Source organism: Musa acuminata, chromosome BXJ1-9, assembly GCF_036884655.1.
Source record: "Musa acuminata AAA Group cultivar baxijiao chromosome BXJ1-9, Cavendish_Baxijiao_AAA, whole genome shotgun sequence".
Classification (NCBI taxonomy): Eukaryota; Viridiplantae; Streptophyta; class Magnoliopsida; order Zingiberales; family Musaceae; genus Musa; species Musa acuminata.
In genome coordinates this window covers 18,112,237-18,184,325 of record NC_088335.1, presented here as the reverse complement: position 1 = coordinate 18,184,325, position 72,089 = coordinate 18,112,237, and positions in this window count along the sequence as shown.

Genomic DNA, 72,089 nt, shown 5'->3' with positions numbered 1-72,089 from the left:
GAGGGATCTTAAGATTTTAGTTACTAGTTCAAAGTTAGTAAAATCTTTACCAAGAGCTTTGAGTCCATTGATGACATCCGTAAACCGGGTATACATGTCTCCGATGGACTCACTTGGTTTCATTCGGAAAAGTTCGTAAGAGTGCACAAGGATGTTGATTTTGGACTCTTTCACTCGGCTAGTGCCTTCATGAGTGACCTCAAGAGTTCTCCAAATATCAAAAGCCGAATCACACATTGAAACACGATTAAATTCGTTTTTGTCTAGTGCACAAAACAAGGCATTCATAGCCTTTGCATTTAAAGCAAAAACCGTCTTCTCCGATTCATTCCATTCGCTCATCGGAAGAGAAGATTTTTGAAATCCATTCTTGACAATAGACCAAAGCTCAAAGTCCATAGAAATGAGGAAGATTCTCATGCGAGTCTTCCAATATGTGTAATCCGACCCATTAAACAAAGGTGGTCGTGCAATAGAATGGCCCTCTTGCATGCCGGAGTAAGCCATCTCTCTTGGGTATTAAACCAAATATGAGAGATAACCTGGCTCTGATACCACTTGTTAGGATCGGAGCGGCACTAAGAGGGGGGGGTGAATTAGTGCAGCGGATTAAAACTTCGATTTTAATCAAAATCTTTCGTACGTTAAGAACGAAACTTGAGAAATTTAACTTGAAGGCGTATTCTTGAAGTTGCGCAGCAAGAGTAATAAGGAACTAAAGCAGTAAGAAGATTTGCAGTAATGTAAATGACAATAATAAAAAGCAAACCAGAGATTACGCCGATTTTTAGAGTGGTTCGGTCAAATGACCTACTCCACTTGCGAGGCCCCTCTTCGATGAGGCTCCCACCTTCCACTAGCAAGTCTCTTGAAATGGAAGGGTAAACACCCCTCTTACAACCTTTTACAAGCAGCTCAACCTCTTACAAATTTTCAATAAGAAAGGAGGAGGAGAACTCTCTAGCAAATTGAAAACAAGACTTGCTAAGACTTTCTAAGACTTTTCTCTCGATCAAAATGCTTTTCAAAAGTTGTAACCTCAGCTGAGATTTGAGGTGTATTTATAGGCCTCAAGAGGATTCAAATTTTGGGCTCCAAAATTTAAATTCTCTTAGGGTTCCCGGTGCTGGCGATTCCACCGCCCAGCGCTCGGGTGCTGGGCGGTGCAACCGCCCAGCCAAGGAGGTGTCACCGCCCAGCCAGGCGGTGCCACCGCCTGGCTCTCCAATTCATTTGTTTGGCTTAATTTTAGCCCAAACCAAATCTGACTTTGGGCCTAGTTGGCCCCTAACCAGGATATAGGATTATTTCTTAATCCTAATCCTAATTACAGGTGAACTACATAACACAAAAAAAACATCCTAAGCAAGTTTTTTTAACCGCGAACGTCGAGTCTTGTTCCGGCGAGCTTTCCGACGAACTTCTTCCGACGGACTCCCTGCAAGCTCCCAATCTTTGTGATGACTTTAACGAGTAGCTGAGCCTTCTTGGTGATCTCTGCGAGCCTCCGACGATTTCTTCGGTGAACTTCCGACACGTTCCCGATTTCTTCTCGGATGGTTCCGGCAGCATCTCCGATGATTCTTCAGTCTCTTAAACGTCCATCGAGCTCGACTCCGGTATTCTTGCTATATATTTTCTGGTTATCGTAGTTAATCCTGCACACTTAACTCAATAATATGGATTAGATCAATTAACCCACCAATTGATTACATTATCAAAATCCGAGATTCAACAAGATTTACGTCTAAACGCAGATTTACATCTAAACTCAGATTACGTCTAAAACGTCTAAACACAGTTTGGACAGTTTTACGTCTAAACGCAATTTTACGTCTAGACGCAGTTTCAAATGGATCTGAACTTAGAAACTCGTTCGTAAAAGCGCAGAAGACAGTTTTGCAGAATCAAGGCGTAAACGTAAACTGCAATGTAAATATCGCACGAAAACACTGGTTTACGTCTGAAAACATATTTGGAAAGATCAGCACTTAGAAACTTGTTCATGAAGACGCAGAAAGCTGTAGTTATGAAGGAGGTTTGCAGTAATGATAAAGTGCTCAAAATAAACGCAAACCAGAGATTTAGAGTGGTTCGGTCAGTCTTGACCTACTCCACTTTTGGCTTCCTCCACCGACGAGGTCACCGACGTCAACTAGAGGCCTTCCTTCAATAGGCGAAGGCCAACTGCCCTTTTACAGTTTCTCTCCTTTTGACAGGCTCAGGAGACAACCTTTACAGACCTTTCTCTCCTCACTTTACAACTCAAGAACTTGAAGAACAGAAGGAGGAGACTTAAAGGCTTTACAACACTTTTGAGCTCTTAGAATCACAGAAAAGATCAAGATTTCGGTGTAGGTCTGTATCTTTTCAGTGCTGAATGGGTGGGGTATTTATAGGCCCCAACCCAATTCAAATTTCGAGCTCAAAACGATCAAATCCCGGAATTCCGAGATTAGGCGGTTGCACCTCTTGACTGGAGAGGTTGCACCGCCTTGCAGAGCTCGAAGACCGAGCTCAGGCGGTGCCACCTCTCTGTCAGGGAGGTTGCACCGCCCCAGTCTTGCTCGAAGACTGAGCTCAGGCGGTGCCACCTCTCTATTAGGGAGGTTGCATCGCCCAGTCTTGCTCGAAGACTGAGCTCAGGCGGTGCCACCTCCCGGCTGGGGAGGTTGCACCGCCCAGTCTCGCTGGGAGGCTTAGCCCAGGCGGTGCCACCTCCTAGCCTAGGCGGTTGCACCTCCTGGTGCAATCAGGGTCCGAATGGTTAGTTCCATTCGGCCCAATTTCAGTCTTTCAAGGGCCCAATTGCCCCAAGATTAAGCCAAAGGGATTAAGTCTTTCAACTTAATCAACGTGCTAACTACGATTAAGTCTAAGACAATTTCTGCAGCTTTGCTTCGGTGCGTCAATCGCTTCTTCTGGCGAGTTTCCGGTGAACTTCCGTCGATCATCCGATGAACCCTCGGTGATGCTCCTGCGGACTTCCGGCAAACTCCTGGACTTTGCGACGATCCACTTGGCAAGTTCCGATGAGCTTCGCTTGGCAAGCTTCTGGACTTCTCGGATCTGTTCTCGCAGAACCTCCGACGACCGTCCGAACTTCCGTCGAACTCTCGAACTTCCAATGTGATCATGAACTTGACTCCGGCACAACTCCTGCTGCTTGTCTAACTTTCATCGTAGATAATACTACACACTTATCTCAACACATAGATTAGACAACAAATGACAATTGACTTCATCATCAAAATCCGAGATTCAACATAATTCACCCCCCCCCCCCATCTTAGTGCTCTTGATCCTAACAATCATCACACACTAAAAATTCATAAAATATTTCTTTCATGAGAAGAATAAGGAAGAAAACCATTTCGGAAAGATCTTTAACTTGAGAGCAAACAGAAGTATAGTTAATATAAAGCAACGGAGGCAGTTTGCAGTTAAGATAAAGAGCAGAATGTAAATGCAAACCGAGATCTAGAGTGGTTCGGTCAATCTTGACCTATATCCACTTTTGGCTTCCTCCTCCGACGAAGTCACCGACGTCCACTAGAGGCCTTCCATCAATAGGCGAAGGTCAACTACCCTTTTATAGCTTTTCTCCTTTTAACGGGCTTAGGAGACAACCCTTACAAGTTTTCACTCCTCTCTTGAATGATCAACACTTCGAAAGAAAGAGGGAGAAGAACTCTAGCTTTTACAGTACTTTTAAGCTCTCAAATACTCAGAATAAAATTAAGCTTTCGATTGCCCTTTCATGCACAAAGGGTGGGGATTACATAGGCCCCAATCAGTTTAAATTTGGAGCTCAAAATTATCATCTCCCGGATTTTCGAGGTCCTCGCAGTACCATCGCCAGAGCTGGGTAGCACTACCACCTGGCATCTGACACTGAGCGGTACTACCACTCAGTTTGGGCGATGCTACCACCTGACGTCACTCGGAGACTGAGCTCAGGCGGTATCACCGCTTAACAGGGGCGGTACCACCATTGGCAGTAATAACTGCCAGCGGTACCATCGCTTGATAGGGGCAATAATACTGCCCAGAATTCTTGGGAGACCAAGTTTCATGGGCGGTGCCACCACCGGCCCTGGCGGTGCCACCGCTTGGCAGGAATTTTGGGTCCGAATGGACTGATCCATTCGGCCCAATTTGGGTCTGCCAAGGGCCCAATTGGCCCCAGATTAAGTTAATGGGATCACCTCCCAATCCTAGCCTAATCTACATGCTAACTACAACAATTAAGACATCAATACTGCAGATCATGTTCCGGTGCGTCAATCGCTTCTTTCTGCGAGCTTTCTTAGGATCAGGAGCACTAAGAGGGGGAGGGTGAATTAGTGCAACGGAAAACTTTCGACAATTAAAACTACGTTCATACAATAAAAGCGATTTTTATAGAAAATCCGATTCGTAAATCAGTTTAACTTGTGATCAAGCGAGATGCAGTTAAAGCGAATCTATAAAGGCAGTTTGTAGTTATGATGGAAATCAGAATGTAAGCGCAAACTGAAATATGATGTTCATACGATAAAATTGATTTACGTCTAAACACCGATTCGAAAAATACTGAACTTTGAAACACGATCGTAAATGCGTAGAAGGCAGTAAGCTATTGAGGAGGTTTGCAGTAAAGATAATATGCTCAAAGTAAATGCAAACCAGAGATCATCGTAATTTTAGAGTGGTTCGGTCAATCTTGACCTACATCCACTTCTGGCTTTCTCCACCGATGAGATCACTAACGTCCACTAGAGGCCTTCCTTCAATAGACGAAGGCCAACCACCCTTTTATAGTTTCACTCCTTTTGACGGGCTTAGGAGACAACCCTTACAAATTTTTCTCTCCTCTCTTGAAAGATCAAAACTTGGAAGAAACGAGGGAGGAGAACTTCTAGACTTTACAACACTTTTGAGATCTAAAATCACAGAGTAAGATCAAGCTTTTGGTGCCTTTGGGTTACCCTTTCATTGCTGAAAGGGTGGGGTATTTATAGGCCCCAACCCAGTTTGAATTTCGAGTTCAAAACTGTCAATTCCCAGAATTCTAGGGTCTGGCGGTTGCACCACTTGACTGGGGCGGTTGCACCGCCTGGCAGAGCTCGAAGACTGAGCCTTTGGGCGGTGCCACCGCCTGTCAGGGGTAGTTGCACCTCCTGCCAAAGCTCGGAGACCAAGCTCAGGTGGTGCCACCGCTTGACTGGGGCAGTTGCACCTTTGTTAGAGGCGATTGCACCGCCCAGCCAGAGCTCGAAGACTAAGCCCTGGGCGATGCCACTGCCGACCCAGGCGGTGCCACCTTTGGCCAAGAAATCTAGGTCCGAATGGTCTGATCCATTCGGCCCAATTTGGGTCTGTCAAGGGCCCAATTGCCCCAAGATTAAGTTAATGGGATCACCTCCCATTTCTAACTTAATCATCATGCTAACTACGAATTTCTTAAGACATTTACTGCAACTTGCTCCGGTCCGTCAATCGCTTCTTTCGGCGAGCTTCCGGCGAACATCCGACAAACCTTCGGCGATGCTCCGGCGGACTTTCGGCAAACTCCTGGACTTACGATGATCCACTTGGCGAGTTTCGATGAGCTTCTTTGGCAAGCTCCTGGACTTCTCGGATTTGTTCCCGTAGAACCTCCGACGACCATCCGGACTTCCGTCAAACTCTTGAACTCCCAACGTGATCATAGTCTTGACTCCGGTGCAACTCCTGCTGCATGTCTTTCTTCCATCGTAGTTAATCCTGTACACTTAAAACAAAACTTCGATCGAGACAAATAATCCTAAGCAATTAACCAAGTTGTCCGGCATGTCATTGGTCCCTCGACGCTTCATCTGATTCTTCGACGCATCGTCCTCTCTTGCAGCCTATTGCCCAATCAACCAGTTGACTCGGCAACTCCGATATCCTTGGCACAATACCCGCTCTTCTTGGCCTGATGCCCGAGCCCACGGCCCGAAGCCTTCTATCGATACGTCGACCGATCTACCGGCCCGACGTCCAATCTTCTGACATGTTCCTCCGGCATAACATGATATTTCTGCTTTAATTGTCTCATCCTGATTGAAGTATCATGCATCACTCAAAACACAGATTAAGTCATAAATATATATCAAATGGTTTCATCATCAAAATACGAGATTCAACAAGCTTCTAGTGAACTTTCGACGAACATTTAACGAACCCTCGGCGATGCTCCGACGGACTCCCAGTAAAATCCTGGACTTGCGATGATCCTCTTAGCGAGTTCCGATGAGCTTCTTTGGTAAGCTCCTGGACTTCTTGGATTGTTCCCGCAGAACCTCCGACAACGGTCCAAACTTCCGACAAACTCTCGAACCCCCAACATGATATTTGTCTTGACTCTGGCTCAACACTTGCTGCATGTCTTACTGCCATTATAGTTAATCCTACATATATAAAACAAACTTTGATCTAGACAATTAATACAAAGCACTAATTAAGTTATCCGACCTGTCATTGGTCCCTCGACGCTTCGTCTGAATCTTCGGCGCATCATCCTCTCATGTGGCCTATTACCCAATCGGCCAGTTGACTCTACAACTCCGATATCCTTGGCGCAATACCTGCTCTTCTTGGCTCGATGCTCGAATCTACCGAAGCCTTCTGTCGATACGTCGACCGATCCATCGGCCCTACATCCAATCTTCTAACATGTTCCTTCAGCCCAACATGATTTTTCTTGCTTTAATTGTCTTATCCTGATCGAAGCATCCTGCATCACTCAAAATGTAGATTAAAATATAAACACAATTATCAATTGGTTTCATCATCAAAATATGATATTCAACAATCTCCCCCTTTTTGATGATGACAACCAATTGATGACGGAGTTAAACTGAACTCCTGGAGTTTAAACAAACTCTCCCTATCAATATGCTTATTGATAGAAACTCTTGGATTCAAAAATCTAAGCAACATGTCATGATCATATCATGCATGTCATCAACATACTTCTCCTTTGTCATCAACAAAAAGGAGAAGTACCACAATCGTGTTTGTAATATAAGTTCTAATCATTTGCATGATAAACATAATCTTCATTTTTATCATCATGTAATTTTGCTATCATCATAGATATGTAAGGTAGTAAGATAGCATGTTCTACTTCATACAAGCTAGCAAATTAGAGATGTGCAAATTTAACATGTTTTGCTTCTTGAGATAGGCAAGGTAGCACTTTTGCTTCTTTTGATATAGCAATTCTTTGCTTCTCTTTAGATCACAAGTTAGCAATTCTAGCAAATTTTACATCATGCAAGGTAGCAAATTTTTGGTGATGTTCAAGATATCTATTTTTGCCTCTTCTTGAAATTTCAAGCTAGCAATTCTTGGTGATGTTCAAGATAGTAATTTCTTTCTTCTCTTTTGAGAAGTACAATTTTTTGCTTTCTTCTTGAATTATGCGAGCTAGTAAATTAGCTTTCTAGCATGTTTTGCTCCCCCTTTGTCATTGTCAAAAAGAAAGGAAGTCCCTTTACGTTAATTTCTAAATTATGACAAAGGTAAATAACATAGATGAAAATTCAAGTCATGAATATCAAAACAATTATTTTATCATGAATACTTCATCATTGCATGCACCATTATCATAAGTTAAAGTATTGCATGCATAATTCCAAATCATCATATATATAAAATCATCATTACATACACAATTCCAAATCATTATTTATTTCACATCATGATGGTACTAATTTTATCAAATTACATCCTACCATGCATGATTGAAACTTCTTATTTGTATACATCAAAATAAATTAATGAATATTTCATGATCATCACATAAGGAATATCAAGAAGAATTATTGGGTGATGAGATAAATATTTCATAAACATAAGTAATTGCTTAAAAATCATATCATGAAAAGATAAATTCATATGAATACCAAAAAACATGATTCATTTTGACACATCCCCTTTTTAAAAAATGAAAGGAATTCTTAGGAGATCATGATATAGATAAAATTCATTCAATCTTGTAGGAGAACAAGATATTAATTAAAGCATATAAAATTTCTCAATTCATTATGAAAAATAAAAAATTATGGTTCCGAAAAATCATGATTCATTTAGGAAAATTTTCTCTTTAGTACACGATAAGAAGAAATATAGCAATGATACCAATCATGATTCATTTGGATGGTAGATGGCAAAAAGAAACATTGAGGATAAAAGATCTCGATTTTTATAGAGTAAATCTAAAGTTATAAATTTTGAAAAATCAAGATAAAGCTCATTTAAATTCAAATCATTTTCAAGAGATTCATAAAAAGATGATAAAATAGCTTCATCAAAGTCAATAAGATAGAGAAAACAAATTTTCAAGAAAAATAATTTTCTCTATTTAGTTGTTTCATACAAGCATGCCTTTGTCCTTTTTGTGCCAAAAAAATATATATCATTAATCGTTTAGGATCGAAAAATAAATTTCATCATAAAAATCATCAAGATTAATAAACCACAAAAATCATCATGTATAACTTTAAAATCTCGTGTATAAAATCATCAAATCATGGTATCAAATTTTTAATATTTTCATTCAACTTTATACATCATTAAGTATACAATCGTCAAGCATGACACTTACACTATTTCATTTTTATCAAATCAAAACATGTATCATTTTTTAAACCAAAAAAGCCACTTTTATTATCGTAAAAATTGATAATCCATAAATCACAAAAATCATTATGCATCATTTCAAAAGAAAACTCATTAAGGATGATCATTATGCATTACTTTAAATCAAACATGATTTCATTTATTTTTAAAATATTCATCATGATAGGACATACAAGGCAAAGAAATCATTAAACATAAAGCATATTCATCAATCATGGTTTCATTGAGCATAAGGTATTTTCAACCAAAATCATTTTGTTATTTGTTGTAGTCATGCATTTTTCTTTTTAGGTGAATCTATCTTTTCATGCTTAGTTTTCCATACAAAAGCCATGCATCATCATTAAGCATGATATTAAACTTCTTAATATTTGTATTAAGACATCAAGCATGGTTTCAATCAAAATCGGAAATCATCAAGATACACATTTTTTTTTCTTAAGAGAAAAATACATATGATCATTAGATTTAAATCTAACATTTTATTCCATGAACATAAAACATGTAACTTTCATTTTTATTTTCAAAATTATGAGCATGATCATATTCTTGCATTTTTAATTTTTTTTTAAATATATAATTTTTAAGAATAATTATTCTAAAAAAAAAGAAAATGCATCATGGAAAACATCAAGTAATTTCAAAATAAATTAAGGGGGTTTCGATTACCTCATCGTTGAATGCTGTTAAGGCGTAGTTTGCTACGTCGCCTTTCTTGATTTTCTCCTCGTCTTCGGAGGAACTCGATTCATCCTAATTTTTGTTCTTCTTCTTGTATTCAAGGTAAGTAGTTCCATTCTTTTTGTTCTTAAGTTTTTGTTTCATTGACTTTTTAAATTTCTTAGTGAGAAGTTCATGTTCACCATCACTTGAGCTTATGCTCAAGTAGTCTTCAAATGTTCTAAGTTCATAATCCTTCCTATTCTTTGGAAGGTGGTTCTCAAGTTCTTTACGTGCATTGCACGTCATTTCATAGGTCATCAAGGACCCTATTAGTTCTTTGAGTGGAAAATATTTCAAATCATTGGCCTCTTATATGGCCATTATTTTAGAGTCCCAAGTTTTATTAAGAGAATGCAAAATCTTGTTTACGAGTTCAAAATCCAAAAAATATTTGCCAAGAGCTCTTAAACTATTGACAATATTTGTAAAACGGGTGTACATGTCAACAATGGTTTCGCTTGGCTTCATTCGAAAAAGCTTAAAATCATGCATTAAAAAGTTGATTTTCAAATCTTTAACTCTAGAAGTGCCTTCGTATATGATTTCAAGAGTGTGCCATATGTCAAAAGTCGTTTCACACAAAGAAACCTGATTGAATTCATTTTTATCTAAGGTGCAAAACAAGGCATTCATAGCCTTTGCATTTAGAGAAAGCATCTTCTTCTCCAAATCATTCCAATAGTTTATTGGAAGAGAAGACATTTCAAATCCATTTTCGACTATGTGCCATAAATCAAGATTCAATGAAAGCAAAGAAACTCTCATTAGAGTTTTCCAATAAGTGTAGTCCGTCATATTGAAGAAGGAGGACGAAAGAGAGATTGACCCTCTTGAAAGTCAAAATGAGCTATTTTTATTTGGGTGTTAAACCAAATTAGAAAACTATGGCTTTGATACCAATTGTTAGGATCAAGAGCACTGAGATGGGGGGTGAATTAGTACAGCGAAAAACTTTCGTCAGTTTAAAAAGACTTCGTACGAAAACCATTTCGAAAAGATCTTTAACTTGAGAGCAAACAAAAGTATAATTGATGTAAAGCAACAGAAGTAGTTTGTAGTTAAGATAAAGAGCAGAATGTAAATGCAAACTGAGACTTAGAGTGGTTCGGTCAATCTTGACCTACATCCACTTTTGGCTTCCTCCTCTGACGAGGTCACCGACGTCCACTAGAGGCCTTCCTTTAATAGGCGAAGACCAATTACCCTTTTATAGCTTTTCTCCTTTTGACGGCCTTAGGAGACAACTCTTACAAGTTTTCACTCCTCTCTTGAATGATCAACACTTAGAAAGAAAGAGGGAGAATAACTCTAGCTTTTACAACACTTTTAAGCTCTCAAATACTCAGAATAAAAGCAAACTTTCGGTTATCCTTTCATGTAGAAAAGGTGGGGTTTATATAGGCCTCAATTAATTTGAATTTGGAGGTCAAAAGTATCATCTCCTAGATTTCTAGGGTCCTGGCAGTACCACAGCCAGAGCTGGGTGGTATTACCGCCTAGCATCTAACACTAAGTGGTACTACCGCTCAGTTTGGGCGGTACTACCGCTTGATGTCACTCGGAGACCGAGCTCAAGTGGTACCACCACTTGACAGGGGTGGGACACCGCTGGCAATAATAATTGCAGGCAGTAATAATTGTTGGCGGTACTACCACCCAGAATTCCTAGGAGACCAAGTCTCTTAGGCGGTGCCACTACCGGCCCTAGCGGTGCCACCACCTGGCAGGAATTTTAGGTCCGAATGGACTGATCCATTCGGCCCAATTTGGGTCTGCCAAAGGCCCAGTTGGCCCCAGATTAAGTTAATGAGATTACCTCCCAATCCTAACTTAATCTATATGGTAACTACGATAATTAAGACATCAATACTACAGATCGTGTTCCGGTGCATCAATCACCTCTTCCTGCGAGCTTCTGATGAACTTTCGATGAACATCCAACGAACCCTCGACGATGCTCTGACGAACTCCCGGCAAACTCCTGGAGCTACGATGATCCTCTTGGCAAGTTCCGACGAGCTTCTTTGGCAAGTTCCTGGACTTCTCGGATTGTTCCCACAGAACATCCGACGACCGTCCGGACTTCCAACGAACTCTCGAACCCCCAACGTGATCTTTATCTTGACTCTGGCTCAACACCTGCTGCATATCTTACTGCCATCGTAGTTAATCCTACACATGAAAAACAAACTTCGATCTAGACAATTAATACTTAGCATTAATCAAGTTGTCCGGCATGTCATTGGTCCCTTGACGCTTCGTCCGATTCTTTGACGCATCGTCCTCTCTTGTGGCCTATTGTCTAATAGGCTAATTGACTCCGCAACTCCGATATCCATGGCGTAATACCCGCTCTTCTTGGGCCGATGCCCAAATCCACGACCCGAAGCCTTCAATTGATACGTCGACTGATCCACCGGCCCGACGTCCAATCTTCTGACATGTTCCTCCAACCCAACATGATTTTTCTTGCTTTAATTGTCTCATCCTAATCGAAGTATCCTACGTCACTCAAAACACATATTAAAATATAAACACAATTATCAATTGGTTTCATCATCAAAATACAAGATTTAACATGAAATCCGTGAGAGATGCATTTGTCAATGAATTCCATGAGTGAAGGGACTATGTGTATCAAAAATCATTAAGTGATGGAGCAAGGGTATGAAGTAAACTTGATACCAAGGAAGATAAAAATAAAATAAATTCATGAAAGCTCCATTCATGAAATACATTAAGAGAAAGATAGTCTGGAAAAGAAATATAACAAACTCATACATTCGGACAATTTAACATCCCTAACTCTGCAAATGATCATCATATGAGAAGTAATACATCAAGTTGTAAATACCAAAAGTCGAATCTTTTCTTTTAAAGAAAAAATCTTTCTTGATTTTAAAAAGAAAACTGAGAAATACAAATAATGTATTAAGGAATTTATGCATTCAAAAGATTTATCAAGTCTAATTCTGAGAGTAATGCAAGCATTAAACCATCGTCAAGAAGTGCATCATAATATTAAAAAGTGCATGATGTCAAAGGTTACATCATAGAATGTAAAAGTATAGTATATCAAGAAGTATAACTCATCATGGTACTTTTTAGTTCTCTAATCCCTTTTATCAATAATACAAATTCTATTCAGGTGGTGGTAAATCAAAATGCCTAAACAAAGTATTCAATTGCTGATGAATTTGCTATGTCTCGATTAAGATTTGATCTTGACATAGTTCAATTTGCTCTTGATGTAGTTCAAATCGATCTAGTAGTCACTATTGGATCGATAGATGAGGAGGGTGCTTGCTCTGTTAGAAGCAATTTGGTGTTGAAAGGTAGTAAGTGTTCGGGAGGATAGATAAGTTTGATAACTCAGGCTTGATGGCACTGACCAAAATGCTTAAGCTAAAATTTATAGTAGTACACTTATCAAAGTGAAAGCATAGCTCTTTCCTACTCGAGCCTCCTGATAAGACCATAAGGTCTTATCGTGAGAGAAAGGAGAGAAAAGGGAATGTCGCTTCGAGGGGATCAACCTCCTTGATCGCTTCGAGGGGATCAGCCTCATAGGGTTTTGTCATAACACTAAATAATATTTTACTAATTGATTGATTAGAAACGGTTACATCACTATTTATAGAGTTTCACCTAAAGTCCAATAGGACTTGGACTCTTAATAATAATTAAATATTAAATAAACCTCTACCCAACTCTAACTGAACTAAATAGACTCAATAAATATTATTCAAAAGCTCATAAAATAAAAGACTCCTAACAATTTCTCCCTCTTCAAATCAGCCTTCTCCTCAAGGCTGAGCAACATCAAACATGGGAGCTTCTCTTTCAGCACTTCAGTCATAGGTTATTTGCAACGCATCATAACCCGTTGATCAAGTATGGTCTCCACTTTTTGATAGTGTAAGTAATATATCTGTCTTTCAGTGTAGTAAGCATTACAAGAAACTCCTGGCCCTGTATAATTAATTTTATCTTTGAGCATTTGCTATCATAAGTTAAAATCCATCCATCAACAATCTTTACTTCAAATCTATCATAGCCTTTAATGTGGTGGGCCATTCGATCAACAATTTCACTATCCATAAAATTGTTAGTGCTCTGAGTATCAATCAAAACTATAATAGGTTGATGTTCTGGAGTTCTACCAACTTTCATAGTTTGCGGGTTAGATTAGTCAACTAATGCATGCATTATATATATGGTAGGTCCAACATCTTCATTAGAATTTATACCTTCATGATCAGAATCCACATTCTTAGCTTTCGGTTCCTCTCTAATTGATTCAATCATCAAAAGTTGCCCTTATTTACATTGATGCTCCATACTCCACTTTTCATCATAGTACAAACCCCTTGCTGATCTTTCCTTGCTAATTTTTAACTCATGTAGATGTACGAATGAGATCGCAACTATCATAGTGCGGGGCTGACGAGCCTTAATTTCACATCGGATCTCTAGAATAAGCCCTTCAATAAATGGAGCCAAAAGTTATTGTTCCGACCAATTTCTAGCTTGATTTGATAATCTTTCAAACCTACTCTGATATTCTAATACTGTAGAAGTCTAACGAATTTTGGCAAGCTGGCCATCAACATTCTCATATTCGGATAGGCCAAAGCGAACAAGAAACCCTCTTTTGAACTGCTCCTAATGAAGGAACTCTGTGGCAAGTTTCATACTAATCGTACTATTGGATTGCATCTCCATTGAGCTGGATTGAGGCCACTTCTACCTTGGATTCTTCTGGGGTTCTATGAAAATGAAAAAAAATTTTCTGCCCTAGAGATCCAACTGGTCGGATCTCTATCTTCCCATCTCGAAAATTTCACCTTCATGTGTGAGTAGTTTATATTACAATCTTGGGGTCCTTTTCCTATATTTTCAGATCTGTGCAATGTAGAACTTGAGCCCCCATCTTGTTAAAATTTTCTGAGGCTCTCCAGTAGGCTCTTTTTTAAATCATTAAGTGTTTCTTGCAGCCGGTTCTCAATTCTGATTTCCAATGCTTCCATTTGTGCTTACACTGAATTATCGATGGACATTACGTAAGACTGCAAATCTGTAATCCTCAGTTCTTGTTTATGATGTCTAGTCAAGGGCATCAACACTAGCGATGCAAAGTTGCCAGGAAGTGGACATCGAGGGCAGTGCTGTGGTCGCGGCATTAGAGGAAGAGTTGCTGCCCTGTTTCTATCACTACGTAGGGTGAGAGAGCCGGGGGCTGGAAGGCGACTGCGTCAGTGTGGTTGTAGCTGCATGGGGTGAGAGCGCTGGTGGCTGCGATGGTGTGGATGGAAGGTAGCATTGCTTTGTCTCTATCGCACTACAGAAAGAGGCACTAGTGACATCGAGGGATCGTGTGCAGTTGAGGAAACGACGGTGGTTGCGGTGGTCGTGGTTGCCTTGTTTTGATCACCGTGAGGAGGGATGGTTGAGCGACTATAGCTGTGACCTAAGGGGAGGTAGCGATGGTGGCGTGGTTGGGGGCACCGTCACCGATGGTAGAAACGATGAGGGGTTTGGTCCGCTGGTCGGGAAACAGCGACGGGGGAGGGTGGCATTGAAGCGGCCAAGGTTGAAAAGAGGAGTCGGTGTATGTGTTGTTAGGTTTGAGGCAGGGCCACACAAGAACTTGCTGCGGTTGCTGTGTGCTACTGGAGGGCAGCTACGGTAGTGGTGGTCACTGGTTGAAGTGCAGCGGCAACGGTGGTCACTAGCCAGAAGTAGAGGAAGCGGTTGTAGCACGGTTGGAAACAAGAAATAGGAAACAATGCTCTGTTTCTGTCACTGCTAGAAGAGAAGGTTGCTACCGAGGTTGAGAGGCAGCAGTGGCAGTGCGGTTGGGAGAAAGGTCGTCAAGGGCGAGGAGTAGCAAAGGGTCACCGAGGTTGGGCACTGCCAAGGAGTGGTCCGCTAGCCGGGAATGGTGGCTGTAGCCCTTTCACGATTGCCCTATTTTGGTCACTGCGAGGAGGGGAGGTTGCTGGCTAGGGAGCAGTAGCGGCGGTGGTCGAGTGGCCGAAAAGTAGTGGTGGCGGTGGAGAAGGAGGCAGCGAGGGTCGCGGCTATGATCGATGAGGGGTTGCGGCAACAGAGGAAGCTTTGTTTCTACAACCGCTGCAAGGAGGGGTTGCAGGTTGTGGGGGGGCACGATTGCAGACTAGGGCAGCATTGCCAACGGTAGAAGTGGCGATAGGGTGGTCCGCTGGTTGGGAAACAACGCCGGCGGTCCTTCTCGCTCGAGCGAGATTGGGAAGCACGAGAAGGAGAGGTCGTTGGCCGGGTGGGGGTAGCGGCGGTGGTGGTGGCGGCTGGCTAGGCAATAGTGGTGGTCCCTCGGTCGGGAAGCAACGATGGTAGTGATCGAGAGCAGGGGCAGCGGTGGGTTGGTGGGAAGCAAGGGTGGCTGCGGCTTCTTCTCTCTCTTCTTTTTTTTTTTTGAAGATAAAGATAACTGCAGCAAGGGGGCAGCAGCAGCAATGGCGACTGCTGATCGTTGACCAAGATGCAGAGGTTCCTTCTCGGTTGAGAAGGATCGGCGTTCGTGGCTGCCGGCTTCACCCTTCCTCACACAAATTTCTTTCTTTTTTTTTTTATAGCTATGGCAACATGCTAAGGATCGCTACTCTGATAAGACCTTAAGGTCTTGTTATGAAAGAAAGGGGAGAAAGGGGGGGATCAGCCTCCTTGATCACTTCGAGGGGATCGACCTCCTAGGGTTTTGTTATAATACTAAATAATATTTTATTAATTGATTGATTAGAAAAGGATTACATCACTATTTATAGAGTTCCACCGAGAGTCCACTAGGATTTGAACTCTTAATAATAATTAAATATTAAATAAACCTCTGCCTAACTCTAACTGAACTAAATAGACTCAATAAATATTTTTTAAAAACTCAAAATAAAAAGGTCATAACCCAAGCCTAATGGGCTAATTGGCCTATCAACTTTGTTTGATCTAAACCACTAACCAAAATGCTTAAGTTGAAATTTATAATAATATACTTATTAGACCCTTTTAAGCCAATCTTAATCTTACCCACTTCCGATGTGGGACTAATCAAGGTTGTTACATCTATACTCTATGATTAAAAATTTAAGGGCATGTTAAGGAGAATCAAAGAGTAGGGAGTCATAGGTTTCATCTACTCTCCTCTTTCATTTGTCCCTTGAGGATCTTCTAGATGTCATGAGACTACACACATAATTAATAAGAGAGCTATATATAAGAGGCAAGATATATCAATGAATAAAGAGAAAAGGTTTGATTACCCTTATAGTGATCTCTTGAAAAGTTGAGATTGATCCTTAGATTTGAAGAAGAGAAGAGTTTTCTTAAGTTTCTAGAGGAGGAGCAAGGAGAATGAGGGTTGAAGAAGATTTTAGAGGTGTGAGGAAGAGATGTAGGAGGGCTTGGGGTCGATTCTACTGTCAACCCTAAAAGCCTTTTTATAAGGCAGAGTTATGGGTAGTGCCACTGCCAATTGGGCAGTGCCACCGCCTACAACTAGTGCCTACTAGCGGTGCCACCACCGGTGCACTATTTTCCTCAACTTATTGTTTTTCTTTATCTAGCATTATTACTTCTCTTTTGAGATACTATAGGCAATAATTTTTGCCTCCTCTTTTAAGTAAGATGATAGTCTTTTTTTGGTGCGAACACTTATTCGCGTAAATATCATATCAAGTCAAAATGAAGTTCAATTTTTGTAAATGGGAGGAAGAACTTTTATTGAAATTGTCAATTCATAAAAGACCAATCATACCAATGTTCCATGAATCAGATTTCTCTTTTTTTGCAATGAGAAGAAATGATTTCGAAAAAAGAAGACTCAATTTTCAAATGTCGAGAAATCTGAAAATCTAAAAAATGTGAGAAAGGAACTCATGCATAAGAATTCTCAAGTTTCAAATATTGAGAGATCAAGATCAAATGTTTATCACATAAGATTTCAAATAATCATTGCATCAATAAGTCATTAAACATGATCTTATGGAATATAAAGTATCATTTTGTAATTGATAGTTTTAATTCTGATGATCTTTTCTTTCTTATTTTGGCTAGAGAGCTTTTTGAGATATTTTGGATCTCTAGTCATAAGCATTGAGCATCCACTATCAAACTATCATTCGTGCTCCTAGTTTGTTATGGTAGACAATTCTATGAAAAAGGGTGATTTTTAGGTACCTATTTGACCTTGGGTGCCTCAAAAATTGATCTACACAACTTATCATGTTGCATAGAGTTCTTTATGGTTCCATTAGGAACTCAAATCAATTTGTGTGGATTACATCTCTTAAACGGATATTGATAAGCAACATGTCTAAATTTACAATAGAAGTTGCATTTGTTTCAAGGTGAAACATGCAAAGTTGGGCCTTTAACGAAGATGGTTGGATTTTTATGAGTGTTACTCACAAAGCTGATTCTATCTCTTCTATAAACATGATTCTTACTTGCAAGAATCATGTTTAAGGATTTGCTACCTATTTCAAATTTTTCTAAGATTTCATGTAGTTGTAAATTTTTCTTTTTAAGCATTTCTAATTCATCACATTTTGTGCAAGGAGCTAAACTATCATCATGCTCAATTTTTAGTCTATCAAAATCACTAACAAGAGAAGCATGCTCCTTTTTTAACAATTTATATTTTTTACTAACTAATTTACATTCATCAAATAAATTAGAAAAGCACTTAGTAGTTCATCAAAAGATAAATTTGCATCTAATGAATTGCTTACCTCATCTTCGATAGCCATTAGTGCGTAGTGAGCAACTTGCTCTGTGTTGGTTGGCTCCTATTCTTCGGGAGTACATTTCGATAATAGTTTCGCTTGGCTTCATCTAAAACAATTCATAAGTATGAACTAAAATATTTATCTTTGACTCCTTTACTCTACTAGTGCCTTCATGAGTGATTTTGAGTGTGTACTAAATATCAAAAGTTGTTTCACAAATAAACACTTGATTGAACTCATTTTTATCTAAAGCACAAAACAAGACATTCATAGCATTGGCATTTAAAGCGAAAGTCTTCTTCTCCAACTCATTCCAATCGTTTATCGGATGAGAAGACTTTTGAAAGCCATTTTCCATAAGGTTCCATAACTCAAAATCTATCAAAATTAGAAAAATCTTCATTCTAGTCTTCCAATATGTGTAATCCGTCCCATTGAACATGGATGGACGTGTAATTGAATGACCCTCTTGATTGTTGACAAATGTCATCTCTCTTTGTTTTAAACCAAATGAGAGTAACCTTGCTCTGATACCAATTGTTAGGATCAAGAGCAGCACTAAGAGGGCGGGGAGTGAATTAGTGTAACGGAGAAAATCGTCGGTTTGTAAAATATTTCGTTAGTCGAAAACTGATTTCGGAAAGTGCTGGACTTTAGAATGAAAGAACTAGCAATTATCTAAGAAAGTATTGATAGTAATGAAAAGTAGAATGGAAATGAGTACACTAGAATTTATAGTGGTTTGGTTATTATGACCTATATCTACTTCCAATTCCTCCTTCGTCGAGGTCATCGGCGTCCACTAATGGTCTTCCTTCAATGGGCGAAGACCAACCACCTCTTTACAGCACTTTTTTCTTTTCACAGGTTTAGGAGATAACCCTTACAAGCCTCACACCTCTTTTGAATGATCTCAACACTTAGAAAGGCAAGACTCATTGTACTTTTATAATACTTTTAACACCCCAAGAATTCAAGATTATGTTTACACTTTCGTGCCCTTTCATACAAAAAAGGGTGGGATATTTATAAGCTCTAATAGCTTTAGAATTAAAGCCAAAAAGTGTCACATCCCCGAATTTTAGGGTATTGGTGGTACCACCACCATTATTGGGCGGTACCACCATCATTATTGGGTGGTACCACCGCCTGACTCTCTGACACTTGGTAGTACCACCGCCTAACAGAGCTCTCAAAGACTGAGCTCTAGTGGTACCACCGCCTAACAAGTGGTACCACAGCTGGTAGGTAATAACTACTAGTGGTACCACCATCCAGTCTAGATGGTACCATCGCCCAAAGCACTTGGGAGATTGAGTCCCAAGCGGTGCCACCGCCGACCGTGACTTTAGGTGCTGAATGGGCTGTTCAATCGGTCCAATTTAACCCTATTAAGGGCCCAATTGGCCTCTAACTGAGTTAGTAGGATCACCTCCCAATCCTAACACAACTTAAGGTCTAACTACAATAATTAAGACATTTAACAGGGCATTATTGTTCCATTACGTCAATTGTTCTTCCGATGAGCTTCCGATGATCATCCGATGAACTTCCGATGATCTCTCGGCAATGTTCTAGTGGACTTCCGGAAAGCTCTTGGACTTCATGATGATCTTCTTGGCAAGTTCTGATAAGCTTCTTTGGCAAGTTCCTAGACTTCTTGGCTAATTCTGGCAGAACTTCCGATGAAAATCTGAACTTTCGATGAACTCTCGAACTCTCAATGAAATCTTGATCTTGACTCCGGCATAACATTTGCTTTATGTCTTACCACTATTGTATTTAATCCTGCATACTTTTCTCAACATATAGACTAGATCAAATAATTTACCAATTGATTTTATCATCAAAATTCGAGATTCAACATGGCGTATCGTCCTTTCCTTTGGCATATTGCCCAATCGGTATATTGTCTTCCCACAACATCTGATCTCCTTAGCGTAATGTCCAATCTTCTTGGCCAACTTATGGCATGAAGCCTTCTGCCGACATGTCGATCGATCCTTTGGCTCGATGTCCAATCTTCTAACATATTCACTCCGGTATAATGTTTGATTCCTCCTGCTTTAATCAATTTGCCTTTCCATGATCAAAGCTAGTCCTACTTCACTCAAAACGTAGATTAGATCACAAACTCAACAATTGGTTTCATTATCAAAATCCGAGATTCAACACTTAGTTCACTTAGTTCCTAAAGGACTATAGGGATTCTATCCCATTAGATACCTCCTTATACACTAAGCTCAATGGTGTATCAGAAAAGAAGAATCACATGCTATTCGATATGGTTTGGTCCATGATGAGTTTCGTCGACCTACTTATCTCATTTTGGGGATATGCCCTGGAGACCACAGCTTACCTTCTGAACAGAGTTCCATCTAAATCGATAGTATCTACACCATATGATATATAAAAAGAGAAGAAGCTCGATCTTAAGGTTATTAAGATTTGGGGCTGCCTTACCCACATTAAAAGACATGATCCTAATAAATTAAAATCCAGGACAGAATGGTGCTAGTTCATGGGATACCCCAAGAAAACTTGTAGGTATAATTTCTATCATCCCGAGGACTAAAAGGTCTTTATTGCCAAGAGAGTAGTGTTCCTTGAAAAGGAACACATTCATGATGAAGATAGTGAGAGTAGGCTAGAGTTGAGCATGGTTAAAGAACCTAGCTCAAGTACCATTCCGGAGACTAAGTCTGTTTAGGTATCTAACACACAAGTTCCAACTTTGCGTACATCTGGTAGAGTGTCATAGTCTCCTAAGAGATATGTAGGATATACTAGTAGAGAGGACACTCAAGATGTTAATCCTCAGACATACAAGGAGGCTATTATGAGTATAGACTTTGGGAAGTGGCAAGAAGCTATAAATTCAAAGATGGAATTCATATACTTTAATAAGGTTTGAAACCTTGTTGATGCACCTAAGGGTATCATACCCATCGGCTGCAAATGGATCTTCAAGAAGATCAGAGTAGATGAAAAGATGGAGACCTATAAGGTAAGGCTAGTGGCTAAAGGGTATTATCAAAGGCAAGGTGTTGACTATGATGAAACCTTTGCACTAGTAGTTATGTTAAAATACATCCAAATTCTATTGACTATTGCAGCACATTATAACTATGAGATATGATAGATGGACATAAAAACTATATTCCTTAATGGTAACCTCGAAGAGGTGGTGTATATGATACAGCCTGAGGGATTCATTCCAAGTAGAATCTAGATAAAGTATATAGGTTGCTTAATTTCATTTATGGACTAAAGTAGCCTTTCCAAAGTTGGAACATAAGATTTGATGAGGCAATTAGATCTTATGACTTCATTAAGAATGAAGATAAGTCTTGTGTATACAGAAGGTAGTGGAAGCGCTATCACCTTCTTAATGTTATATGTGGATAACATCCTAATCATTGGGAATGATGTAGGAATGCTCTCCACAGTAAAGGCTTGGCTATCTAGACACTTCTCCATGACTGACTTAGGGGAAACATCCTATATTTTGAGGATTTATTTATATAGAGATAAATTCAAGATGATGCTTGTTTTGTCCTAGTCCAGGTATATAGACATTATTATCAAAAGGTTTGACATGAAAAATTCTAAGAGATGTCTCATACCAATGAGATATAGAATTTCACTTTTTCGGAGTATGTCCCCAAAAACTCCTAAAGAAAGGGCAAACATGAATATGATACCCTACGCCTCTGCGATATGGTCTATTATATATACTATGCTATGTACCAAGCCTGATATAGCGTATTCTTTGAGTGTCACGAGTAGGTATCAAGCAGATCCACGCTTGGAGCACTAGAAAGCAATAAAGTATATACTTAAGTACTTGAGAAGGACTAAGGATCTTTTACTAGTATACGAATGAGGTAGCCTCCAAGTTGACGGCTACATGGACTTGAGTTTTCAATCTGATGTTAATGATTGTAACTTAAAATCAGGATATGTGTTCACCTAGAATAAGGCAACAGCGAGCTGGAAGAGTTCTAAGCAATATACTACTATTGACTCGACCATAGAGGCGGAATACATTACTGCGATAAAAGCAACAAAAGAGGGAATCTAGATGAAGAAGTTCATCACAGATTTGGAAATCATATCAAGTAGTGCGAAACCAATTCCTATATATTACGACAATAACAGGGCAATCGCTCAAGCAAAGGAATCCAGGTCTTATCAGAAGTGTTCTAAGGAGGTTCTAGCTGATTAGAGAGATCGTGGCCCATGGAGATATAGTAGTGGAAAGAGTTTCATCCAAAGATAACATTGCAAACCCACTAACGAAGCCATTGACTCAGATTATATTTGAGCATCACAAAGGTCTGATGAGGATCAGACATATAGGTGATTGGCTTTAGGTCAAGTGAGAGATTGATAGTTACAGGTGCCCTACAAGCCAATCACATGAGTGATGGAACTTATGACATGCTGCGATGATCTCTTTAACTAGCATTTTATCACATATTATTTGCATGTATATTATAATGTCCTTAGACCTGTGTAATGGGAATCAAATCGTGATGAGATCATGATAATGAGACCAATTTACCTTTAAACATAGACCCTAAATCATCCCGATAATATTTTACTCAAGAAAGACATCGAGATAACTGGATAGACCGATGTGCTATATACTCATGCATATGATAGAGGCGGTTGGTCTTATAGTCGCTCATGTAGGGATATTAGAGGTATAGTGCAAGTGCTCATTAGAGAATGAGTGCACTGATTGATTCACTTACAGAATGCTGGATGGTTAATAATAACTAACATTAGATAGTGATTCCGTAGTCCCAATTATGTATCTAGTCCTTAGACTTGAGATACCAAAGATATCTCATATGAGTACTCCATTCTTTGACATCAGACTTACAGGTTTAGAAGTTCTAGATCTAATACAATTGGTTCTCGGAAATGATAAATAACCTTACGAAGGTAATTTAGTGTCAACAAAGGATCATCCACACTCAGTATCACGAGAGGAATATCTCATATATACTCACTTAAACAAAATCTCTAGCCAAGGTTGTTTAAATTGAGAGAGGAGTTCTCCGGGAGAATCCAATTAGAGCGAGACTCAGACAGGATTCCATATGGGCTTGACGTTACCATACCCAATATATAGTCTCTAGGATATTAGATAGATGAGGGACTATAGATACATGGTAATTGTGGATAGAAAAGTTCGATGGATTAGATACATGGTAATTGATGATGAAATCAATTGATGGGTTAATTGATCTAATCCATATTATTGTGTTAAGTGTGCAGGATTAACTACGAAAGCCTAAAAACATAAAGCAAGTCTACCGGAGTCAAATTTGATAGGTGTTCGAGAGTCTAAAAATTCATCGGAGATGTTGCCTGAACCAACCGAGAAGAAATCGGGGACTTGTCGAAGTTTTTGGAAGTCCGCCGAAGAGATCGTCAGAGGTTCGTGGAGATCACCAAGAAGGCTCGGCTACTTGCTGAACTCACCACATGATCGGGTGCCTGCTGGGAGTCCGCCGCAAGAAATCTGAGGGTGTATCAGAAGTCCGCTGGAAGATCACCGGAAAGCTCGCCGGAAGGAGACTCAACATTTGCTAGTTAAAAACATGCTTAGGACTATGTTTTCAGTTGCGTAGTTTACATGTAGTTAGGGTTAGGATTAAGGGATAATCCTATATCCTAGTTAGGGGCCAATTGGGCCTAATATTACTTGGTTTGGGCCAGATTTGAAGCCCATCTAGTGACCCGTAGGGTCGAGCAGTGGAACTGCCGGACCGGGCGTGGCACCGCCCAGAACCCGAAAGGTTGGGTGGTGGAACCATCGAACTGGGTGGTGGAACCACCTAGAACCCGAGGATCGGGCGGTGGTATCGCTGGACTAGGCGGTATCACCGCCCAGCACCTGAACGGTCGGGCGGTGACACCGCCATCGACAGGCGATGGCACCGCTAGTAAACGATCAATGTGATATTGACAGGCGGTGGCACCGCCAGCTTCGGGAATCCAAGAGAATTCAAATTTGGAGCTTAAATTTGAATCTTCTTGGGGTCTATAAATACCCCTCAATTCTCAGCAGAGAATATAATTTTTTGAGAAGTAATAGATTAAGACAAAAGCCTTTATAAAGTTTTTAGCAATCCTTATTTTCAATTGCTTGAGTATTCACCTTTTTCCTTTTCGTTGAAAATTTGTAAGAGTGTGAACCACTTGTAAAAGTTGTAAGAGGGGTATTTGTCCTTCCCCTTCAAAGTGATTCGCTAGTGGAAGTTGAGAGCCTCATCGAAGAAGGCTTCGCAAGTGGATGTAGGTCATTTGACTGAACCACTTTAAATTGGTATGTTCCTTGAATGTGTGAGTACTTATCTTTCTGAAATTGTTATTTACACTGCAGCAAGCTTTCGTTTTCATCTTCTCACTTTACTCAAGTTATTGTCGAATCGAAATCTCCTCGCATTTACGAATTCGGTTTCAAACTTAAAAGTTTTAATCTGCTGCACTAATTGACCCCCCCCCCTCTTAGTGCCGCTCCGATCCTAACATTAAATATGTCCATAATCGATAAGTCAAGTGAATTATTATGGAGATAATAATTCACTATATTAGGAGGAGTTCTGATAAGATCGACTCACAGCCAACTCAGTATCGAGCCTTGAGGGTTACACACATATTGTGGATATTACGATGAGTAGGGGTGTGGATATGAGATATCCCTTAGTTTAGATCCTGTGGATAAGATCCAATTGGATAATTGGATAGAGATCCAATTGGATAACTAGAAAGAGATCTATTAAGGATAGGATTGATTAAGAGGTAAGCTGCTTGCACCTCTATAAATATAAGAAACCTCACCTTTCATAGGCTAGAACTTCTAGTGGTCACCGTCCTATTCTTCTTAGCCTCCTCTCCTCCTCCTTAGCTTTGGTAGCCTTATAGTGCGTGTGGAGAGGGAGATCCTATAACTATCTGAGGAGCATTATCACTACGTGTATTATGTGGATTGTTAGGATCGAGTCGGCACTAGGGGGGGGGGGTGAATTAGTGCTAATGATAAAAACGCATCGATTCAAAAATCTCGTTCAATAAAAGCTCATATCAGAAATGTGAGTTTAACTTGAAAGCGTTCATAAGCATAGTGAATAAATAAATTAGTTTACAACATAAATGAAAAGCATAAAATAAATGAAAGTGGTTCGGTCGTCGTAACCTACATCCACTCCCGATTCCTCTTCACTCGAGGCCACCAGCTTCTACTACCAATCTTCTTTTAATGGGTGAAGATCAACTACCCTTTTACACTCTTTCTTCTTTTCATAGGTTCAGGAGATAATCTTTACACCTTTCTCTTTTATACATAGACCTCACTTCTCCCTTTAGAAAAACTTTCTAAATACTAGGAAGAAGGGACTCTAAATCCTAAGAGAGATTATATAATTTTACTTAAGTATACTTCCCCTTTCAACTCAATTTCTGGCTACTCTATGTAGGAATAGCTGAGGTATTTATAAACACAAATGACTTCAAAAATGGAGTCAAAAAAAGTCTCATCAAGGGTTTCCCAAGTCATGGTGGTACCACCGCTTGTGCTGGGTGGTACTATCACCTGTAGTACTAACACTGGGCGGTACCACCACTAGACACGGGTTTGGGAGATTGTGTCTAAGTGGTACCACCACCTAGACTGATAGTACCATCGCTTGACATTAGGCGGTACCACTACCTAATCTGACGATACTACCGCCTAACACAATCTCAGAGATTGTGTCTTAGAGATTGAGCCTCTAGTAGTGCCACTACCTGGATTGACGGTGCCATCGCTTGACCCAACTTTTGGGTCACTGAATGGGCGTTTCTCTTGGCCCAAAACAACCCCAATTCGTCCCAATTGACCACTAATTGAATTGGCCTAATTATATACTAAACCAACCCAATTAGAACTTAAAATTACTTCGATCTAGATAATTATTATAAAGCATTAATCATATATTTTATGGTATGTCATTGGTTAATCAACGCTTCGTCCAATCCTTCGGCGCATCGTCCTCTTTTGCGGCCTTTTGCCCGATCAGCACGTTGACCTCCACAACTCTATTCTTAGTGTAATATCCACTCTTATAGGTCAGATGCCCGAACTTATGGCACGAAGCCTTCTACCGACATATCGACCGATCCTTTAGCTCAAGATCCAATCTTTTGACATGTTCTACTCCGGCCCAATATTGATTCTCTAATATCCCTCACTTTTGAAAATTTATTAATAAGGATTTATATGTAAATTCGAGGACCTATATGTAAATATAAAAATTTTAAGGACTAAACTGTTAAGTTAAAAAAGAAAAAAAAAAAGAAAACCGAAAATTTCAGTTTTATCCCACCGCCTCCCACGCTCTCTCTGTAGAGGAGCGGTGGGGCGTGGGGAGAAGAAGAAGAAGAAGAGAGGGAAGAGAGATAGCTGCAGCACCTCTGTTTCGTGTAGGAGGAAACAGAGGAGTTCATGTGTGGGGCGTCGGGGAGGAGAAGGGAAGAAGAGGAGAAGAAGAGAAGCAGGAAAAGAAGAAGAAGAAGAAAAGAGGAGGTGGCTGCGGCAAGGGCTGCAGTGAGGAGCTGTGGGGCATTGGGGAGGAGAAAGGAAGAAGAGGAGAAGAGGAAAAGAAGAAGAAGAAGGAAAAGAAGAGAGGAGGAAGAAGAGGGAGAAGAGAAGAATAGAAGAAGAAGAAGAAAAAGAGAGGGAAGTGGGAGAGGAGCGAGAGGTGGTAGTAGCTAGGGCTGCAACACCTCTGTTTCCTGCAGGTGGAAACAGAGGAGAGGTGTGGGGCATTCGAAGAGGAGAAGAAGAGGAAGAGGAAGAGAAGAAGAAGAGGAAGCAGGAGAAGAGGTTGTGATACCTCTATTTCCTGCAGAGGAAACAGAGGAGGGGGTGTGTGTGACGCCGGGGAGGATGAGGGAAGAAGAAGAGGAGAAGAAGAGAAGGGAAAGGAGGAGCTGCGACTGTAGCGGTGGCAGCTACAGCTGGAAGAGAAGGAGAGGAAGAGAAGGTGAGGAAGAAGAGAAGAAGAAGAAAGGAAGGAGAAGGAAGAAGGAGAAGAAGAGGGAAAAAAGAGGGAAGAGGGAGAGGAGCGAGAGGTGGCAGCAGCTAGGGCTGCAGCACCTCTATTTCCTGCAGGTGGAAACAGAGGAGAGGTGTGGGGCATTCGAAGAGGAGAAGAAGAGGAAGAGGAAGAGAAGAAGAAGAGGAAGCAGGAGAAGAGGTTGTGATACCTCTATTTCCTGCAGAGGAAACAGAGGAGGGGGTGTGTGTGACGCTGGGGAGGAGGAGGGAAGAAGAAGAGGAGAAGAAGAGAAGGGAAAGGAGGAGCTGCGACTGCAGCGGTGGCAGCTGCAGCTGGAAGAGAAGGAGAGGAAGAGAAGGTGAGGAAGAAGAGAAGAAGAAGAAAGGAAGGAGAAGGAAGAGGAGAAGGGAAAGAAGCAGCTGCGGCTACGGCTGTGGCAGCTGCAGCTGTGGCAGGGAAAGAGGAAGAGGAAGGAAGAAGGGAAGGAGAGGAAGAAGAGAAGGGGAAGAAGGGGCTGCGGCTGCAGCGATGGCAACTGCAGCTGGAAGAGAAGGAGAGGAAGATAAGCAGGGGAGGAAGAAGAGGCTGCGGTTGTGGTGGCTGCGGCCATGGCTGCGATTGTGACTGCGGCAGTTGCAGTTGTGAAAGAAAAGAAAGGAAAGGGGAAAAAAAGGGGTTGTGACCGTGATTGCGACTGCAATGATGGCGGCTGCATCTGCGGCAGCTGTGTTTGGGAAAGAAAAAGTAGGAACGAGAGAAGGGAGGAAGGAAGTAGTGTAGTAGAAGGGGCTACGGTTATAACAGTAGCTGCGGTCATGGCTATGACTATGGTAGTGGCAATGGCGATGGCTGCGACAGTTGCGTTTGAAAAAGAAAATGAAGGAATGAGAGTAAGAGAGAGCAGGTGACTATGCCTCTATGTTCTGCATGAGCTGCAGTTGTGGAGGAAAAGTAGAAGGATTTGGGCTGACACCTTGTTTGGATCTTCGGATCAAAATCTTTGAAAGGCAAGTTGCCCGATCGTTTCTCCTATAATTGCTCTAATTTTTCTTATTGCAAGTATTATGATCTTCCTAGTGCAAGTGTTTCGATCCTTTCTATTGCAAGTGTTCTGATCCTTCCTATTGCAAGCTTTCTAGTCTTTTCTCTTGCAAGTGTTTTGTGCTAGTCATAAGTGCCCAGCAAGCCAATCACGTGAGTGATGGCACGTGTGACTTGATACAGAATCTTTTTGCTTATTATATTTTTGGCGTATATCACTTTATAACTATTGCATAAATGCATATGTATTGTGATGTCCTTGGATTTGTGCAATGGGAATCGGATCGTGATGAGATCACGATAATGAGATCGATTCACCTTTAAACACATATCCTAAATAATCCCGGTCATAGGTTACTCGAGAGGGACATCGTGATAACCGGATAGACTGGTGTGCTGTATACCCGTCCATATGATGGATGCAGCTGGTCTCATAGCTGCTCGTGTAGGGACACTAGGGATACAGTACAGGTGCTCATTGGAGAATGAGTTCACTGATTGATCCGCTTACGGAATGCTGGATGGTTGATGATGCCTTATTGTCAAACAACGATTCCGTAGTCCTAGTGGTGTATCTGGTTCTTAGACTTGAGACACCAAGGATGTCCTGTATGAGTGCTCCACTCTTTGATACCAGACTTATAGGTTTGGCTGTTCCCAGATCTAGTACAGCTGGTCATTGGGAGTGGTAGTCGACCTTACGAGGGCTATTGAGTGTCGATAGAGGATCATCCACTCTCGGTATCATGAGAGGAATATCCCATGTGTTCTTGCTCAGACAAATCCCTGGCCAGGGTCATTCGGGTTGAGAGAGAAAGAGTTCTCCGGGAGAATCCGATTAGAGCGAGACTCAAGTAGAAACCGTATGGGTCTGATAGCACCATGCTCGATATACGGTCTCTGGGATATTAGATGGATGAGGGACTATAGGTACATGGTAACTGAGGACAGACAGGTCCAATGGATTGGATTCCCCTGTATCGTCTGGGGACTACGGCGTAGTGGCCTAGTACTTCCGTAGTCGATGAGTCGAGTGAATTATTACAGAGATAATAATTCACTTAGTTAGAAGGAGTTCTGACAGGTATGACTCACGGCCAGCTCGATATTGGGCCTAGAGGGTCACACACATATGGTAGGCATTGCGATGAGTAGAGGTTCGGATATGAGATATCCGACGGAGCCCTTGTCTTATTGGATGCAGATCCAATACCCACTAGGGAAAGGACCCATTAGGGTTTTGACACGGGATCTCTATAAATAGGAGGGATTCACAGCCTCATAGGCTAGAATCTTTGCTTGCCCTTCCTATTCTCCTCTCCCTCTCCACCTCAGAGTAGGCCTGGAGTTTTGAGGAGCGTCGTCGCAACCCTGCTGTGTGGATCACCGCTAGAGAGGAGGACGCTTGACCTCCTTCACCCTCTCCTGAGGATCTGCAAGGAAACAGGGATATACGATCTCCCTAGGTAACACAATCTCTATACGCAGTTTTTGTGTTTTGCGGATTTTGCGCACCAATCTTCGCACGACGACGAACATCTTTTTGGGAATCGGGGATTTTTGTTTTCTTGTTCTTCCGCTGCGCATATGATGTCGCCCCCCATGATTTCCCAACATTTTGATCCTTTCTATTGCAAGCTTTCTAATCTTCCCTATTGCAAGTGTCCTGATCTTTCCTTACTGCAATGTTATCTCTACATTTGCTTTGAATATGAAGAACTTTGAATTGTTCTAGCCTTGCATTTGATATATCTCATGTTTAGACGTAACGATTCGAATCTGTGCAACTTCTGAGATTCTGACCTTTTGATACCGAGCTGCCTATAAGTTTGTTGGAAACTCCGATTTGTTCAAACTTGATTTCATTGGAAACTAGACTCGTAGATCTTTCTTTTGATATATGGATTGAAAGATTTGGAATCCAAACACCTGCCCAGTTATCTGTTGAATCTGACCTTATGAATTTTGCCAAACAAAGATTTTATTCTCCAACCCTTGTTTACCAAATTATTTGTAACTCTCTATTGGACAGTTCAATTCATATGAAGCTTGTTTTATCTGAAAGTAGATTGAAATATCTTTCGAATGATATATTTCTGAGTAAATTGGAGCACGATTGATAGTTTGAATCATTTGTTCAATGTGCCTCTTGAATTCTGCTAGAAATCGAGCTTTGGTCGATTTCGCATATTCTGGTTTCATTCCTTTAGAAATTGATACCCTTAGCTTTCTTATTCAATTGAGCTTTATATTACTGCTTTGAATTCTTGTATGCTCTTGTCCTTAAAATTACTACATTTATGAAAACTATTGTGTAACGTTTATGCTATATCGTATTGACTCATATAGGCACATGTATATCCCATTGTTCCGCATTTGCTTTCGATATGTGCCTATTCCAGTTTCATTCCTTTGGATATTGAATTCATCTAACCTTCTTATTTGAATTGAGCTATATGTGATTGCTTGGAATCCTTGTATACTCTTGCTTTCATTTCCTTTCAAATCTGAATACATTTGTGAAGGATTATGTTTGCATCGTATTGACTCATAAAGGCACATGTACATTTCGTTGTTCCGCATGTGCTTCCGATATGTGCTATTTATTGTTCATACTATCCCTTTGTACTCTGGTGTTTGTGGGATTATTTGGACCTTTGCCAGAAATGGTAAAAGGTATGTGCTTAGAGCCCGCGATGCTCTAGATTATGTTTGGTGGTCATTCAGAAATGGATGGACCAAATTATGTTTGGAATCCCACTTCACCATCTATCTGTTTGATATAAAATTCAGAGCCGACCTAGCACTTGGGCAGGGTGAGAGGGCTCGAGTAAGAAAGGGCTACCCATGGATGGAGTCGAGAACTCATCACGACGTGGAGCCACCACTGAGTTAAACCTCACATGCACTATGCTAGGGTACTACGTCTGAGCTTCTGTTTCGTATTTTGTATTGATATGCTCCAAAATGTTTCCTATGCCATTGATATACTTCAAAATGCTTCACATACCATTGATATGTTCCCAAATGTTCCATTTGTCATTGATATGCTCCGGAACATTTCATACGCTATTGGTATACTCCAATTACTCTATGCTCCATTTGCTACGAACTGATATGTTCTGAAATGTCCTATTTGCCATTGATATGGTCCGGAACATCTCGTATGCTATTGATATGCTCTAATTACTCTGTGATCCATTTGCTATGAACCGATATGTTCTGAAGTGTCCTATTTGCCATTGATATGCTCCGAAACATCTCGTACGCTATTGATATGCTCCAATTACTCTATGCTCCATTTGTTATGAACCAAATATGTTTTGAATCACATGACACATATGATTTTGTATCTAATGAGATGGTATCCTTGAGAATTCTTGTATTTTGCCTTACGTTATGATATCTTACTGGTTTGAAATCATTCATTTTATTCTGAATATGCTTTGTCACTTGCTGTGCTGTTTTTAGCTCACTCCGTTGTTATATAAAATCTTTAAGGTCAACTTGTCACTCTTTGAGATATTTGAATTGGGCTGAGGTAGTGGAGAGCTATTCAGAATTATGGGCAAGTCTTGTTGGTTATTATGTTATTGTTGTATAAGCATATTTTGTATCTAATAAAATATTATCAATGAATCGAAATGGATATACTTTGTAAAAGTGTTAGACGATCTCTCTTATTTGGAATTTCGGAATGTTAAGTCTAATTTATGATGATATGAACTTGTGATGAATACTTGGAGTTCTGATTGTATAATTTATTTAGCTTGTGGATTTATGGATTTATAAATATTGTTAATGTTTGTTAAGTTAGCTTGGGTTGCCATAAATGTGAATTATCGAGTGATGTGATATATGATTATAAACTGTATAGGTTTTATAGATGTGAATTTGATATAATGTTTTTCAGTGTCCTCAAATGTTTGTTTGGATCCTGGATTGGTTTGTGATGAAAATTTTAATATTATGGATATTTTGAGGGGCGTGACAGATTCTTCCTACTTTAATTGTCTCTTCATGATTGAAACTATTCTTGTGTCACTCAAAATGTAGATTAAATCATAAACTCTATCAATTGGTTTCATCATCAAAATTCAAGATTCAACTATCTCCCCCCTTTTTGATGATGATAACCAATGGATGATAGAGTTTAAACCAAACTCTCCCTATCAATATACCATATTAGTAGAAACATAAATTCAGAAATAAATTATGAATCCTAGTAACATGTCATCATAAAATCATGCATAATCAAAATTTTAATATATCATTCCATGCATGATCATCATCATAACTTCTCCCCCTTTATCATCAACAAAAAGGCAAAGTGCAACTAGCAAGTTTTTGAGATATGGAAGTTTTACAATACACAAGCTAGCAATAATTTAGAACATGAATCATGAGTATTGCCTCTCTTGAGATGTGTAAGTTTTACTTCTCTTAAGATGTGCAAGATAGCACTTCTTGCTTCTCTTTTGAGATGAGCAAGCTAGCAAGTTTTGTCTTTCTTTGTAAGCTAGAAATTCTTACAAGTTTATAAGTTTTGGCTTCTTCTTGAATTATGCAAGCTAGTAAAACTTTCTCCCCCTTTGTTATTGTCGAAGAAAAGGGAAGAATGTAATATTGTAATTCTTTTCCCTTTACATCAATTTTCAAATCAAGATAAAAAGTATACAACCATAGATACAAAGGAGTTGTACATAAAAAAATATTAACATCAAGAAGTCAAGTGACATATCATGGTATATTTGGATAAGTCAAATAGTAAAAAGAAAAAAAATCATAGTAAACAATCTCGATTTATAAAAAATTCTCAAGTTATAATTATGAGAAATCAAGAGAAACCATAATTCATATGGATAATTCTCGACTGTAGTAAATGGTAAAAAGAAACATAGAAGATAAAATAGCAATGATACCAATCGTGATTCATTTGGATAGTAGATAGCAAAAAGAAACATAGAGGATAAAAAATCTCGATTCATATAGAATAAACCTCAAGTTATAAATATCAAGAAATCAAGATAAAATTCATGATTAGATAAAACTCATCCAAATTTAAATTGTCAAATCATCAAAATCACTCTCAGGAGATTCAAAATGACATAAATAGATTTATCAATTTCTTATTGAAAAATTGATAAGATAGAGATAGCGAAATTTTAAAATGTATTACCTTTTTAGTTGTTTCAATTCATGTGATTGATTTCATACAAGCATGTCATTGTTTTCTAAGTCAAAACCATACATTATCATTTAAAACCAAAAAATAAGATTTATCACAAAAATCATTAAGATCAAAAGTGTCACGCATAATTCCAAAACATAAGATTTCAAATCATCATTACTTTAAATTCTCATGCATAGTATAAAATCATCAAGCATGATACCAAAACTTTTAACATTTTCATTATATCAGTACATCATTATGTATCATTAAATCATCCAGTATGATTTTATAAAACATAAAGCATTTTCAATCAAAATTAGTTTTTTATTGTAATAATGTATTTTTCTTTTTAAGTGAATCAAACTCTTCATGATTAGTGCTAGGAGTTAACATGCAATTGTCATGCTTAAATTTTTAATTTTTTTTTAAATTATTAGAAAGAGAAGCATGATTTTTTTTACATATTTTTATTTCTTACTAACTAATTTAAAATCATCAAATAACTCAAGTAATTTTATTGTAAGGTAAAGAGATTTCGGATGAGTCGTTTACCTCATCATCGAGAGCCACCAAGGCATAGTTCACTACTTTGTCTTTGTTGGTTTGCTACTCATCTTCGGAGGTACTTGATTTATCTAAAGTCGTCTTGAGTGTATTCTTCTTCTTTGAAAATCTATTTTTTTAAGTTTATTTTTATTTTTAATTCTTATTTTATAAACTTTTTAAACTTTATTGTTAGGAGATAAAGTTAATCATCACTTGAGCTTTTGCTCGAGTGGTCTTCTTTTGTTCTAAGTGCAAAATATTGAATCTTGGATTTTGATGATGAAACCAATCGATAAGTGCTTATGTTTTAATCTATGTTTTGAGTGATGTAGGATGCTTCGATCAGAATGAGACAATTAAAGCAAGAAATATCATATTGTGCCGGGGGAAAACATGTCAGAAGATTGGACGTCGGGCCAAAGGAACGGTCGACGTATCGATAGAAGGCTTCGAGCCGTGGATTCGGGCATTGGGCCAAGAAGAGCGGATATTGTGTCAAGGATATCGGAATTGCAGAGTCAATTGGCCAATTGGGCAATAGGCCGCAAGAGAGGATGATGCGTCGAAGAATCGGACGAAGCGTCGAGGGACCAATGACATGTCGGACAACTTGATTAATGCTTAGTATTAATTGTCTTGATCGAAGTATATTTTTACATGTGCAGGATTAACTATGATAGCAAGACATGAAGCAAAATGAAGTCTTGAAGTCAAGGACGCGATCACGTTGGGAGTTCGAGAGTTCGTCGGAAGTCCAGACGTTCGTCGAAAGTTATGGTGGAACCAGCCGAGAAGTCGCAGAGCTTGCCAGAGAAGCTCATCGGAACTTGCCAAGAAGATCATTGTGAAGTCCAAGAGCTTACCGGGAGTCCGCTGGAATATTGTCGAGAGATCGTCGGAAGTTTACTGGAAGATCGCTGGAAGCTCGCCGGAAGAATGATATAGGGACTTGTTTAGCTTAGCAAATATCTTAGGATTTCATAGTTAGCACGTAATTAGGTTTAGATTTGGGCCAACCTAATTAGGGGCCAGCTAGGCCCATGTAAAGACTGTGTTGGGCCCAATAAGAGGCTCAAACAGTGCTCCAAGGAGTCTCCTCGTCGTGGCATAGTCTTCAAGACTGTGTCAAGCGGTGGTACTACCAGTCTAGGCAGTTGTACCACCCCTGGTAGGGTTCCAAGCGGTGGTACCACCAATCTGGGTGGTTGTACCACCCAACACTAACCCCCAGGTGGTGGCACCACTAGACCTAGGCGGTGGTACTGCCCAGGGTAGTGTTAGTCAGATTGACATTGGGCGGTGGTACTACCCATGCTCAGGAAACCCGGGATAGGAAAGTTTTAGGCTCCAAGTTTGAAACAACTTGAAGCCTATAAATACCCCTCTCATCCCTGGTTAAAGCACACAAGCACAGAGAGATTAAAAGAGAGAAAACGCTATTGCGATCATAAGTGAATTCCCTCCTCTAAGTCTAAGTGTTAGATTTCTATTTAGAGAAGAGAAGTGCTTGTAAGGGTTATTTTCTAAACCCGGTAAAAGGTGAAGAGGGGTGTAAAAGGTGATTGGTCTTCGCCTATTGAAGAAAGTTCTCTAGTGGACGTCGGTGACATCGTTAGAGGAGGAAGCTAAAAGTGAATGTAGGTCAAGATTGACCGAACCACTCTAAATCTCGGTTTGCATTTACTTTCTGCTATTTATCTTAACTGCAAACTGCCTCCATTGCTTTACATCAACTACACTTCCGTATGCTTTCAATTTAAGTTTCTAAAAATAGTTTTACATCGGAAATGGTTTTATCGTATGAAGTCTTTTTAAACCGACGAAAGTTTACTATTGCACTAATTCACACCCCCCCCCCCCTAGTGCCGACCCTAATCCTAACAATTAGTATCAGAGCCTCGTTATTTCTCAGTTGGTTTCACACCCAAGAGAAATGACTCTTTTCCGCTTTTAAGAGGGTCGCTCTCTCATTCGTTCTCCCTTCTTCAATGGGATGGACTACACTTATTGGAAAACTCGAATGAGAGTTTTCTTGCTTTCTTTGGATTTAAATTTATGGAACATTGTTGAAAATGGTTTTCGAATGTCTTCTCTTCTAATGAACCATTGGAATGATTTGGAGAAGAAGATGTTTTCTTTAAATACTAGAGCTATGAATACTTTATTTTGTGCTTTAGACAAAAAACAAGTTTAATCGTGTTTCTTTGTGCGAAACAGCTTTCGATATTTGGCACATTCTTGAAACCACACACGAAAGCATAAGTAGTGTTAAAGATTCAAAAATTAATTTTTTAATACATGATTTCGAGCTATTTCAAATGAAACCAAGCGAGACTATTGGAGATATGTACACCCGTTTTACGGATGTCATCAATAGTCTAAAAGGACTTGGTAAAAGCTTTTCGAATTTTGAACTCATTAACAAGATTTTGTGCTCACTTTTTAAAACTAGGGATTCAAAAGTAATCACTATTTAAGAATCAAAAAATTTAAATACTCTTTTGATCGAAGAACTAATAGGGCCTTTGATGACCTATGAAATGACGTGCAATGCACGTGAAGAACTCGAGAACCACCTTCCAAAGAATAGGAAGGATTTCGAACTTAGAACATTTGAAGACCACTCGAGCATAAGCTCAAGTGATGGTGAACTTGAACTCACTAAGAAATTTAGAAAGTTAATGAAACAAAAATTAAAGAACACAACAACTTGCTTTGAACGCAAGAAGAAGAACATAAATTGGGATGAATTGAGCTCCTACGAAGACGAGGAGAAAATCAACAAAGGCGAGGTGGCAAACTATGCCTTAATAGCCTTTGATGTTGAGGTAATAAAAAAGCCTTTAGTTTATTTTGAAATTACATAATGCTTCTCATGACTTATTTTTAATTTAGCTTTAATTTAGTTTAAGAAAATTAAATATTTTTTATTACATGTTTAATGAAAATGCAAAAATAAAATTGGATCATGCTTACCTTTCCAATTATTTTAAAAATAATCATGAAAAATACATATTTTATGATAAACAAATAAAATGATTTTGATTGAAAATATGATATCATGTTTAATGATTTAATGATGCATAATGATATTTTGAAACCATGTTTTGATGTCATGTATAATGATCATGCTTAATAAATTTATATTTTGAAATTATGCATGATAATTTTTATGATTATCGAACTTTACGATCTTTTGAAAGATCTTTTCGGTGTTAATGAATGACGCATGGATTTAGCATAAAAGAATAGAACAAGTATGTATCAAATCAATCAATGAGTTGAAACAAAAGGAGAAAAGCAGTTTTCTTAAAAAAATTTATTTTTATCTATCTTATCGATTTTTCACTAAGAGACCAATAAAATTATTTATGTCTTTTTGAATCTCTTGAAAGTAAGGTTGAGATTTTGATGATTTGATGATTTGAATTTGAAATGAGTTTTATCAAAATCATGATATTGATTTCTTGGAATAACATGAGATTACCTTTGATGATCATTTTGATTATTTTGATTCATGGAATTTTGGATTCATGACTTGATCTTTCATTTGTTTATGAGATGATTGAAATCTTTGTACCTTTGAATTATTCCCTTCTCCTTTCAATTTTTGAATTTATGCATGTTATATGTTAAACATTTGAAACCATGTTTTGGTATCATGCATATCTAAGAAATGTTGATTTGACAAATTGAATGAGTTAAAAATGAATGATGATTTTTTTCTTAAATATAACTTGTAATATTTTTTATAAATCATCATCTTGATTTCTCGATATTCGATACATGAAATTTTTCTATGAATCAAGATTCTTTCATGATATGATTCTTCTTGGTATTCATAAAAATGATATATTCAAATTAACAATGATATGCTACTCGACATCTTGATAAATGACTTGAATTTTATTATGTAAAATTCCTTGCATTCATGAAATACGTATCTCATCACCAAAATTCTCTTGATATTTTGAATGTGATGAAATAAAATTATATATAAAATACAAATGAGAAGTTAATGATTATGCATAATAGGATGTAGTGAATTTTGACATTTAGATACCATCATTTGAATAGATATGATCATATTGCCAAAATGATGTATCATGAATGCTTGAATATCATGTATGATATGCCTATAGTGATGATTGATTTATTTGTATCAAGAATGAAAAATGAAATGTATGGTTTTAAAAATGTGCATGTTTTAATTTGAAAATATAATGATGCACAAATAAAATTGATACTTACCCTCGTTATAATTTAAAAATTAATATAAAGGGTCTTCCCTTCTTTTTGCAAATGACAAAGGGGGAGAAAGAGTTACTAATGAGCACATCTCAAAGAGAAAGATGCTAGCTTGCACAATTCAAGAATGAAGCAAAATTTTGCTAGCTTGCACTTTGCAAAGGAAGCAAAAATGACACTTCTCAAAAGAGAAGAAAGAGCTTGCTATCTTGAACATCACTAGCTTGCCTATCTTAAGAAACAAAAATTGCAAAAGTGCTATCTTGCCTATCTCAAGAAAAGCAAACATGCTAAACTTTCACATCTTTAATTTTTGCTAGCTTCAAATTGCATGATGATAAAACTTGATATTACGTTTTTCATGCAATGGGTTGAATTTATATCTTCTAAACACATGAGAATTGTACTTCTCCTTTTTGTTGATGACAAAGGGGGATAAGTATGTTGATGACATGCATGATTTGATCATGACATGTTACTTGGATTTTTGAATCCAAGAGTTTCTATCAATAAGGCATATTGATAGGGGGAGTTTGTTTAAACTCCGGGAGTTAAGGTTAACTCCGTCGTCGATTGGTTGTCATCATCAAAAAGAGAAAAATTGTTGAATCTCAGATTTTGATGATGAAACCAATCGATAAGTGTTTATGTTTTAATCTGCATTTTGAGTGATGCAGGGTGCTTCGATCAGGATGAGACAATTAAAGCAGGAAATATCATGTTGTGCCGAGGGAAAACATGTCAGAAGATTGGACGTCGGACCGGAGGAACGGTCGACGTATCGACAGAAGGAATTGGTCCATGGATTCGGGCATTGGGCCAAGAAGAGCAAATATTGCGCTAAGGATATCGGAGTTGCGGAGTCAACTGACCGATTAGGCAATAGGCCGCAAGAGAGGACGATGTGCCGAAGAATCGGACGAAGCGTCGAGAGACCAATGACATGTCAGACAACTTGATTAACGCTTAGTATTAATTGTCTAGATCGAAATATGTTTTTACATGTGCAGGATTAACTATGATAGCAAGGCATGAAGCAAAATGAAGTCCGGAAGTCAAGGATGCGATCATGTTGGGAGTTCGAGAATTCGTTGGAAGTCCGGACGTTCGTTGGAAGTTCTGGCGAAACCAATCGAGAAGTTGCAGAGCTTGCTAGAGAAGCTCGTTGGAACTCGCCAAGAAGATCGTTGTGAAGTCCAGGAGCTTGCCAGGAGTTCGCCAAAACATTGCCGAGAGATTGTCGGAAGTTCGCCGGAAGATCGCTGGAAGCTCACCGGAAGAATGACATAGGGACTTGTTTAGCTTAGCAAATGTCTTAGGATTTTGTAGTTAGCACGTAATTGGGCTTGGATTTGGGCCAACTCAATTAGGGGCCAGCTAGGCCCATGTAAAGACTGTGTTGGACCCAATAAGAGGCCCAAACAATGCCCTAAGGAGTCTCACCGTCGTGGCACAGTCTTCGAGACTATGTCAGGCGGTGGTATCGCTAGTCTGGACGGTTGTATCACCCCTAGTAGGGTGCCAGGCGGTGGTACTGCCAATCTGGGTAGTGGTACCGCCCAGGGCAGTGTCAATTAGACTGACACTGGGCGGTGGTACCGCCCAGCACAAGCGGTGATACCGCTCGTGCCCGGGGAACCCAGGATGTGAAAGTTTTAGGCTCCAAGTTTGAATCAACTTGAAGCCTATAAATACCCATCTCATCCCTGGTTAAAACACACAAGCACAGAGAGATTAAAAGAGAGAAAATGCTGTTGTGATTATAAGTGAATTCTCTCCTCTAAGTCTAAGTGTTAGATTTCTGTTTAGAGAGGAGAAGTGCTTGTATGGGTTATCTCCTAAACCCGGTAAAAGGAGAAGAGGGGTATAAAAGGTGATTGGTCTTCGCCTATTAAAGGAAGGCCTCTAGTGGACTTCGATGACCTCGTTGGAGGAGGAAACCAAAAGTGGATGTAGGTCAAGATTGACCGAACTATTCTAAATCTCGGTTTGCATTTACTTTCTGCTATTTATCTTAACTGCAAACTGCCTCCATTGCTTTACATCAACTACACTTCCATTTGTTTTCAATTTAAGTTAATTTTTTGAAAATAGTTTTACATCGGAAACGGTTTTATCGTACGAAGTCTTTTTAAACCGATGAAAGTTTACCGTTGCACTAATTCAACCCCCCTCTTAGTGCTGACCTTGATCTTAACACAAAATCCTTCCTATTCTTTGGAAGGTTATTCTCAAGTTTGTCATGTGCCACATATGTCATTTCGTAGGTCATCAATGACTCGATAAGTTCTTCAAGTGGAAGGTTGTTCAAGTCTTTGGCTTCTTAAATTATAGTTACTTTCGAATCACAATTTTTAGAAAGAGATTGTAAAACTTTATTAACAAGTTCAAGATTCGAAAAATATTTGCCAAGAGCTTTTAAACTATTGATAACATTCGTAAAACGGGTGTACATGTCAATGATAGTTTCGCTTGGCTTCATTCAAAATAATTCAAAATAATGCATCAAAAGATTAATTTTTGAATCTTTAACTCTACAAGTGCCTTCATATTTGATTTCAAATGTGTGCCAAATCTCATAAGTCATTTCACATATAAAAACTCGATTGAATTCATTTTTATCCAAAGAACAAAATAAAGCATTCATAGCTTTGGTGTTCAAAGAAAAAGTCTTCTTCTCCAAATTATTCCATTTGTTCATTGAAAGAGTAGACTTTTAAAATCCATTTTCAATTATATTTCATAACTCAAAATTCATAGAAAGTAAGAAAACTCTTATTCGAGTTTTTCAATATATGTAGTTTGTCCCATTAAACCTAGAATGATGAATGATATAGTGACCCTCTTGAAATCCGATAAAAGCCATTTCTCTTAAGTGTTAAACCAAATGAGAAAAATATGGCTTTGATACTAACTGTTAGTATTAAGTCGACACTAAGAGGGGAGGGTAAATTAGTGCTTACAATAAAAATACGTCGATTCAAAAATCTCATTCGATAAAAGCTCATATCAGAAATATGAGTTTAACTTGAAAGCGTTTGTAAGCATAGTGAATAAATAAATTAGTTTGCAATATAAATGACCTATATTCACTCCCGATTCCTCTTCACTCGAGGCCATCGACTTCCACTACCGATCTTCCTTCAATAAACGAAGATCAACTACCCTTTTACACTCTTGTTTCTTTTCACGGGTTCAGGAGATAATCTTTACACCTCTCTCTTTTAGACCTAGACCTCACTTCTCCCTTTAGAAAAACTTTTTAAATACTAGGAAGAAGAGACTCTAAATCCTAAGAGAGATTATACAATTTTGCTCTAAGTATACTTTCCCTTTTCAACTCAATTTCTTGCTATTCTATGCAGGAATAGTTGGGATATTTATAGACCCCAAATGACTTCAAAAATGAAGCCAAAAAGGTCTCATCCTGATTTTCCTGGGTCCTGGCAGTACCACTGCTTATGTTGGGCGGTACTACCGCCAGCAACACTAACATTCGACGGTACCACCACCCAATCTAGTGATACCACTACTTGACAGTCTGGGAGACTGTGTCTGGGCAGTACCACGGCCTGACACTAGGCATTAACACCGCCCAATTTGGTGTTCCTATTGACTGACATAGTCTCGAAGGCTATGTCTTGGAGATTGAACCTCTAGCGATGCCACCAGCTGACCTAACTTTTGGGTCACTGAATGGACCTTTCTCTTGGCCCAGAACAACCCCAATTCAGGCCCAATTGGCCCCTAATTGAGTTGACCTAATTATATTCTAAACCAACCTAATTAGAACTTAAAACTACTTGAATCTAGATAATTATTACAAAGCATTAATCACATGTTATTCGGCATGTCATTGGTTTATCGGTGTTTCATTCAATCCTTTGGCGCATCGTCCTCTTTTGCGGCCTTTTGCTAAATTGACATGTTGACCTCCACAACTCTGATCTTCTTGGTGCAATATCCGCTCCTCTAGGCCCAATGCCCGAACTCATGGCATGAAGCCTTCTACCAACACGTCGACCGATCCTCTCACTCGACATCCAATCTTCTGACATGTTCCACTCTGGCCCAATATTGATTCTTCCTTCTTTAATTGTCTCTTCATGATCGAAGCTAGACCTGCGTCACTCAAAACGTAGATTAAATCATAAACTCTATCAATTTGTTTCATCATCAAAATTCAAGATTCAACATAGATCGTCGTTAAAGAGGAGCACATGAGTTCTTCATCCACTCTATCCGATCTAAAAATTTTAGGAATATACAATCTCCCTAGGTAATACTTCTCATGTGATATATGCAATTTTTCGATTTTGCAATTTTCTCACGCACCAATCGTTGCACAACAACCAAATACTATAGAAAATCTAGTTTTGTTTTTTGTTTTCCACAACACATGAGATGCCGACCTGTTATTTCCCAGCATGAGGACTATAAATATATGATAATTAAGGACAGATAGGTCTAATGGATTGGATTCCCCTATATCATCTAGGGACTGCGGCTCAGTGGCCTAGTACATCCGCAATCGATAAGTCAAGTGAATTATTATGGAGATAATAATTCATTGAGCCAGAATAAGTTCTGATAAGTATGACTCACGACCATCTCGATATTGGGCCTAGAGGGTCATGGACATATGGTAGGTGTTGCATGTTAGGACTCTAGCTAGGAGAGTCCTAATTGAGAGGGGCATTCATATTAACCTACCTAGCCAACCCCTATTAACGAGGTGAAGAGGTCGGCTAGGGTTAGGAGGTTATTTCTTAGAGAAGCATTATAAGTTGTAAAGGAATAGGAGGCTTGAGTATGAGTCCTATTAGGAGTTGGTTAGAAGTCCTATTAGGAGTTAGGGTTTAGAAGCCCTATAAATAGTCATGTATTCATCCTCTTTTCTTAAGCAATAGATGAATCTTTTCTACAGCCTTTGAGCAACAATTTGGAGGAAGGAACCCCTATAGAGTTCCAAGGAGGCCGATCCCCTAAAGAGATCAATGCCAAGCTTAGAATCTGCAAGGGTTCTAACATTACGACAAGTAGAGGTTCAGATATGAGATATCCATTGTAGCCCCTATCTTATTGGATATCCAATAAGCTCCTAAATTATTGGATCCTATGGATGAGATCCAATAAGAGCCAATGAGAGATTATTGGGTAGAGACCCACTAATCTAAGAGACTTGAGTAGTTGGATGGAGATCCAATACCCAATATTGTAGGATCTATTAGGGTTAAGTTGATAGGGGGCCTCTATAAATAAGAGGAAACCAAAAGGTCATGGGCTAGGTTCTTTTGGTTGCCACTTTTTATTCTTCTTTGTCCCTCTCCTCCTTAACCTACAGCCCTTATTTAGGGGCGTGTGGATAGCAAAAAGGGATAGCTGCTTCTTGATTGTATGGTGCACATAGCGAGGAGGATTGTACAATAATTTAAGGAGTGTCTTTATATCTCCTACCGTGTGGATTACCACTAGAGAGGAGGATAGTTGACCTCCTTCATCCTCTCCCACAAATCTATATATGATCTCCCTAGGTAACATAATCTCCCTTATACGCGTAGTTTTTTGGTTTTGTAGGTTTTGCGCATCAATCTTCGCACGATGACAAGTGACTTATTTTCTATAGGAAATTCTGAGATTTTTATTTTCTGTTCTTTCATTGTGCATGTGATGTCACCCCAGATTTTCCTACACCCATAGGAGCAGCTATGAGACCAACCACCTCTATCATATGGACAGGTATACAGAGTATTAATTTATCCGGTTATCTCGATATCCCTCTCGAGGAACCTATGACTAGGATTCTTTAGAGTTTGTGTCTAAAGGTGAATCAGTCTCAATATCATGATCTCATCATAATCTAATTTCCATTGCATAGATCCATTGACATCACAATAAATGCAGCATGTAAGATAAAGTGATAAAATATCAAATAATATAAAAAGCGAAAGGAATACATATCTAGTCACACGTGTCATTACTCACGTGATTGGTTTATAGGACACCTATGACTAGTACCATTGCTCATCTTGTGATCCATCTCACCTCTAACCAATCTCCTAGATCTTGTTAGAACCTGCAATGAATTATAGATGTGATAAGTACTACCGATATCCAATATCCATATGTTATCATAAAAATCTAACAAATGAAGATTGATTATGAATGTAATTGAAGCTTATCCAAGCTCATGTTTCACCTTCTTTACAAGATAATCCTTGCAGTTCCTCTTTTAGTGCTTGTCTTTGCCATAGTGGAAGCACTGGCCTTTGTCCTTTGCTGGATCCTTCTTAGCAACCTTTATTTTACCTGGTCTGCCCTTGCCCTTGCCCTTCTTAAGGGACTTTTCTGCCTTTCGTTTCTTTCTAGTCTCGTCAACATAGAGAATTGGCTTCTCTTTCTTGATAGTGCTCTCAACCTCCCTTAACATATTGAGGAGCTCAGGGAGAGTCACCTCAAGCTTGTTCATATTAAAATTCATAATGAACTGAGAAAAAGAATCTCATAAGGACTGAAACATAAAATCTACTAACAGGTTATCCTATAGGACCATTCATAAACTTATGAGTTTCTTTATTCACTCAATCATCTTTTGTACATGGTTCTGAACTGGTATCCCCCTAGTTATTCTAGCATGGAAGAGAGTCTTAGATATCTCATATCAATGAGTCCTTCGCTATTCCCGAAATAATTCACAGATATGCAGGAGAATAGATTTGGCATCCATCTTTTCATATTGTCTCTATAACTCATGAGTCATGGAGCCCAACATGTAACACTAAGCAAGAGTAGAGTCATCTATGTACTTCACGAAGTGAGCGATCTCATATTTGCTTGCCCTTCTTTAGGTGTAGGCATCACTATATCAAAGACATACATGATTTTCTCCGTCAAAGAACGATTCTTAGGTTACAAAGCCAATTCGTGTAATTTGGATTAGTGAGAGAGTTTGTTATGATCGAGTCAGCACTAAGAGAGGGGGTGAATTAGTGCAGCGATAAAAATTTTACATCGATTTTAAAATCTTTGTATGATTAAAATCGATATCAGAAAAGACTTTAACTTGAAAGCATTCATAAGCATAGTGAATATGTAAGTAAAGCAGTTTGTGTTAGGATCAAGAGCACTAAGAGGGGGGGTGAATTAGTGCAGCGGAAATATTTTAGCGATTAAAATCGAAAGCTGCGTTCGTTTGATAAAAATGATTTCGATGTAAAAGCCGATTCTAAGATTACTTTAACTTAAGATTAAGCGAGATGACGTTAAAGTAAATCTACGAAGGCAGTTTGCAGTTTATGATGAAAATCAGAATGCAAGCGCAAACTGAAATGCGACGTTCGTATGATAAAACTGGTTTACGTCTAAATGCCAATTTTGAGGATACTGAACTTTGAGATACGTTTTACAAATGCGCAGAAGGCAGTTTGCAGTTATGATTGAAATCAAAACGTAAACGTAAACTGAAATGTAATGATCGTACAAAAAAGCCGATTTACGTCTAAACGCAGATTCGGAAAGCTCTGAACTTAGAAACTCATTCGTAAAAGCGCAGAAGGCAGTAGCTATTTAGGAGGTTTGTAGTAAAGATAAAATGCTCAAAGTAAATGCAAATCGAGATTTAGAGTGGTTCGGTCAATCTTGACCTACTCCACTTTCGGCTTCCTCCACCGACGAGGTCACCGATGTCAACTAGAGGCCTTCCTTCAATAGGCGAAGGCCAACCACCCTTTTACAGTTTCACTTCTTTTGACGGGCTTAGGAGACAACCCTTACAGAATTTTCTCTCCTCTCTTTACAACTAAGAACTTGAAAGAAAAGAGGGAGAAGAACTTTTGGCCTTTACAACAATTTTGAGCTCTAAGAATCACAGAAAAAGATCAAGATTTCGGTGTGTGTCTGTGCTCTTTCAGTGCTGAATGGGTGGGGTATTTTTAGGCCCCAACCCAGTTCAAATTTGGAGCTCAAAACTGTCAATTCCCGGAATTCCGGGATCAGGCGGTTGCACCTCCTGACTGGAGCGGTTGCACCGCCTGGCAGAGCTCGAAGACTGAGCCTCTGGGCGGTGCCACCTCCTGTCAGGTGCGGTTGCACCTCCTGCCAGAGCTCAAAGACTGAGCTCAGGCGGTTGCACCTCCTGCCAGAGCTCGAAGACCGAGCTCAGGCGGTGCTACCTCCTGTCAGGGGAGGTTGCACCGCCCAGTCTCGCTCGGAGACTGAGCCTAGGTGGTGCTACCTCCTGGCTGGGGCGGTTGCATCGCCCAGTCTCCCTGGGAGACTTAGCCCAAGCGGTGCTACCTCCTGGCTTGGGCGGTTGCACCTCCCACAGCAATCAGGGTCCGAATGGGTAGATCCATTCAGCCCAATTGGCTTTTTTCGAGGCCCAATTGCCCCAAGATTAAGCTAATGGGATCACCTCCCATTTCCAGCTTAATCATTGTGCTAACTATGATAAATCCTAAGACAATTTCTGCAGCTTGCTCCGGTGCGTCAATCGCTTCTTCCGGCGAGTTTCCGGCGAACTTCCGTCGATCATCCGATGAACCCTCGGTGATTCTCCTGCGGACTTCCGGCAAACTCCTGGACTTGCGATGATACACTTGGCGAGTTCCGACGAGCTTCTTTGGCAAGCTTATGGACTTCCCGGATTTGTTCCAGCAGAACCTCCGATGACTGTCCGAACTTCCGTCGAGCTCTCGAACTCCCAACGTGATCATTGTCATGACTCCGGCGCAACTCCTACTGCATGTCTTATTTTCATCGTAGTTAATCCTGCACATGTAAACAAAAATTCGATCGAGACAATTAATCCTAAGCAATTAACTAAGTTGTCCGGCATGTCATTGGTCCCTCGACGCTTCGTCCGATTCTTCGGTGCATCGTCCTTTCCTGCGGCCTATTGCCCAATCGGCCAGTTGGCTCCGCAACTCCGATATCCTTGGCACAATACCCGCTCTTCTTGGCCCGATGCCCGAGTCCACAGCCCGAAGCCTTTTGTCGATACGTCGACCGATCCACCGGCCCGACGTCCAATCTTCTGACATATTCCTCCGGCACAACATGATTTTCCTGCTTTAATTGTCTCATCCTGATCGAGGCATCCTGCGTCACTCAAAATGCAGATTAAATCATAAACATATATCAAGTAGTGTCATCATCAAAATACGAGATTCAACAGTTTGCAATGAAAGTAAAGAGCTTAAAGTAAATGTAAACCAAGTTTTATAGTAGTTCGATCGTTGTGACCTATATCCACCCTCGATTCTTCTTCACTCGAGGCCACTGACTTCCACTACCGATCTTCCTTCATTGGGCGAAGATCAACTACTCTTTTATACTCTTTTCTCCTTTTCACAGGCTCAAGAGAGAACCTTTACACCTCTCGTTTAGACCTTATTCTTCCCTTAGAAACCTTCTAACTCTAGGAGGAAGAGACTCACTAATCTAGAGAGATTATAATTTTTACTTAAGTATTCTTTCCCTCTCTTTTACTCAAATTAGTTTATCTCCATGCAAGAATAGCGGAGGTATTTATAGACCTTAATTAGCTTTAAAAATAGAGCCAAAAAAGGTCTCATCCTAGGTTTCCTGGATCATGACGGTACCACCGCTTGTGTTGGGTGGTACTAGCACCTATAGCACTGACACTGGGTGGTACCACCACCCAATCTGGCAGTACTACTACTAGTACCCTCTGACACTAGGTGGTACCATGACCTAACACAGTCTAGGAGACTCTGTATGGGTTGTACCACCACCCAGTTTAGCGGTACTACCACCTAACACAATTTTGAAGATTGTGTTTGGGCGGTACCATCGTCCAGTCTGGGTGGTACCACCACTAGACCTTGCTATAAGACACTGAATGAGCCAAACAACAGGCCCAATTCGGCCCTAATTCAGACCCAATTGACCCCTAATTGAGTTAGCATTGTTTCACCCCAATACCGACTCAATTAGACCTAAACTAACTCAATCTAAACACACAATTACAAGCATAAATCCTATATTATCCGGCATATCATTGGTTCATCCACCGCTTTGTCCGATTCTTTGGTGTATCATCCTCTCCTTCAGTGTATTTGCCCAATCGGTATGTTGACTCCCGCAACTTTCGATCTCCTTGGCCCGATGCCCGAACTCACGGCATGAAGCCAACTGTCGATACATTGACCAATCCTCCGACTCGACGTCCAATCTCCTAACATGTTCCACTCTGGCCCAATATCTGATTCCTCCTACTTTAATTGATTTATCTTTTTTAATCAAAGTTAGTCCTACATCACTCAAAACGCGGATTAGATTATAAACTCTATCAATTGACATTAAGTATGTCACGTAGGGATTTAAAAGTGATATTTTCTGAAAATAAACATGTAGTAGAAATAAATAACATGTAGACTTTATAAAGAGTAAACAATCAAGATAAAGACTTCTATCTTAATCTACTCCCACCATTTTCTCGCAAAACACACAACTCCCCTAGTGGATTAGAAATCTCCGATGGATCTCTAGTGGGGATTGAGATCCAATCATCATCTCAACATAACCTTAAGGGACTCAACCAATCACGCTAAGCCTAAAAAGGTAAGCAACTCTTGCTAATCATAACTTCTTATGATTCTCGCCTTGTTCAGCATCCGAATCACCATGGTCTCGAGGGACTCAACCAACCACGATATTCGGTTAAGTCATCACCATTGTTATAAGATGAATCTGATTTGATGATATGCCATAGAGATACTCGACCAAGCATATCATGTCCTCAAGTCACCGATGACATCTCTTTATTATAAGTAAGATATCAAATCGTGATATAGGTGAGCCTTGAGGGACTCGACCAACTCAACTTATGTCGGGAATCGATTTTTCATATAATGATGGAAGGCCATGTGAGTCAATCTAATTACCTCACGTTTACCGACTAAATATTATCGAGAGAAGGGATTTTGATTCGGTCTCCTATGACATGTCACACACATACATATTTAATATATATCTACATCACATGCAAATATATATACATATCTAGTAGGTATATTAGTAATCACGCATCACATGAGCAATCATACTAGATGATCATAGACCATAACCTAATGTGATTAGGCTTGAGCTAGTGGGCCCAATCACTCACATCATGATCTATGTGTGTATTAGTGCATCTTCATGTCTTGTGATCATCTATCTCGCTATCTCATACTTGTCGGTTTTGTTGGCATCTTAGCGCATCTCCATATATCGTGATTGTCCATCTCGGTCTCGTGGGTCCACTATCACATCCACACTTCCGCTGCACTTTTACGTGTAATTATAATATAATTATAGGCATATAGGTTCGATAATGAATGTGAAAAAATAGAGGCTCGTAGGCCCCAATAATAATAATAATCACAATACACACATACATCACATCACATGGTCCATGATCATCCGTTCATATCACACATCACATGTATACATGTTAGGACCCTTTTTCTGAGCTTTTGAATAATGCTTATTGAGTCTGTTTAGTCCAGTTATTTATTGAGTCGGTTTGGTTCAGTTAGAGTCAAGTAGAGGTTTATTTAATATTTATTTATTATTAGAGTTCAAGTCTTGATGGACTCTGGGTGGAACTTTATAAATAGGGATGTAACTGCTTCTTTTCAGTTATCTATGAAAAATACTATTCTGCCTTTTGACAAACCCTAGGAGGCCGATCCCCTCGAAGTGATCATCCCCTTTCTCTTCTTCTTTTTTACGATAAGACTTTAGGGTCTTATCATTTGGTATCAGAGCGGCGATCCTTGGCGTTCTTGCTGTGTTGCCATAGCTATCATTAAAAAAAAAAAATTATGAGAAAGGGTGAAGCCAGCAGCCCCGCACGCTGTTCCTTCTCAACCGAGAAGGAACCTTTGCTTCCCTGCGCCGACCACCACTACCTCTTCTCCACCACCAGTGCTGCTTCCCGGCCGACGACCACCGCCACCATTGCTCCCTACCCAACGCCCACCGCCACGGCTGTGCCCCGGCCAGCAACCTCCTCTCCTCGCTTCCCCATCTCGCCCGAGCAAGAAGGCCGCGACCGTTGTTTCCCAGCCATCGGACCACTCCTTGTAGTCGTCCGTTGGTGACGCTGCCCTAGCCGGATCGCCGCTTGCCTCCCAACCACCGCTCGCCCTTGCTCTGCATCTTTTATAATCGAAATAGGGCAATCACGGGCAACTCACATCTGCTGCCCTTGTTTCCAGCCGTCGCCGTCACCTCGAGCGTCGTCGCTGTTGCCTTCCAGCCACTGCTCCCCCATGCGACGACCGCCGCTCGCCTCCCAACCGTTGCTCCCGCTAGCTTCCCAGCCACTGCTCCCCCTTGCTCTGTATCCGTGGTGACCGAAACAGGGTAGTTACCACCGTCGTAGTCGTGGGTCGCCTTGCTACTGTAGTCGCGGATCCCCTTGTTGCTGCGAACGCCGGTTGCCACCACCGTCGCCACTGCTGCCCAGCTAGCGACGACGCCGCTCGACGCCCAGCCTGCCATGACCCTCGTTGCCTCCTTCTCCACCGCCGCCGCTATGCTCCGGCCAGCAACGACTACTACTGCCAACCACCGCAGCCTTCACTTCAACCCCCTCGATCTGCACCATTGCTGCAGCCCCCTTGCTCTGCATCTTTGCTGCTGCTGCCGGTTGCCACCACTGCAACCTCAACCCCGGCCACTTCAACGCCACCTCCCTCTTGTTCTGCTTCCGCTGCTGTAGTTGTTGGTTGCCATCACCGCAGCCTCAACCCGGTTGCTCGGCGATTGCTTCCTTGGGTCACAGCAGTCACAACCGTCGCCTTTCAGCCTCGGCGCTCTCATCTCACATAGGGCAGCAACTCTTCCTCCATCGCAGCCACCGCAGCGGCAAGTCCTTGACGGCGCTGCCCCCAACCACACCACCATCGCTGCCTCTCACTAGTGCCTCCTTCCGTAGTATGGCAGAAACAGAGCTTCCTCTATTGCCACAGCGCCTTGTCGATTGTAGCCATGCCTCGAGCGCCGTCGCCTTCCAGTCGACCCACCATCACTGCCAACCACCGTGCGGCGATAGCTGCTCGCCTCCCAACTGTCGCTCCCCCTGGCTCGGGCGAGAACGACCGCCGCCACTCTCCCTTGCTCTGCCCCCTTGTGATCGAAACAGGCCAATCCTCTTGCTGCTGCAAACGCCGGTTGCCACCACCGTCGTCGTTGCTACCCAGCCAGCGACGACGCCGCTCGTCGCCTAGCCTGCCACCGTCGATTCCTATTTTCCACGATAGCCTCAACCTCGGCAACACCACCGCAGCCGCCCTCCAACAGCACACGCAGTAAGCTCTTGTGCGGCCACCTCAACCTCGGCAATGCACGCACCGACTCCTCTTCTCAACCTCGACCGCTTCAACGGCACCGTCGTGTCCTCAATCGCACGCGATCCCTCGACGTTACCAATGCCTCCTTCCATAGTGCGGTGGAGAAAAAGCAATGCTGCCTTCCATCCGCACCATCGCAACCACCGCAACGACAGGCCCTTGGCAACGCTGCCCCAGATGCAGCCACATCAACGCAGTAGCCTTCCAACCCCGGTGCTCTCACCCCACGAAGCGATAGAAACAGGGCAACTACTCTTCCTCCAATGCAGTGTCCGCAGCACTGCCCTTGACGTCCACCTCCTCGGCAACTTCGCATCGACAGTGTTGATGCCCTTGACCGACACCAAAAACAGAAGTTGAGATTACAGATTTGCAGTCTTACGCAATGGCCACTGATAACTCGGTGAAAGCACAAATGGAAGCATTGGAAATTAGAATCGAGAACCGACTGCAAGAAATACTTAATGATTTCAAAAAGAGCCAATTGGAGAGCCTCAGCAAATTTTAATAAAATGGGGGCTCAAGTTCTACGTTGCATAGATCTAAAAATATAGGAAAAGAGCCCTAAGATTATGACACAAATTACTCACACATGAAGATGAAATTTCTGAGATAGAAAGATGGAGATCCGACCAATTGGATCTCTATGGCAGAAATTTTTTTCCATTTTCATAGAACCCCAGAAGAATCCAAGGTAGAAGTGGCCTCAATCCAGCTCAAGGGAGATGCACTCCAATGGTTCAAAAGAGGGCTTCTTGTTCGCTTTGGCCCATCCGAATATGAGAATATTGATTATTAGCTCACCAAAATTCGTCAGACTTCTACAGTGTTAAAATATTAGAGTAGGTTTGAAAGATTATCAAATCAAGCTAGAGATTGGTCGGACCGACAACTTTTGGATACATTTATTGAAGGGCTTATTCTAGAGATCCAGTGTGAAGTTAAGGCTCGTCAACCCCGCACTATGATAGCTGCGATCTCATTTGCAAATCTATATGAGAAAAAAATTAGCAAGGAAAGATCAGCAAGGGGTTTGTACTATGATGAAAAATGGAGTATAGAGCACCGATGTAAACAAGGGCAACTTCTGATGATTGAACCAATTGGAGAGGAGCCGAAAGCTAAGAATGTGGACTCTGATCATGAAGGTATAAATTCTAATGAAGACGTTGAACCTACCGTACATACAATGCATACATTAGCCGACTACTCTAACCCGCAAACTATGGAAGTTACCGAAACTCTAGAGCATCAGCCGATTATAGTTTTGATTGATACTGGTAGCACTAACAATTTTATGGACAGTGAGATTGTGGCCCACCACATTGAAGACTATGACAAATTCGAAGTAAAGATCATTGATGGATGGATTTTCACTTGTGATAGCAAAGGTTCAAAGATAAAATTGATTATACAGGGCCAGAAGTTTCATGCAACGAATACTACACTGACCGACCTGTTGCTTATACTATCAAAAAGTGGAGACCATACTTACTTGATGAACGAGTTGTGATGCGTTACAGATAGTCTATAGCTAAAGTGCTGAAAGAGAAGCTCCCCGAGATTGATGTTGCTCAGCCTTGAGGACAAGGCTGATTTGAAGAGGGAGGAACTATGAGGACCTTTTTTCTAAGCTTTTGAATAATGTTTATTGAGTCTGTTTAGTCCAGTTGTTTATTGAGTCAGTTTGGTTCAGTTAGAGTCAAGTAGAGGTATATTTAATATTTATTTATTATTAGAGTTTAAGTCCTGGTGGACTCTGGGTGGAACTCTATAAATAGGGATGTAATTGCTTTTTTTCAGTTATCTATGAAAAATACTATTCTGTCTTTTGACAAACCCTAGGAGGCCGATCCCCCGAAGTGATCATCCTCTTTCTCTTCTTCTTTTTTACATTAAAACTTTAGGGTCTTATCATTTGGTATCAGAGCGACGATAAGACTTTAGGGTCTTATCAATACATCATCATGTAAGACTATTAGATAATAATAATAATATTATTATTATTATTATTATTATTATTATTATTTAATTAAATATTTTACAACACTTTGGGGTACCCGACTCTAGGGTGCCCCATGCGGCCAAGGTGACTTGGGCGGCCAAGGTTCCCTAGCCCCTAAGGTTACCTCTATAGCTAGGAAACCCTAGTTACAGGGTGAGCATGGGTGGCCAGGAAACCCTGGCTATTGGCTTGCCCCATGTAGCCAGGAGTCTTAGCCACTAAGGCAACCCTTGCGGTTAGGAAACCCTAGACACTAGGGTTGCTCCTTACAACTAGGAAACTTATCTTAACGATTACGGATGTACTATGCCACTACGCCATAGTCCCTAGACGATATAGGGGAATCCAATCTATTGGACCTGTCTGTCCTTAGTTACCATGTATATATAGTCTCTTATCCATCTAATATTCTAGAGACCGTATATTAGGGATGGTGTTGTCAGGCCCATACGGTTTCTACTCGAGTCTCGCTCTAATCGGATTCTCCCAAAAAACTCTTTTTTTCTCAATCGGAATGACCTTGGCCAAGGATTTGTCTGAGCAAGAACACGAGATATTTCTCTTATGACACTGAGAAAGAGTGATCCTCTATCGACACTCAATTGCTCTCGTAAGGTTGGTTGCAACTCCCGATGACTAACTATGTTAGATTTGGAACTTCCAGACTTATAAGTATAGTATCAAAAAGTGGAGTATTTATACAAGACATCTTTTGTGTCTCAAGTCTAAGGATCAAATACACCACTAGGATGATAGAATCGTTGTCTAATAATAAGATATCATCAATCATCTAGTATTCGGTAAGTAGATCAAACAGTGAAATTATTCTCTAATGAGCACCTGCATTGTATCTATAGTACCCCCAAACGAGCAGTTATGGGATGAGCCGCCTCCATTATATCGATGGATATACAATATACTAGTCTGTTCGATTATCTCAAAGTCCCTCTCAAGTAACCGATGACTATATATATATGTATATGTATATACATACATGTATATAAATAAATAAATAAATAAATATATATATATGTATATATGTATATATGTACATGTATGTATATATATATATATACATGTACATGTATACATGTATATATGTATATATATATGTATTCATGTATACAATATATGTGTATACATGTATACAATATACGTGTATACATGTATACATATACATGTATATATAAATAAATATATATGTGTATATATATGTATATATATACATATATACATATATATATACATATATACATATATATATACATATATACATATATATATATACATATATACATATATATATATACATATATACATATATATATACATATATACATATATATATATATATATATGTATACGTATATATATGTGTGTATATATATATACATGTATATATGTATATATACATGTATACATGTATATATATATACATATATATGTATATATCATAATAATAACAAATGAAAAGTTTGTGCAATATGTCATACATATTATCACTCACATGCTTGGCTTGCAGGATACTTGTAACTAGTAGTATATTAACTGAATCTTGAAGAGATTCAACATACAACTTTGCTCAACAAATGTTACACATGTGACTAAAAGTAAAAAATTCAGTTATACCCAATGTCCTAAAAGTGATTTAGAAAAACATAAATGAAAAGTATTATGTATGCGTGCACAATTCGAAGTCTATTATATGCCAAAAAATGTAGTAAGTTAAGTATCAATTTTGTAGTTGGAATACTAGATAAATACTAAAGTAATATAAGATATCTGCAAAGGATGAATGATTATATGCTCACTTATAGAAGGTACGAATAGCTAGAAGTGATAAGATATTTAGATGCTAGGATATTTAGATATTGATTTTACAAGTTACCTTAATAGTAAAAGGTCTACTTTAGGATATGATGTTAGGACTCTAGATAGGAGAGTCCTAATTGAGAGGGACATTTATGTAAAATCTACCTAAGCCGACCCCTATAAAAGAAGTGAAGAAGCCGGCTAGGGTTAAAAGGTTGTTTCTTAGAGAAGAATTAGGAGTTGTAAAGGAATAGGAGTCTTGAGTAGAAGTCTTGAGTAGGAGTCCTATTAGGAGTTAGGGTTTAGAAACCCTATAAATAACCATGTATTCCTCCTCTTTTGATAAGCAATAGATGAATCTTTTCTGCAGCATTTGAGCAGCAACTTGGAGGGAGGAACCCCTATAGAGTTTCAAAGAGGCCGATCCCCTAAAGAGATCAACCCCAAGTTTAGAATCTGCAAGGGTTCTAACACCTGGTATCAGAGCAGTGTTCTTGGTGTCTCGCTGCCCTTCCACAACCATCCATCAACCCTCCACAACTGCCCAAAGCAATTCCTACAATTGCTTAAAAGATCGTTGCCAAATTCTGTCGTCATCTCCACCACCTCGGATCATCCTTTGATCTCCCCGTGAATTGCAACAGGTTCTGGTTTTCTACCTTACTACTGCTGCAATTGAGTTATCCTTATTTGAAAATCCCAAAAAAATTATTCCTATATTGCTGCATAAACTTTTCGTCATAAAGTTTTCATCTCTACGACGAAAGATACATTGCAGAATTCCAACCGTATAGCACCGACTGTTTAATATTGCTATTGTGTTTTTTCTTTTCAAATCTCTACGAAATTTTTATGACATCTTTGACATTTCCTAACAGCAGATTTCCTTTGGTTTTGTCAAAAAATTCTCAATATAAACTATTGATCTTTTATGTCTAATCTGCTATACTTGAAAATCTGCCCTGTAAAATTTCAGCTGCATAGCACTATTTGTTTGATCTTGATACTATGTTGTTTCTATCCATATCTCTACGAAATTTTTTTGATAGCTTTGATACTTCCTAACAGTGGATTTTCCTTTGGTTTCATCAAAAAATTCTCAACCCAAATCACTGATCTTTTATGTCCAATCTGCTATACTTAAAAATCTGTGCTATAGAAAATTTCAGCCGCATATTATTGCCTTAACCCATCTATTTGCAATATTTTTTGAATTAAATTTCTTATACACTTCATAGATCATCTTGGCTTCCATCTAAGATTGATCTAATAAGAAATTCATCTCTAAAAACGATTTTGTGTTGCTGCAAATTTTCGTCATAGCCCGCTGAAATTTTTCGATGAGAATTCTAAAATCGCAACTTGCACCAATTTACTTGTTGTTATACTGCCAAAAATTTTTTAATTAAATTAGATATCCTTGCTGTCATATAAACTGTGATTTTGCTATCAATTCCCTCCTCAATTCTCTCAAGTTTTTGATGGAAATTACATCGAGAAACCGTTGTTTCTTCGACGATAATTCTACTTTTATAAGATAGCACATACTTGCTACAACTTCCACTGATTTCTATCAAACCTTTGCTACCATCTACCATAGATCCAAATCTTTCATCCACAGCCCTAAAACTCCACCAAACCACAACCTCAAACTGCACCCAAAATAGCCACAAAACAAGCCTAAACCGTAGCCTACATCCACCAATCCACCTACCCTTTCGACCATCACCTCTCTCAACCCATACATGCCTTTAACCCGACAACAAAAGAGAGATCTTAACATCACAGATTTGGAGGCATATACTATGGCATCTGAGGAGGTAATTAATGCTAAATTTGAAGTCTTCGAGGCACGAATGGAGGATAAGATTTGGACGCTCTTTACCGAACTCAGATTGGGCCGACCACTAAGCCCGAAGAAATCACATCAAGGAGAGAGTTTTGCCCAATCGCACCAAGCCCGAAGCTATGACTTTCAAGAGAGGGGAAGCTCTATGACCAACCCCAACTATCCATGCATGAGAGTGGACTTCCCTAGATGGGAAGAAGGAGACCCGATTGGTTGGATCTCGCGCGCGGAGCGATATTTTCGGTACCATAAAACCGAGGATGCATCTATGGTGAAAATTACAGCTATACATCTTGAAGGGGATGCTATACAGTGGTTTGACTAGTTTGAACATACTTATGGAGTCCTTTCATGGCGACAATTCAAAGAAGGACTGCTAATCCGCTTTAGACCAACCGATTACGAGAATATTAACGGACAACTAGCAAAGATCCGACAAACCTCTACCATTCAGGAGTACCAAACCAGGTTTGAAAGGTTATCTAATCAAACTTATGATTGGTCTCAAAAACTGCTATTGAGGACCTTCATTGAGGGCTTGAAGCCGGAGATCCGAGGAGAAGTTAAAGTGCGACAATCGTATAAGCTTATGGCAGCCATCTCTTTCGCATGACATCAAGAGGAGCAATTGAACCATGAAGCTCGGAGGACTAGGGTCGCTCCTCAACCAGTAGTATTGAAGCCCTTAGCCCCCCTACTATCGACCGAGTCCCTACACAAAGAGGTTAACAAGAGAAGAGCTTCGGGAGCGATATGCGAAGGGGTTATGTTGGCATTGCGACGAGCCATGGAACCATGTGCATCGCTATAGTAAAGGGAGACTTCTTATGATTGAACCAATAGAAGAAGAGGTCATTGAACATCTAGAAGAGAGCCTTGAACGTAAAGAAGAAGATGTAGAAGAAGAGCTACAACCAACTGAAGTTACGGTACATGCACTAGCCGGCTACTCAAACCCGCAAACGATGAAAGTTGGAGGCCTTCTCAAACAACAACCGATCACTGTTCTCATCGACACAGGCAATACTAATAACTTTCTAAATAGTAAGGTTGCTATCCAGATGGCTTTACCTATCAAGAATTGCAGCAAGTTTGACGTTAAGGTCGCCGATGGATGGATTTTGAAGTATTTTCGTAGGCGCCCGCAAGTGAAACTATTGCTGATCATGAGGCCTTACCAAGAGATAATTACATATTTCTTCCTTCTCCCTCTCAATGATCATGAGGTCATGCTCAAAATTAAATGGTTGACGACATTAGGTGATATTTTTTAGAATTTTATGCAACTAATTATGAAATTTTACAGTAAGGAGAAACAGGTGATACTAAATGGGAAACGTGGGGGTGACGTAACGACGATTTGCACACAACAAATGGAGAAGGTTTTGCATAAAGCATGCAGTGGCTTTTGGTACAACTTGAGTAGCAAACTAAGGGAGAGCCAACAGAATTTGAAGATCCAAATCTACTTCCTTTGCTTGCTGAATTTTTAAATATATTTGACGAACCGCGCAACCTACCTCTTACCCGTCGGCATGATAATTGTATAACGATCCTTCTAGGCAAATCTTCAGCAAATGCTCAGCCATATCAGTATCCATATCTCCAGAAGGATGAAATAGAAAGGATTGTAAAAGAGATGCTCAAAACAGGAGTTATTCGGCCAAGTTGCAACCTCTACTCTTCACCGGTGTTATTTGTACGCAAGAAGGATAGAACAAGGCGAATATGTGTTGATTACCGAGCTCTCAATGACATAACCATCAAGGAGATGAAAGGGAGCACAAATCTTTACAAAGCTGGACCTTTGATCCGGGTATCATCAAATACGAGCGTGCGAAGAAGACATACCGAAAACCACCTTTTGAACACAATAACCACTACGAATTTTTGCTTTCTTCAACTGAAGGTAGAATATCTTGGGCATATCATATCAGAGGAAGGTGTGGTAGTGGACCCCTTCAAAATTGGAGAAATGCAAAACTGGCCGATCCCGAGAAACATAAAATTGCTACATGGCTTTCTGGGTTTAACAAACTACTACCGCAAGTTCATGAAAAACTATGGAAAGATCAATGCACCACTTACTTCCTTACTGGAAAAAGATGTCTTCCAATGGTTGGACAGAGCCTCCGCTTCCTTCGACAAACTTAAGGCAACCATGATGACGACGCCAGTGCTAACACTACCAGATTTCAACCGACCCTTCATTATTAAGGCCGATGCATCTGGAGTAAGAATTGGAGTCATTCTCATGCAAGATGGTCGACTACTCACATACACTAGCAAGGCATTATCTCCCTCCCATCAAAATAAGTCAACATATGATAACGAGATTCTCGCCATTGTGCGCGTAGCAACGAGGTGGAGACCCTACTTGATTAGTCGACGATTTCAAATTAAAACCGACCATAAAAGCCTCAAGTACTTTTTGGAGCGAAAGATAACATCCCCTGAGCAGCAAAAATAGGTAACAAAACTTCTTAGATTTGATTATGAAATAACTTACAAAAAGGGGAAAGAGAATGTTCTTGTAGATGCGATTTCGCAACTACCTGGGCAAGCTACAGTTTCGGCCATTTCACTTCGGACCAGCGACTTCCTTGAGGATATTAAGATGGAATGATAGGAAGATTCAGAGACTAGTAAGATTATAAAAAAATTGGAGGAAGCACCAAGCTCCGTGGCTCATTACAATTGTGACTCAAAAGAATTACACTATAAGGGACGCATTGTGCTTATGATAAATTCTACTTGCATCTTCACGAGTAGATTTTGGATAAAGTTATTCCATATGCAGGGTACTAAATTGAAAAGGAGTATGGCATATCACCCACAAATCGACGGCCAGACATAAGTTGTAAATAGGTGCTTGGAGACAACCCAAAGCTACCCACCAAATATAACTATCCAAGGAGAACTCCAAACCCAGCCAAGTGCCATTATTGATCGACGGATCATGACTCGACGACGGTGAACCTACCAACAGAAGATGCCACTTGGGAGCACTATGACGACTTGAAGATCAAATTCTCAAAATTCATGAATCGTTAGCCTCGAGGATAAGGCTGATTTGAAAAGGGCGGGTCTGTTAGGACTCTAGCTAGGAGAGTCCTAATTGAGAGGGACATTCATGTAAAACCTACCTAAGCCGACCCCTATAAAAGAAGTGAAGAGGCTGGCTAGGGTTTGAAGGTTGTTTCTTAGAGAAGAAATAGGAGTTGTAAAGGAATATGAGTCTTGAGTAGAAGTCCTATTAGGAGTTGGTTAGAAGTAGGAGTCTTAAGTAGGAGTCCTATTAGGAGCTAGGGTTTAGAAACCCTATAAATAGCCATGTATTCCTCCTCTTTTGATAAGCAATAGATGAATCTTTTCTACAGCCTTTGAATAGCAACTTAGAGGGAGGAACCCCTATAGAGTTTCAAGGAGGTCGATCCCCTAAAGAGATCAACCCCAAGTTTAGAATCTGCAAGGGTTCTAACATATGATCGATCAAATAATTTTTTGGAAGAGTGCTAAGCAATATATTATTGCATCATCGATGATGAAAGCTAAATTCGTGGTATGCTTTAATGTCACTAGCCAAGTTTTATGGTTGTGGAATTTTATATCAAGATTTGGCATGATCTCAATTGTTAAGTTATTTAAGATATTTTGTGATAGTATTACAATAATTTTCTTTTCTAAGAATAACAAGTATCCAAGTCGTTCTAAGCTCATTAACATAAGGTGGTTGATTTTTAGAGAATGAGTCAAGAAACAAAACATATTATTTGATAACCTAAGTATTCTTAAAATGAGTCTTATGAGAAACCTATAATGTATGTCTAAGTGGCTCTTGTAATTGATATTATTATTTATGTCACTAATAGTTATTATTTTAGCTATCTTATTTTGTTATTATGTATATACATATTATTTTTATACATGATAATAAGATTATCCTAAGGGGGTCATTATGGACTGTATTAGGAAAGGCTAATAGTATTATAGTATACAGAAGAAAATATGATATAAATGACATATAACCATTATAACTCACATTTATAGTCTCACTTAATATCGTATTATGATAATTATGAAATATATAATATGTTTTCTAAAATTATGCATATATTAAATTATTTTTTCAAAACTTAGAATCCAATCAAACAATATTATTTTAAAAAATAATTTTATTTTTATGATTTTAAATTTTATATTTTTTGATTAATGAATCAAGTGAAAAAAAATATTAATTATATATGTGGTCATAACCTAATTGGTAAGATATATTAAAGATATTGACTAGATTCTAATTAAAGATTTAAATATTAATATATATGTAAATCCAAATCTTAGATATTGATATTGATAGAAGGGAATATTGTTAGGACTCTAGCTAGGATAGTCCTAATTGAGAGGGACATTCATGTAAAACTAACTAAGCAGACCCCTATTAAAGAGATGAAGAGGCTGGCTAGGGTTAGGAGGTTTTTTCTTAGAGAAGAATTAGGAGTTGTAATGGAATAGGAGTCTTGAGTAGGAGTCCTATTAGGAGTTGGTTAGAAGTAAGAGTCTTAAGTAGGAACCCTATTAGGAGTTAGGGTTTAGAAGCCCTATAAATAACCATGTATTCCTCCTCTTTTCTTAAGCAATAGATGAATCTTTTCTGCAACCTTTGAGTAGCAACTTGGAAGGAGGAACCTCTATAGAGTTCCAAGAAGACCGATCCCCTAAAGAGATCAACCCAAGTTTAGAATCTGCAAGGATTCTAATAAATATCCAAGTTACCTATTTAAACCCTCCGAAGTCTTGCCTATAAATAAGTAGAGTATTTTGAAATGAATCTATTAGGTAGAGTCGTTTGAAATGAATCCATGACTTTACAACAGGAAGTAGAAGAGAGAGTCGAAGAGGATTAGTTCTTTACGGGGATCAAATCAAAGGCAATAATCACATTGAAAGTATTTCGATTCAATGTAACATATTGAATAAAAATATGGATACCATTTTTTCTCGGATTTATGATATAAATATTTTTTACATTACATATATGTCTAACAACAATTACAACAAGGCCCTATCTCATTTCAACTCGATTCAGATTCCTGATATGGCCCTTGTTGATGGTGCCAGTGATCTCAGCGAACTATTCTGCCATATATGGTGGGGGCATCACAACTGTAGTTATTAGATTGGGATGAAAGAGGATGATGAAGTCCTTGGAGGCATACAACTCTAGTTATTGGTTGAGTTGGAAAGATGGAGATGCTTGGAGGCATACAACTCTAGATATTAGTTGAGTTGGAAAGATGGAGAGGCCATGGAAAGCCCATAAACATGGCCTCACTCAGGTCGTTGGTCTTAGGCCTCATTCAGGCTTTCCGTAAACGTGGAAAGCCCATAAACACAAATATCATCCCATAAATATTAAGGACTTCATTCTCCGTATACGACGCCAAGGTCAAACCCTAGCTCTCGAAACCTAATTCCTTCTTAGTTCCACTTCTATAACACCGATACACTAATGAAAAATCATTAATTCAAACATGATTTCCTCAACGGTTGACGGATAACATAATGAAATCCATAAGGAAACATTAGTAAGTAATGGTGCAACACATATATATCTCATCAATAAGTACTAATATCTCATAGTATATAGTCCCAAGTAGTCATACTAGTGGTCTTTGCTTTGTTTTCTTTCTTTCTTTTTTTTTTTTCTTTTTTGAGTGACACTAGATCGTATTATCCCATTGTGTTAGGATCGGAGTGGCACTAAGAGGGGGGGGTGAATTAGTGCAGCGGATTAAAACGTTGATTTCGACAAATTTTTCGTACGATAAGAACGGAACTTGAAAAGCTTAACTTGAAAGCGTATTCTTAAAGTTGCGCAGCAAAGGTAATGATGAAACAAAGCAAGTAAGAAGATTTGCAGTAATGTAAATGACAATAAGAAATGCAAACCAGAGATTACGCCGTTTTTAAAGTGGTTCGGTCAAGTGACCTACATCCACTTGCGAGGCCCCTCTTCGATGAGGCTTCCACCTTCCACTAGCAAATCTCTTGAAAGTGAAGGGTGAATACCCCTCTTACAACTTTTACAAGCGGTTCACTCTCTTACAGATTTTCAACAAGAAAGAAGGAGGTGAACACTAGCAAATTGAAAACAAGACAAGCTAACACTTTTCTAAGGCTTTTCTCTCAAACACTTGCTGCTCAAAAAGTTGTTCTCTCAGCTGAGATTTGAGGGGTATTTATAGGCCTCAAGAGGATTCAAATTTGGGCTTCAAAATTTGAATTCTCTTTGGGTTCCCGCTGTTGGAGGTGCCACCGCCCAGCCAAGCGGTGCCACCGCCCAGGGCTCGGGTGCTGGGCGGTGCCACCGTCCAGCTAGGCGGTGCCACTACCTACAGTGTTTTCAGCCCGACTACAGTGTTTTCAGCCACTAGTTGGGCTTCAATCTTGGCTCTCTAGTTCGCTGGTTTAGCTTAATTTTTAGCCTAAACCAACTCTGACTTTGGGCCCAGTTGGCCCCTAACCAGGATATAGGATTATCTCTTAATTCTAATCCTAATTACAAGTGGACTACATAACCAAAACACATCCTAAGCAAATTTTCAACCGCGAACGTCGAGTCTTGTTCTGGCGAGCTTTCCGACGAACTTTCTGCTGACGGGCTTCTAGCAAGCTCCCGAACTTGTGATGACTTTAATGAGTAGCCGAGCCTTCTCGGTGATCTCCGTGAACCTCCGACGATCTCTTCGGCGAACTTCCGAAAATTCCGACAGGTTCCCGATTTCTTCTCGGTTGGTTTTGGCAGCATCTCCGACGATTCTTCGGACTCTTAAACGTCCATCGAACTTGACTCCGGTATTCTCGCTTTGTGTTTTCTGGTTATCGTAGTTAATCCTGCACACACAAGCAAACACTCTACTCCGATCTAGACAATTATTATAACGCAAATTGACATTCTGTTGCCCGGCACGTCATTGGTTGGCGCTTCATCCGATTCTTCGATGCATCGTCCTCTCTTGCGGCTTGTTGCCCAATCGGCGGTTGACCTCCGCAACCCCGATATCCTTGGCGCAATTTCGCTCTCCTTGGCCCGATGCCCGACGCCCGAAGCCTTCTGCCATCCAATATCCTGACGTGATCTCCTCCGACGCAACGTCAATTCCTCCTGCGTTAATTGTCTAATCCTGATCGAGTAGACCTGTATCACTCAAAATGTAGTCAAACATTTAAACACAATCAATTAGTTTCATCATCAAAATCCGAGATTCAACAATCTCCCCCTTTTTGATGATGACAACTAATTGATGACTAATGGAGTTAACCTTAACTCCCCGGAGTTTAACTAAACTCCCCCTATCAATATGCCATTGATAGAACACTTGGATTATCCCAAATCCAAGTAACATTCATCACATGTTATGAAAAACATTTAAACTATCATGCAAATATAAAATATTTAATTCAATGCATGAAGTCATCAATATACTTCTCCCCCTATGTCATCAACAAAAAGGAGAAGTAGCTCTAGCTATTTTAAAAGATATGCAAGTTTTTGCAACATAAAGCGAGATTTTCATCACAACATATAAGCACAAAAGTATAGCAAGATTCTTAAGTTCAATCATGGCAATTCAACACTTGCTTCTTGTGCATGATTGCACTTTGCTTTTCTTTGCAATGTGCATGATAGTATTTCTTTGTAATATTCAAAATAGCAAATTGTACATCATGCTAGCTAGCATATTAAAGATGTTCAAGACAGTAAGTTTTTCTTCTCTTTTGAGAAGTGTTATTTTTGCTTCCTTTACAAAGTGCAAGCTAGCAAAGTATTTGAAAAAGTGAGCAAGTTTTGTAACATACAAGCTAGTAAAAATTTCAAAAGCAAATACAAGATAGCTTTCTTGTTAAAGTGTGTAAGCTATTGATTCTTACTTCCTATTGCAATGTGCAGGTTGCAAGTCTTGCTTCTTGAGATGGGCAAGATAATGATGTTCAAGAAGACAACTTTTGCTTCTTGAAATAAGCAAGTTAGCAATCTTTGCTACTTAAGATAGGCAAGCAAGCAATCAAGTTTTTGCATCTTCTTGACTTGTGCAAGCAAGCTATCTCCCCCTTTGTCATTGTCAAAAAGAAGGGAAGACCCATTACATCAATTATGACAAAGGTAAGTATCAATCTTAATTGTGCATCATCATATTTTCAAATTAGAATATGCACATTTTCAAAAACCTTATATTCATTCATGCATGAATTTGAATAAATCGATCAACATTATAAGGATATCATACATGATACTAAAATTTTTAACTATTTGTCAACATTTTGATCATGATACCAAATATTCATCATTTAGAGTATTCATGATACAAAACATTAAATCAATATTTATAATACATAATTTTAGCGACAACGCATAGTATTTTAAATCTTGATTTACATCATATGTAATACATCACATCATAATTAGAAAGCATAAGTATTGCATATATCATTGCAAATCATCAATGTTTCATATCATGATGGTATCAATTTGTCAAATTATATCCTACCAAAAAACTTATCCCCATTTGTATTTCATGCATAATTTCACTTCATCACATTAGGAGTATCAAGAGGAATTAATTGGGTGACGAGATTAATATTTCACGAATACATGGAATTGTATAACAAATCATATCATAAGTGTTTCATACATTCATATCATCACATGAAGGAATATAAACAAAAATTAGTGATGAGATCTTACTTCATGAATACAATAAAATTCATATAGCATATCATGGTTTATTAGAATTAGTCTTCCTTTTGGTGAATAGCAAAAAGAGTGGTAGGAGAGCAAGGTCTCAATTCATGCATATCAAATATTCAATCATCAAAATCATGAACCATCTAGAAAATTCTCCTCTTTAAATATTCAAAGAGAGAATCATGATGAACATTCTTGGTTTACATAAAGTTTCAATACATAATTGTCAAGATTATGAATACTAAAAGATTATGAAACATTTCGACAAATCTTCTTTTAAATAGAAAAGAAAATGTTGATTCATAAAGGATTTCATGTTATGAATTTCAAGAGATCAAGATCATGATTTCCATAAAAAATTATTCAAATTTAAATCATCAAAATCATTATCAAAATCCATGAGATTCACAAAAATGATACAAATGGATTCATCAAAATCAATAAGATTGAGCAAAATAATTTTCAAGAATGTTATCCTCTTTTTGATTATTTCAAAACATATGATTTTGTTTCATTTATACCAAATAAAAACGTTTATCATGTTTAAAACTGAAAGAGTAAGATTTATTACAACAAAAATCAATAAGGTACTTTCATTATGGTAAAAATCAATGATCCATAAATCGTAAAAGATTCATCATCCATAATTTCGAAATTTATTAAGCATGATCATTAAGCATAACACTAAAACATGGTTTCAAAATGTTTAATATTTTCATGCATATCAAATATTTTCAAATTCGAACATGCAAAATTTCAAAACTATATCTTCCATTTTTCATACATAACTCAATCATCATTATGAGCATATTATACATGATATTCAAGTCATAAATTATCAAGATGTCAAGTAGAGTAGGTTAATTTGAATGTATCATTTTTAGTGAATACCAAGAAGAATCACATCATGAAAGAATTTTGATTCATGGAAAAATTTCATGTATCGAATATCGAGAAATCAAGATGAAAATATATATGTAAAAATATTACAAGTTGTATTCAAGAGAAAAATCATTATTTGTTTTCAACTCATTCAATTTTGTCAAATCAATATCATGATTTTGATATAACTCATTTCTAATTCAAATCATCAAACCAAAATCATTTTCAAGGGATTCAAATAAATCAACAAGATAGAGAAAAATAATTTTCAAGAACAATGCTTTTCTCTTTTTAGTTATTTAAATTCATGTCATTTATGCTAGATAAAAATGTGCATCAACATTTAGGATCAAAAAATGAATTTTATCATAAAAACCATCAAGACCAATAAATCATAAAAATCATCATGTATAACTTTACAATCTCATGCATAAAATCATCAAATCATAGCATCAAAACTTTCAATGGTTTCATTACAACATCAAGTAAGGTCTTATTGAACATAATTTTGAATGATTCTTATAGATATTTAAAATTTCTTTAGTTTTACTTTATATGATTGACTTTATATTAGCATGCTTCAAATTTTTGTTCTTATGTCAAAACTATACATCATGTTTGAAAACCAAAGATAAGGTTCATAAAAAAATCATCAAGCCTTCCATTCAAAAGTCATGCATCGTCATTGAAAATCAATATGGAAATCGTCAAAATACAAATTCTTGCTTCTCAAGCACATATATAAGATTAATCTTACTAGGTGTATAAGCATTAGATTTATATTTAACATTTTACTGCATTAACATAACACATGCAATTTTCAAGAAAATTAATCCTAAACTAAATTAAAAATAACTCAAGAAAGTATTATGTAATATCGAAATAAATTAGTGGGATTTTGATTACCTCATTGTTGAAAGAGGGTGAGGCATAGTTTGCCACCTCGCCTTTCTTGATTTTCTCCTCGTCTTCGGAAGAGCTCAATTCATCCCAACTTTTGTTCTTCTTGCGTTCAAAGCAAGTAGTTCCATTCTTTTTGCTTTTTAATTTTTGTTTCATTAGTAGTTTAAGTTCACCATCACTTGAGCTTATGCTCGAGTGGTCTTCATGTGTTCTATGTCCCAAATCCTTCCTATCATTTGGAAGGTTGTTCTCGAGTTTCTTTTTTGTCACATTGTTCATTTCGTAGGTCATTAGAGACCCAATAAGTTCTTCGATAGGGAATGTTTTAAGGTCCTTGGCCTCTTGAATGGCCGTAACTTTTGGATCCCAACTTTTTGGAAGGGATCTTAAGATTTTAGTGACTAGTTCAAAATTAGGAAAACTTTTACCAAGAGCTTTGAGTCCATTGATGACATCCGTGAACCGGGTGTACATGTCTCCGATGGACTCACTTGGTTTCATCCGGAAAAGTTCATAAGAATGCACAAGAATATTGATTTTGGACTCTTTCACTCGGCTAGTGCCTTCATGAGTGACCTCTAGAGTTCTCCAAATATCAAAAGCCGAGTCACACATCGAAACGCGATTAAATTCACTTTTGTCAAGTGCACAATATAAGGCATTCATAGCCTTTGCATTTAAAGAAAACATCTTCTTCTCCAAATTATTCCAATGGTTCATTGGGAGAGAAGACATTTCAAATCCATTTTCGACTATGTCCCATAAATTCAAATCCAAAGAAAGTAAGAAAACTCTCATTCGAGTTTTCCAACAAGTGTAATCCGTCCCATTGAAAAAGGGAGGACGAATGAGAGAGTGACCCTCTTGAAAGCCATAAGGAGTCATTTCTATTTGGGTGTTAAACCAAAGTAGAAAACCGTGGCTCTGATACCAATTGTTAGGATCGGAGTGGCACTAAGAGGGGGGGGTGAATTAGTGCAGCGGATTAAAACGTTGATTTCGACAAATTTTTCGTACGATAAGAACGGAACTTGAAAAGCTTAACTTGAAAGCGTATTCTTAAAGTTGCGCAGCAAAGGTAATGATGAAACAAAGCAAGTAAGAAGATTTGCAGTAATGTAAATGACAATAAGAAATGCAAACCAGAGATTACGCCGTTTTTAAAGTGGTTCGGTCAAGTGACCTACATCCACTTGCGAGGCCCCTCTTCGATGAGGCTTCCACCTTCCACTAGCAAATCTCTTGAAAGTGAAGGGTGAATACCCCTCTTACAACTTTTACAAGCGGTTCACTCTCTTACAGATTTTCAACAAGAAAGAAGGAGGTGAACACTAGCAAATTGAAAACAAGACAAGCTAACACTTTTCTAAGGCTTTTCTCTCAAACACTTGCTGCTCAAAAAGTTGTTCTCTCAGCTGAGATTTGAGGGGTATTTATAGGCCTTAAGAGGATTCAAATTTGGGCTTCAAAATTTGAATTCTCTTTGGGTTCCCGCTGTTGGAGGTGCCACAGCCCAGCCAAGCGGTGCCACCGCCCAGGGCTCAGGTGCTGGGCGGTGCCACCGCCCAGCTAGGCGGTGCCACCGCCTACAGTGTTTTCAGCCCGACTACAGTGTTTTCAGTCACTAGTTGGGCTTCAATCTTGGCTCTCTAGTTCGCTGGTTTAGCTTAATTTTTAGCCTAAACCAACTCTGACTTTGGGCCCAGTTGGCCCCTAACCAGGATATAGGATTATCTCTTAATCCTAATCCTAATTACAAGTGGACTACATAACCAAAACACATCCTAAGCAAATTTTCAACCGCGAACGTCGAGTCTTGTTCTGGCGAGCTTTCCGACGAACTTTCTGCTGACGGGCTTCTAGCAAGCTCCCGAACTTGTGATGACTTTAATGAGTAGCCGAGCCTTCTCGGTGATCTCCGTGAACCTCCGACGATCTCTTCGGCGAACTTCCGAAAATTCCGACAGGTTCCCGATTTCTTCTCGGTTGGTTTTGGCAGCATCTCCGACGATTCTTCGGACTCTTAAACGTCCATCGAACTTGACTCCGGTATTCTCGCTTTGTGTTTTCTGGTTATCGTAGTTAATCCTGCACACACAAGCAAACACTCTACTCCGATCTAGACAATTATTATAATGCAAATTGACATTCTGTTGCCCGGCACGTCATTGGTTGGCGCTTCATCCGATTCTTCGGTGCATCGTCCTCTCTTGCGGCTTGTTGCCCAATCGGCGGTTGACCTCCGCAACCCCGATATCCTTGGCGCAATTTCGCTCTCCTTGGCCCGATGCCCGACGCCCGAAGCCTTCTGCCATCCAATATCCTGACGTGATCTCCTCCGACACAACGTCAATTCCTCCTGCGTTAATTGTCTAATCCTGATTGAGTAGACCTGTATCACTCAAAATGTAGTCAAACATTTAAACACAATCAATTAGTTTCATCATCAAAATCCGAGACTCAACACGTTGTTCTTAAAAAAAAAAAAAATTGCGTGAAGTTTAAGCGTGAGATTTTACGCCTCTTCGTTTACTTTTGCAGCATGATATTACAGAATTTTGAAATATTTGTTGAATTCAAATTGGCTCCGTTATAAGGATCAGTTTCTTCATTGGTTGTGTCAATTTGTCACAAGCTAACATGACAATAGAACCACTTGAGCCAATTTCTGGAACAGGAATTTCAGTCAGCTAAGGTGACACTGTTCACAATAGAATGGCTTAGACATGTCTCTGTTTCAGCAATACTAATCAAGATGCTGCTGCATCAGGGCTTAAATCCTGGTGTGCATTTATGAATTTTGTCTTGCATTACTGTTCCTTGTACAAGTTGGAAACATAACCTTCTTCATCTTTCTTGTGTAAGTCTCTCCATTTGTATGCCCTGCTTCACTGTTGTTGTATGCCAAGTTCACCTTCAACTTTCAGTTCTGAATATTCTGACATGCTGGCTGTTGTATATCAGTTCTGATTCCACTCGTAATTATCATAATCTCCAATAGTGAGTGAAGACCCTCTCCCTTTCAGATTTGCGGATGTAAATGGTATAGAATGTTCCAGAACTCATGCAAGGCTGAGATGCAATAGTGAAGCCGATTAATATCATGATTGTTAAGAATAGGAATGAAATGAAAATGATATCTATATTTTATACGGTGCTCTCTATTGATACACATAAGGAGGAGGATTTTTCTCAACAGAGTAGCAATATTTTTTTATATAGTTGAAAAAATCTCAACTGTTATCATGAGACATCTTAGTTATTATCATGTCCCCACAATATGGTGCTCCTGTCAAGGATGTCGATCTTCAACCGATACGACAAAAATAGTTTACGGGCTAGAAGCTTTGTGAGTGAGTCTATTAGTTGATAGCCATATGCATGTGAGAAACACGTAGTTGATGTCTGACAACTTATTCTCGTATGAAGTGAAAGTTGATAGCTATATGTTTCATGAGTGAGTGGAATACTGGATTGGCGCATAGGTACGTGGCGCTAACATTATCACAATATATTGTAGGAGTAGAGATGGAGTTGATGTCAAGTTCTTTGAGTAGATTCGTAACCCAATTGAGTTCTGTAGCAGTAGTTGTAATAGCACGGTCTTCAGCTTCAGTTGTAGATCGTGCAACTGTCTTGTGCAACTGTCTTTTACTTCTTAGAACTCCAACTAATTGGATTAACTCAAAAAAAGATAATATACCCCAATGTGGATATTCTGCCATCAAAGTTCCCTGTCCAATTAGCATCAACAAAGGCATGGAAATGAAGGGGGGAGTATTTACGAAAAAAGAAACCATGATTGAGGGTCCATGAAGATATCATAAGATTCGTTTAACTGCAAACCAATACATAGTAGATGGCCGATGCATGAATTGTGATAATTTATTGACCGCAAATGAGATATTCGGGCGGGTGAGAGATAAGTACTGTAAGGAGCCAAGTACTTGACAGTATTGAGTTGAGTCCGTAGCAGGGCTTCCATGACGTAGTTTAAGTGACTCACTAGTAGACAGAGGAGTTGTAACCGCTTTTGCATCTTGCATGTTCATCTTTGATAATAGATCTTGAATATACTTTCTTTGTGATAGGAAGAGTCCTAAAGATGTATATGTTGCTTCCACTCTCAAAAAATAGCTCAATGTTCCTAGATTTTTAAGAGAATCGATATGCTAAGTGCTCGAGGAATGCCTTGATTTCCATAGGATTGTTGCTTGTGATAATAATATTATCCACATATACCATAAGATATATTGTATTACCACTTTGGTGATGGAGAAATAGTGAGGTATCAGACTTGGAGTTGATGAAGCCAATTGATGTCAAA